Source organism: Thermobia domestica, chromosome 8 (assembly GCF_964235325.1).
Source record: "Thermobia domestica chromosome 8, izTheDome1.hap1.1, whole genome shotgun sequence".
In the NCBI taxonomy this organism is placed as follows: Eukaryota; Metazoa; Arthropoda; class Insecta; order Zygentoma; family Lepismatidae; genus Thermobia; species Thermobia domestica.
The window spans coordinates 155,980,753-156,052,841 of NC_137461.1; the positions used below are offsets into that span (position 1 = coordinate 155,980,753).

The 72,089-nt window shown below is 34.9% G+C and overlaps 1 protein-coding gene across 1 annotated transcript; it reads left to right on the top strand.

The window, feature by feature from the left end:
* Positions 1–28,497: 28,497 nt before the first annotated feature.
* Positions 28,498–51,127, top strand: LOC145692356 (alpha-tocopherol transfer protein-like). Its single transcript, XM_081767653.1, has 4 exons — positions 28,498–28,560; positions 32,411–32,521; positions 39,696–39,801; positions 50,830–51,127. Exons 1-4 carry the CDS (start codon positions 28,498–28,500, stop codon positions 50,979–50,981), a joined length of 432 nt encoding a protein of 143 aa, XP_081623779.1. The 3' UTR covers positions 50,982–51,127.
* Positions 51,128–72,089: the final 20,962 nt, after the last annotated feature.

A 72,089-nucleotide genomic window follows, 5' to 3' on the forward strand; every position in this document is an offset into this window, starting at 1 on the left:
TCTGTGCTTATAGGTCTAAGCCTGTTGGACGGACCACGGCTAGAGATGACGAGGTATCTTTAAAGTCACCATTTCACGGAGAGTAATGAGGACGAAGGTTACATTTGCATGTTGAGTCATTGAAAACCAATAGAAACTTACGAGGTTTTTCTTATAAACGAGAAAACCTGAAAGTTGATAGGGATAAATAAAAATTGTATATTCATCTCTATCACTATTTAATATACTATTGTTTTAATTAATATATAATTAAAAAGTAATTATTGTTTTTCACTTTAGATTCTGAGTTAGCAATTGTAAATTATTTTTAAAAAGTAGTGATGTCCAACCAAAAACGTAATTGTGAGAAAATGGAGCGAAGTTCTCGAACATTTAATAATTCGTTCGGCCCCGAGAAGAATAGAGGTTTGTAACGATACTAAGTTATATTGATATATGAAAATCAAAAAATTATATTTCCAACATTAGTTGTGCTGTTATGTGGCGTAGTCACTAATGCTCTCATCTTGTGCTAGATATACCGGGTTTGATTCCCAATATAGAAACTCGGTCCAAAAAGGTGTAACCGGTTTTTCATGTCAATCACTCTGAATAAACGTTTCGGAGGTTTTCCTGACTCACACCAGCAAATGCCAGGACGCATTATGCAGTCCGAGATCGCTTTCCTTCTTTTTTATTCCTTTCTTCCTTTTCCCTTGCCCGGATAGTATGTTTGCTGAGTACGTGATCCTACATATGAGACGGAATTTAGGTCTTAGATGGCTGTAATATCCAGAAATATGTGTATATGAAATATGCGGCTTTAGTGTTAAGAATAACTTGTCAGTGAAAAGAGGCAATGTTGTATAAAAACTGTTCAAAGCACAAAAGTTGCTAATTAAATTTTCCGATGTTAGAACTTGGTATCATCTGAGCATACTAAACAGAGCTTTTCGATTCTGTTAAACATAACTATAAACTGAGCTTGGGAACTTTTTAAAATATTTACACATAGACTTTCAATTTTTTAAAAGATAATATGAAAGAAGGTTTGAACTACAGTAAACTTCAAATTGGGAGTTTCGATCTGAAAGAATGTGATGTTCTATGAACATCGGAAGGTCGGATAATTAAATTTGCAAATTTAGTGCCAGAGAAAGTTCTATGTAAGATTGACCTGGAAGATTAAAAATAGTCCCCATCAAATTCGATGACCCCTACCAACGTTCTGGAAGGCCATAGATTCCATCGCGGTAGAACGTGTCAAGGTATCACGTACATTCTGCACCTCTAGCCAGAATAATTCGTAGAAAGGCCAATTAGATTGGACACACCTTGAAAAGAAATTGTCTTCTTCAACCGTCATAGAAGGAAAGCTGGAGAGAAAACTAGGAATAGGAAAAAAAAAGAACAGAACTGGTAAATAATTTGAGAAACAGAAGAAAATATTGGGAGTGAAAAGAAGAAGCTGGGGATCGAAAAACTTGGAATAAACATTTCCACACCTAAATCTAAAATTGAAAAAAAAATAAAATACTCGTTAGTCCCAGGATATGCAAAAAGTCAGAACATTTAATAATAATAACTAGGGATTTGAACTGGCGTCCTCTAATTTTATTGTCCAAAGAATGGAACAGGTGATAATTTGACGGTGCAATGTCCGAGGAGTATGGCGGATGGAATAGTATTCCTCATCCCAGGTGTAGAATGGTGTCCCGGGTCATCCTAGTTACGTGGGCTTAGCGTTGATCTGAAATTTTAGGAACCATTTGCGTCCTCCTGTTTTGGATTTAGAGCTATCCTTGAACGCGGCTCAACTACTGACAGTACATATTTGAATTGATGCTCTGACTGGCTGGTAGCAGTTTGCGATGCACGATGCCGCACAAAACATACAGGAGGACATTCTTCTGGTGCAGTGCTGGTTTCGGCTGTTTTGGAACTGTTCAGTTGATGTTAACAAATGATGACGGTGTGTTGGATCTTCGTAAAGGACCCACTTCCCATCATATGTCAACGTTCTCTCCAAAAATGGCTCCCTCCTCAGACGAGACACCAAAAAACACAGGAGACTGCTCGCGTTGCCTTCTGGTCGGAGTCAAATCATGTGGGACTCATCGACCGAACTTGTAAGTGCTTCCCAAGTTGACGGAGTTGCTTCCGAGTTGTTCCTCCACTTATAATGAATTGTACTCCCAGTTCCTCACATGTCTATGGCCACTGTTAGCCTCAATTGCTGCCTGAAAATCTTCATTTTGTGCATGCCATGGTCTTCCGGCACCTGGTGCGTCTTTGAATGTTTTTTCACCGTCCTTAAATTTGTTAAACCACCGCTGCACTCTCTGCGTAGTCATGATATCCTCACCAAAGACATTGTTTAACTTTCTACCCCCTGCAGCTGCATTTAACTCAGTTTGAACTCGTACAGCATACACACCCTTATGACGCTCTGTGAAGGTCACATGTTTACTCGGTTCTTACTCATGTTCACGGTGTAACTAAACTGCCACAAGCTGGCAATATGTTGAATATACCCACACTAACAACTTACCTTCGCGTTATCTGCATTCGCATTGAACTCACGGTGTGCGGGCCAATTGAACACAAACTTCTACAAAAAGCCAGAGAACTTTCTTGGTTACCTTTATATATTTGCATGCCTTTGTGGAGACGCAAATTGAACTATGTGGTAACGTCGCAAATAAAAAAAACCATAGAGTAGATCTACCAGTCCATCAAGTAATTTCTTGTTTTCTTGACAGATGACAGTTTAAGTCAATAGACGTTCACACTAGCACCACTTATTGCCTTAATAATCGATGTAATCGTTTGACGGATTTGTAGACAAATGTTAATGTTTCCCAGTTAGTGTGCGATGTTGCCATGTAGTAAAATTTTGATTCCCATAGAGGAAGAAGAAAGTCCCGGAGAGCATTCTATCTTATAAAACTGGAAACATTAAAAACTGTTTACAATGATCATCCCCTGTAAACAGTTTTCAATGTTGCCAGTCTAATTTTAAAGTTGTAAGGAAATAATAATTTATTTATATTTTATGTCCCCTGTGAGGGACGCCAGGACCGACATGGTTAGATAAGAATTGCATTCTCCAAGTAATTACAACACGCAACAGTTTGCACCCCTCCTCCTGTATCTTTCGTATAAAATTACTCTCAACTAGAAGCTTCGCAACATATTTGAACAGTTTAGATGGATATCTTAGTGAACCATCCCAAACATTTTTCTTCCTTTCTAAGTCTAAAACAACGTTCCGGGATACGGTCAGGTAAGTGTGATATATATATATATATATATATATATATATATATATATATATATATATATATATATATATATATATATATATATATATATATATATATGGGGGTAAATAGATAGATAGATATGAACCATGCTTTAAATCGTGTCGAAGTAAATATTAAATTTCTTACCTCTAACCTTAAGAGAATTCGTAACATTTTATTAAAACAATTTCGACCATGATTTTGAAAACCATTTCACCCTCGTAATACCTTAGATACGCAATACCAATGATCTATCCATATTTAATTATCATTGCTGAACAATTTGGCTTAAAAACCGATCAGTCAGTCAGTACTTTCTAAGTATATACAAACAACTTAGAATTATAATGAAAGTAATAATCATAGAAGATTGTTAGGTAGATCATAAATTATTTTACAGATTTCTGATGGATGCTACTGTAGAGATATAAAAAGTACTTGGGTAGAAAGCAAAATAAAAATGAAATGATTAATTTTAAACTTTAACAAATAATGGTTTTGGCATTTAATATAAGGGAAACTGATGATTAATGAAAGTGAATCGAAACTTGGGCTGCGTGCACCAAAAGGAGAGGCGTTATCCACTAGCCCTACGGTGAGGGCAAAAGATAGAAACGCAAATAAGAAAAATCAATTTTATTAACTTGTTTTGCTTCTCCGAGTTCTAATAGACATTTGGAGATTCAACTTAATTCAGTAAGAAAATAGTTGTAAGTACAATACACTGAACTGCTTGGAAAATATCCAAATAATTTAATGTGTTATGAAAAGTTTTGGAAACAGGAATGTCACCCCACTGTTCTCTCTCTCTCTCTCTCTCTCTCTATATATATATATATATATATATATATATATATATATAATACTCTCTATATATATTTATAAAATTACTATCTTTGTAATTTCAGTTCTTTATACGTCTCTGCTTATATAGATAATAAGAAAGTGAAAACAATATTATTGGTAGTACTAGTAATTGGAAATCAGCAAGAAAATAATCTAATTTTAGATCTCTTATTAATATAACTAATGTAAGGACTTAACAATTCTTTGCAAAAGACAAACAACACTAACTGAAGTAGATATGTTTAAAGTTACAGTTTACCTTCACCAATATCAAGTTCTGTGTGTTTAGTCACATTTAGTTGAAAAGAAGTTTTGCATATTCATAATACTTTTGTTTGATTCCCGTCATATACCCGACGTATAGTTTAGCGTTGAGGTGAAAGTGATGTAACTGAAGTACAATGTATCAGATTTTGTTTTTTGTATATTGCATTTAATGCTCTTTATGTTACAGAGGACCATATACTACTTACCTTTCTAAGGCAATGTAAATATAGACTAGAAAGGGTAAAACAAAAAATAGAGCTTAATTTCACAATTAGAGGGATGATAAGTGATTGGTTTGACAACGAAGACTATTTTGATTCAGACATGGCAGAGAACCTTAAGAAATAGTAAGTACTGAAACAGAATATAATGGCAATACAATTTACTATTATGGTTACGTGGAAATATTAATATTTTAGCAAACTATAGTGTCTACATAGATGCAATAGAATTGAAATAGTGCTTTTTTCTGTTTGCTTACCATATTCAATTAAGTTGAATATACATGTTAAAACTAAAACTTAGAGTATTATATTTTAGCATAAATAATATATATAATACACAGTACTACAAGTTATACTAATAAGGGAACTTTCTCTAGTGTCACAGGAAATGTGGAACGAGACTATAATCAATCGATTTGTGTTGGTGAAGAAGGAAATTCATAGGCAGGAAAAACTCTCGATCGCAACGGTTCCCTACTTATCGGGGCTGGGGGACTAGGGACACTGGCAACATAACACGTTCTGGATAATGAGACGAAATATGGAGCGAGTTCGATGAGAATGTGGATAGAAACGCAGTTAAACATATACTACAATGTGACATTACATTCGACAATACTCTGACAAGTGAGGACAGGCGTAGAAGTAACGATAGAGGAGGAGAGCGGATAACAGTTGGAGTATAGCGTAAGGGAAAAGTTCCGTAGAAGGTATGAACACATACGAGCCGGAATTAAAGTGAATAGCATAGAAATATATCATGAACATGGTCAAGCACATGGATGGAGAGTAGAAAGGCAAGTGGGCTACAGCTCTCCACCTTCCTGTACTGATCTTTCAATGTATAGTGGTATATTGGACTTTCTCTGCATGCTCCTCATCCAACTGTCAGCATTCAAATATGTTTCCATCGTCCCTGCCACTGTTACATCAAATTAACAGCACTAATCATTAAGTCTTACAAATATAATAAATTACAAACAATCGTCAGCCTAGAAACGATACTTTCTTATTAGACGTTATCACAGCTTTGCCCAGTTGTGTTATTTATCTCCAATTTATTGTGTTTCTTTGGTGCTTTGCAGTGCATTCACACAGGGGCGTATATTGTTGACTTAGAAAGCGGGTTAGAATAACATTATAGCATATGGGACAACGAATTTGTGGTACGATTCTTTGTTCCAATATGTCTTGGTATGGGCCGTGTGTTCGGCATGAACTACAAGACAGAAAATGTGGGCTGCAAAGCTGTAGAAGAACTGAAATTTTAATCTGTATACAGGTCAACAGTAATACATCGAAATTAGGTCAAACAAAACATTGTACTTACTATGGATTGTTCGTGGACGCAATATTTATGTATTGAGTGTTTATTCTGTATTTGTATTTAAAATGAAAACACAAGAGATTTCGTATTTCTCCACCTTTCTCAGACTGCTAATTTTTTATTCTTTGCTTTTTGAGACCAATCTGAGCCATGATTATCTCAGCATAACTCTTCACTTCCTAATTTTCAATTCTTAGAACTTCCTTGAAAGTGGACAACACGTGTGGTACACGTAGAAGAAGCAGGGTACAAACATAGAAGAATACTTTTGCACAGAAACCATGAGTGACCATTTTTCCGTTGAAGAACCAAAAAGAAATCACGAAGTTAATTGCAGAAGAAGCGCGAGGCCAACCACAGCTTCGTACCACTTGTGTAACAAAGATTAGGAGTCATTGCCATTCTCAAAGAACATGGCACTTTCATGATCTCGTGAAGGAGGGAGAAATCGACGTCTATACTAGATTTTTGGACTTGCGTACCTTTGAACTGGATGCCAGAAACACGTAAAGCCAAACCTTACTATCATATTTACAGTTTCTATAACTGCTCATGGTTCGAGTACAGCGATCCTTTTCTTTACTTTACTTAGATCTCTTGGATATTTCCATTAATGAATTAAACATGTCTCATTTTATCAATGCCCTCAATTTAATTTATAACTGAAGTACTAATTGAATCCCAAATCAGTGGTCGAAATGAGACGGTATGCGGTGATATACCATACCGTCTCTGGTTTTCCAGTGGTAAAGGCATACCGTCTCTGGTTTTTCAATGATTAAAACATACCGTCATTGGAAAGTAGATGCTAATACATTCAATAAATCCATTTTTATACACAGTAATTGATGAATAGCTTTGCACATAAAAAATTTATTTCTTATGTAGAAATAATTTCTAAGTTGACAACACCGACATTTTTGCTATCTTTTTCCTACCTTTTGTTTTTAAAACTTGGTGGCTTCAAAGGAGTTCAACTAATTTATATTTTGATGTGTCATCTTGAATTGTTTCTTTGTTATATATGCGTGTATGTCTTTTTTGACTTAATGCATATAAATACCGTGTTTTAAGCACGAGCGGATTTAGGAGTGGTTGCTGTGGGGACGGACCTTCCAAAGATTTGGAATACACCACAGTCGAGTGGGGTTTCGGTGTTTTACGCCAGCAAATTGTTAATATCCTCATTAGGTTTTTGAACATTTTCGTGTATAATTCTGTATAATACAACATAAGGGAACTTTTTTATATTTTGTTTTGAGAAAGTTGGCGGGGATCAAAGTCTCTCCATATTCCCCGTTACTACAGAGTAGTTCTCCAATGGTTTTTCACTCTTTATGTAAATATAAATGCAATCTCTTAGGCAACATACCATCACTGCATTTAAACATTTAAATAGCAGGTATGTCTAGTCAAATTCAAAATAAAACATAACCGCCTGTACTTGTGTTTCTACTTCGAACACTGTCCCAGATTAAATTCGAATGCAATGCGAAGCACTAACTCTACATTATCTTAGGGGCTTCCTCTTTAAATTCAGTACTGATTATTCAATTACAATTTCTTACTACAATTTTCAGTGGGACTTACTGTAAAACATTCATCCTCAATCTGGTCTCATCTTGACACCAATATTCTTCATCCGAAAAGAGCTTATACGGAAATATCCATATCCGAGTCAGAATTTCCGGACTCAGCTGTATGTTTTCGTCAGTTGAGCCTGTTGTGCTGCTCATTTATAAGCACCAAACAGCAAACCAGCAAACCACTGGGAATATGCAAAGCACAAAGAAGAAATTAAATACAATATAAAGTTTCACACACCTAATTAAAAAGTATAGATATCAAATATATACCAGGGGGTGGTCAATACATTTTTGCCTTCGTTAAGAAGTATTTTTAGCTATTTATATGCTAATAATGTACGAAATACGGAAATGTCTCTTGAGGCTAAAGTGTAAATTTTATGTTTGTAGGTTCAAAACTGTTGAAGATATTGCGTCTGGAAAGAATTAAAGTGTAGAAGTGGCAAAGTGGAATACTGCGGGTTAAAATTTTTCCATCTAAAAGGGATGAAAGCCAAGGACATCTATGCAGAAATGAAAACAGTTTATGGTTAAAAGTGCCCATCTCTAAACACTACTCAAACTTGAAAGAGACAGCTGAAATATGGATTGATGAGTTTGGAGAACTAATCGAGAGAGTGAATACCATGTTAGCGATTGACAACGACATGATTTGGAAAGTGTAACTTCTAATGATGGACGAAAGATGAATAACCATAAATACTATTGTTAATGAGTTGAAGATTTCCCATGGTTTCATATTCACTATGTTGCTTAATTACCTCCACCTATCCAAGGTGTTCGCACGGTGGCAGGTTAGTGACTCCCTTTCTAAAACAACAACGCGGTGATTGTGCACTGGAAATGTCTGCTTTCTGTGTACCCAATGAAAACAACTTTTCCGATCGTCTCGTGAGAATGGATGAATGTTAGATATATCACTTTAACCCACAGAGTTAAGTGATGAGTAAACAATTGAAACATAGCAGCTTCCCACCCTCTAAACAGACTCGTGTGCAGCTTCGTTCTAACAAGATCATGCTTTCATTTTTCTGGGATTGCAAAGGCATTATTTTTAAGGAATACTTAACTTATGGGCATACTGTGACTGGAACATATTAAAATGTCTGCTGGAAAAACTTCGCGATGCCTAAGCGAAAAGCGCAGTGGCATCCTCACCAAAGGTGTTCGCCAATTAGTTTAAAATGTTTCCACCACAAAGCCCTGAAAACCATGAATCTTGTCCATCGCTTAGGGTATCAATTACTCTCCCGTCCTCCATATTCACCTTATCTCGCCTCGTCAGATTTCTTCTTGTTTCCAAACTGAAAGTCTCTGAATGGACGGTGTTTTTCTTCAGACGCGGAGGTCATTACCGCAGTGGATCACTTGTTTTCCAGCTTATGTGACACTTTCAACAAAGAGGGCTTCTGGAAGCTGAAAGACCGGTGCACTAATGTGTTGCTTAGTAACTGTGTAGAGAAAGACTAATGGTATGTCTGCATTTGCCTTTCTCCTTCAACCTCTTTACGGTGGGAACAAAAACTTATTAACCGCCCCTCTTACGCAGCTGAAGAATAATGAGTCATTTTCGAAGTAGTAACACAATTATCATTACCATGGATTTTCCGCCATTACTGGAACGTCACTTGCCTCAACTGAGAAGCTCCCATCCTCCACAGCCTTCAGCTAAGCTCTTCGTTTTCACATAAGAATTTTCTATTTTGATATTGTTCAATAAATTGTAGCACTGTTCCTCCTTCCACTCATTCTTACCACCATACCCTTTAAAAAGTCCCCCACAAAACAGTTCATTATTAGTCAATGTGCCAATCAGTTTCTCGTCTTCTTTTCAAAAAAATTAAATTTTTTATTTTCTCCCAAATTTTCTAACATTCTTTTATTCATTTCCCATTGGAACAAACTATTTTTTTCCATTCTTCTCCACACCAACGTTTCGAAAACTATCAGTCGTTTCTCATCACGTTTTTGTAACGTCCACGCAGCAAAATACTCTATATGAAGTATTTTATAAGTCTTTTATCTCAACTCTATTTTCAAAGTCCCACACAATAGCATTTTGTTCCTCCTAATGGTTTCTTTCTTCATTACTAAACTTGTTTTTATTTCACGTCCGCACTTCAGGTCATCACTATACCGCCCAGATATCAAAAACTAGTCACCTGGTACGATATTTGACACCGATTGCTTCGTTCCAATCACCATGGCTTATATTTATTATATGGTCTTCATTATGTAGCTTTCTTCCACCACTTCTTCTAGAAAGATATTAAATAATTTTGGTGAGTGGTAGCATCCTTGCTGAATTCCCTTCTAATAACACTCTTTATGTAATTTCTTCATCTACTCTAACATTTCACTCCTGGTTCATATATAAGTTTCTTATGAATCTTCGATCTCTCTTTCGAATACAAGCTACCTTAGAACTAACAATAATTCCCTATTCAACCGGTACAAAGCCTTTTCTAGATCTATAAACATAACAACTCACATATCTTCATATCAGAAACAACAGCAAGGCACATCATAAGCAACTAACGAGACGGAATGCTTTTCTTGTTGAATATAAAAATTTCTGACATTTGTAGTTTTTTTAAAAAAAAAATTAGAGAGTCTTTTGGTAGCATTTGACCTAATGCTGCCATAGAATCTGTGTTTCAGAACTTATAAAATAAAAGAAGAATATTTTAGCTATTTTGTGTTAGTCACATATACACATTTTGTAATATATATATATGGGTTAAATGCAAAGATCAGACGTAACTGGATTTTATTTTTCAAAATAGATATACCAAGTCAAGTAAAATTCAGTCTTTTATTTTACACGTCTAATAAAGTTGTAATTGATGAGGCGTTTACTTCTGTTCAAAATATTGGATCCTCAGTGAAGTGTCGAGTTTTATTGATATTTCTTTTAAAATATACTTAGTTACTCTAACGTGTATTTTACGTACATTTCTGTGGTATCTTTATATATCAAAAAAATGTTCATACTATATCACCACGGGCTATACAGTCTTCGATGTTTACATATATTAGTTTCTTTCTTTCTTTTTTCTTTGGTTGTATTCCCTTATTTTCCTTGTCTTGATTACTTTTCCTAAGAGACGGTTCTTCCACTTTGGTACCAGTCAATATGTAAGAGATACGGAGGTATAGTTCAACATGAGACTTGAAGTATGTTCTCTTACAAGGAGTCGAACTACTCACACACTTACGCATATAAGAGCTTTGACTTGTGCTTGACTCTCTATAAAGGAAACTATGCTTTGATGTCGGTAGTGTGTTGTTCTATGTCCTCTTATATTATTTACGCATTTATAGATTGTGGGAATAATATTACTACACTTAGATATTGTGATGTGTACTGCACTTTACGAAGTTCTATATGGGAATTCCAACAATAGTATACTTCTGCATGCGCGTTTAAAACATTATATAGTTTATACCCATATTTAAGATATTCATGTTTTTCGTTTATTTACTGTATAATCTTCAACGCATAATAATACCATTTTCACTGTAGCAATCAGATTTCATGTTTATAGTGTTGTTAAACATTCAACTACCCGATTTAAATGGTCTCAAGATATTTATACATACGCTTGAAAACAAATAATGTTCAGTATTATTCTGTACGTATGATTATACAAGTTTGCTTCTCCTCTATGCAATATCTAAGCAGTCCTCTGTTCCGAATTAATGTTTTTTTGTCTCAAACAGTATTATTACTTTGATCTTAAATTATAAGCAAGAATTCATTAAGTTATTTTCTAGATTTCATATGGAGTATTCATTACATGAGGGTTTAGGAACCACGTGTAGTCATTTTGAGCAGATTTCATTTATGAAACTTCTATCTGAAGCTCATGTCATAACTTGAAAATTTGTATCTAGATATTTTAAATAACTTTTATAATGTAAAAATAATCAAGTCTTAAGTTTTGAATGTAGTTCAGCGTACCATACTACTTTATGTCTCTTTTCACAATAATTAATTGAACTAGATTCCCTTTCCCTCTGTAGGACCATATAGTATCATAAGTTAAAAATGAAATGAAATATCTAATTTTTACGTCCCACGATTATGCCAGTTAGGCGAAAGGAGACGGTGATGATGAGAGATGAGGGAAATGGTGGAATTAAAAAAGTGGGAGGAAACGGGAGAAACGGGAGAAACCCGAGAAAACTCACGAGCACGGTGTTTGTCCACCACAAAGTCCACACAGCGCGAGCTGGGATCGAACCAATGACCCCAAGCACCGGAGGTGAACGCTAAGTTAAGATCAGTATTTCAATTATATGTATTTTAACCTAGTTCTTATGTAGGCCTATTTATTGTGTAGCAACTTCTTTATGAGTTATTCAAAGAATGTAATCGAAGAAATATTAGAAATAAGTTATTCTTTCCTCCAAAAGTTTAAATTTGAAAGAAACTAATAAAATTCCATTAAAAGTCAGAAATAGGGATTATGAGTGTGTGTTGCTTGGTTGTGTGGTATGAGTGTGTGATTAGATTAAATACTCGTTCATAACAGAAATTGTATGAGATTTTATGTTGTCATTAAAGTGTATATGTTCGCCAGATAAAACATCCATTCAAGCAATAACCATTTGAAAATTGTAGTTTCATTGAGGATAGAATTTGCTATTTTTTCAGTTTTGTGGTAACTCTGAAGAAACGTTCACCAGATGGATGTTTTGTAACAATTTTTAAAACTTCAGCCAAGGTATCTGATTATGATCCCGTTATTTTCATGAGACACTGTATACTGACTCTGGATACTATGCACAACTTCAGTGATGTATATGCAGGACAAATAGTAGTGTACGATTTATCTGGATTCACAATTTCACATGCTATAAAAATTCCTGTTTCTTTGTTAAAGAGAGCGGTTACGTGCTTCCTGGTAAGTAATAAGTATAAAGGTTCCACAATTTGTTCAATAACTATGAACTGTGGCAATTAAGAAAATTTACATTATATTAGTACATAAAGCAACAAAATAATTAAATTGTTTTCCTTAGGTTCTTCTCACATTTAATGTTGGAAAACAACTGTATGTTCCTTATAAAGATATTTCAATTTACAACCACACTCATTCGTTTTGTTTTGATATTCATCAACAGTAATTTTATTCACTTACTTTACAGTCATCTCTTTGTAAGGTAGTTACATACACTCTATGTGGATATGTCATTTACGTGTTGTACTTTGTATCAATAAAGCTATAACGTCAACTATATCTTCCTCTGATCCTGCTATGGTCGCGCTCAACTATTTGACATAAGTAGACTCTGCAGACTGACACTCCGTACGCAAATAAACGATTTTAAAAGCATACAAAATAATTGGTATTGTACAAATCACAAGAAAGATTAATTACTTTATTGGAAACTAGCAGCGTTCACCCCGCTTCGCTGCGGTCACCCCGGAACGCAATAAACTTTGTTACTTAGATAATTTTTACTTTTTCGCTTTCAAGTGATATGATAAAAACCATAGAAGATTGCAGTAAATGTTAACATTATATCGCCTGTCATTTATGTTAACCCGCCCCGCTTCGCTGCGGTCACCCCCGAACGCAATAAACTTTGTTACTTAGATAATTTTTACTTTTTCGCTTTCAAGTGATATGATAAAAACCATTATAACGCCTGTCATGTATGTTAACCCGCCGAGTGACACGGTCATGCGGGTTGCATATACATACGTTTATTTTTATACCTATGATGAACTAACAAAGGATTTGTACGTAATGGACACCTGAATGGTCAATTATCTCAAGACACTGGTAATTGAAAATTAAAGTGATATGATAAAAACCATCTAGGGTCCAAATCCTAATAACCCCCCAAAAATAAAAGAAATTGGTTCAGCCGTATTAGCGTGATGAGCGGACAAAGGATTTGTACGTTCTCTTTTATATATATAGATGTGTTAATGTGCAATAAATACTCATTATAAAACTATTTTTATACATATTACCTTTTCGCATATTTATTTTATTACTTGTTAATATCTATTTGGTATTTTAAGTGCTCCCAAACAATAAGATAATGTTAAGACTTCTTGGAGTTCGCCTCTTGTACCATATCGGTCATGACGTCTTAACCTGGCCCTCAACGATCCTGAAATCTCTATCAAACCAAACATTTTTCCAAATTAGGATTGCAGAAAATAAATTTACCGATGTGACATCTGTGGAGCATTCTGAGCCTTTAATTTCTGGATTTATAGTTGCAGTCCGAAAACTTCTCTGGAAACTTTCAGTCCAACCTGGATATTTTATTTCGCTGAATCTTCGTGATGATCGCTACATGTTTCAAGGAGTTTTGAGTATTAAGGTTCCAAGTGCTACTAAGTTCTTTCTGTCATTTAGTGTTCCAAGCCTACGTCGGTTTTGTCCCTCAATTGTTAAAGACTTCCTTTCTTGTCAAATACTAGGATTAAAGAAAAGCTTCTGAAAATCTTTTGTGATCTATTTAATTTAATCATTTAAGGAAAGGTTCCTTTTGAATTGCGCCCGTTTATTTTCCGTGCTCAACTTACAGCGCTGTGATAGAAGGATGGTGGTATTATACCTATAGAGTTTGGAATTATTTGATGCAGACTAAGACAAAAAAATTACGTATATTTCAGAAAACATGAGTAGGTTAAGAATTTTTTAGTCACCCATCAGTGAAAAAATTGGTGGTCAATCGGAGTGGTTCCTTTTCTCTTAGTGCAAATAAATGAAAAGACAGTTGTTGTTATCTTAGTCTTAATCTTTCTAAATTCTAGGTTGATTGCTTTAGTTCAGATTAAACCACATTCGACGGGACCTTTAAAAACTTAATGAGGCTGCTCCGTCTTCATTCAAAATACTTGTCTTCTAGGTGCTGTTCTCATCTCGGAAGCGTTTACTAACGTTCTTTGAATTAAATTTATAATTTTTAATTGTTCTTGTCTCGGCTTTCCTTAATTTAAATCTATTCAGTTTTTTTTCCTTTTATGGACATCTTTGTTAATCCCTCGCTTAAAATATAATTTAAGATACTTTCCATCTTTGCATAAGACTTCATTTAAAAAATGATTATAATCTGAAAACTGATATTGAATCAAGTCTGAACTTGTCCTTAAATGATGAATCTTGGATTTAAGCATGTTTATCTGTTGGCTTGGATGGTCTTCGTGTTCAACGAGCTGAGGATACGCAATTGTCTCTATTCTTATCATCTTAACGCAAATCTTTTCGTTTAGTCGAGGCTCTACTCCCACAGGATTATTGTTTGGATCCAGATGGAGTAATTCACGAAGGATTTATTAGAGATGTCGTTTAGCAGATATATACCTCCCAAAAATTAGCAAGAAATGTTATAAGTTATTTTGGTTTAACCAACTGCATTTCTCATTCATAATAATCTGTTATAATCTACTGTAATTCTTGATGATAAAACCACATTTCTTGCTGCGTAGTATCCCGAAGTATGTGCATGGTTGATTGCGATACGTTCCCCCCGGTTAGGACTTAGTTTGTCAAATGAAAAATTTCAATTGCTGTTGACCTACGTTTAGGTTAAATTGTTGTAAGCCACTGTTAAATTGTTGTATAGCTGTTTAGCCACTAGGAATCTGGTTAACCAACTTTGCTTCCACGGCTATTCATGGTTGAAGGCACTGTTAGATAAACCCGATACTAGATACTAGAGAAACTAGTTATGATATACTAGAGAAAGAACTGTAAGATATATTGAGAAACGATTTCTCGCAATCGATTCAGGGACCAGACGAAGAAGTTCCATACCCTCCATTAACTCTCTGTTCATTCGTTCTCTTTTATTAGCACTTTTTCAACCCCTATTTTAACATAGTCGAAATTACATAACACTATGAACACAGAGACCAGGAATACCTATGAATAAAAGAGTAAGGCCTATTTTTAACCCCTATGTAACCTAGCAGTTCTGATAAAATAATATGACTTATTTTTCAAACCTATGAAACATAAGACTATGAACACAGAGGCTACGAACACAACTATGTAACATACAAGAGCTGATAAAAAAAAGTATAGCACCTTTTTAATCCTTATGCAACATAAAAGAAAGGCTACTAACATAATAGAGGTGTACTCGTTCTCATCTATGACCACATTTTCAACCCCTATTTTAACATAGTAGAGATGATTAATCTTTTACGGGAGTAGCTACCTTAACCCTCCTCCTTTCGCATCCAGGGCTTGGGACCGGCAATGGCGGAGTTAAAAAAACATACATTATCACATAGATTAAAAAATAACAACCTCTCCCCACACATATATATTTTTTATATTGGAGTTTTTGTAGATATACTGCTCCACAGTATTTAAATATATTGAGTAAGTTTGTGATACGAGTTTTTTCGCGTAAGAGTGTTATCAAAAGTTTGGTATACCTGTTTTATTCTTGAGATTATAAAAGGTATTATAAACGCATAATATTGATACCTTAATAAATACTTTTTAAAAACAAGTGAATTTTTACCTTCTAGAAGTAGAAGTAAATTTATATACAGAACCATTTTAGTTTACATAAATGTATTGGTTTGTAATATTTAACTATTATATTACATTACACACAATGATTCACTGACATATCATGAGATTGTTTCTTACTGCGCTCCATTTTTATTTTTTCTGAAATTAAGAAAAAGGGAAAATTAATTCTAGGTATAATCAACATCACAACGATCAAAATTAAAATCTGATTATGATCTTGCTCTTAAGTAAGGTTCTTTATGTTTAACTTTAAAGAGTAAACATTACATGACTGGGATTCAACCTTGGACCTTTTGGCTTTAAACTATACAAACGGGACTCAAAGTTATACAAAATTACAATTACAAATTAGAAATTGAACTACAAATTACAAAATGTATTATTGGCGGCAGTTTCAAGCTTTCTGAAAATCTACTTGTTTCTTGCAGCCTTGTGCCACAAAATGTATTTCCTTTTCATATCCGTTCAAGCATAATGCAATGAATCTGAAATTAGAAGTTTAATTTCCAAAGGTCGTGATTATTATTATTATTATTATTATTATTATTATTATTATTATTATTATTATTATTATTATTATTATTATTATTATTATTATTATTATTATTATTATTATTATTACGTTCAGGCTAAGAAACAGGCTTTCTAATTCCATTGTAAGATCAAAGAATGTTAAAGGAAGGGGATTATTTTCTAAAATATCAGAAAAATATATACCGGTACTGTAAGTACGAGTATATCCCCACCTTTCCGAAATAATATATGTACAGGTGGCAGTGCGAACCTCAACACTGGCGTTCTGTTTCCAAAGCTTAACTCTTTTAGGCTTTATAGTAACTTTTGTTGCCATGGCGTAGTATCGTATTTTATCGCTTATTTAGGTTCTATAACAAATTCTTAAGCGTTTTTTTATTGGTCAAGTCAAGGATGGACCAAAGAACGCCCCAGATGTGTTTGGGAACCGGATGGTCAACTTGGCGACGCCAAGTGGGAGGAACGGCCATGACATTTTTCTTAAAGCAAATTTCAGAAATATTTCACGCTTTAATTTTCAAGATATCAAATTGAAACTTGGCATTGCGTGTAATATTAGGTATTTCTCAAATTTTAGAGATCCTTATGTGAAACCAGAGCCGGGTATGAGGGGCTCAAGTGTTTTTCCGAGGGGTGAGTTTTTCAGGAAAAAATCCGGTTTTCCGGATTTTTCCGGTTCGTGTGTACGATACAGACATGTGAGTGGTACCGTCGGAAAGAGCTCGTCATTTTGAAAAAAAAATGACGTTTGAAGCATAACTCTAGGTCAGATAGTAATGACGCAGTACATTTTTGAAGTATATATATATATATATATATATATATATATATATATATATATGAACAAACAGATCACCTTCATACTTTCAAAAACTGCTCCCGACCTTAGTTTTCAAGATACAAGATTGAAATATTGCAGGCATACTATGTGTATAACAACGCACTTTTTTTTTTTTTTAAAAAAAAAAAGAAAAATCCAGATCTCTTTGTCGACCCGGGCCCGGGTCGAAAGGACGCAAAAATTTCGATCCTTTATTTTTTCAAAAATCTCCCAGTTTTTCCCGATTTTCCGGTTTCTAGTGTATAATACGGACAAGCGAGAGACATATTTGGAAAGTATCTTTTGTCCTTAAAAAACGAGGTAGGCCTATGAACCGTGATCCTAGGACAAATATTAAGGAAGCAGTAGCTGTTTGAGAGAAAGTCTCAAGTTAACCCAAAAAGTGGAAATCCTAAAAGGTTTAAACATTCCTATGCATTTATTTATAGTTTCGTATCTTAATCTACTACTTATGTTGCATGAATACAAATGTTCGATGAAAGTAAGATTTTTCTTTTCAAAAGCTTTTTTAGACACTGAGTAAACACAATGATTTTTTTTCTAGAATTAAGTTAAACGGGTAACTACTCAAGTATACTATTTTTTTAATACAACACAGCTACTTAATATCGTAGAGTTGGTTGCCAGAGTACATTAAACTTCAGTTTCTATTCTGTACGTTTCTTGTTTGTCTACCTGATGTTCTGCGCAATCCATTAAAACAACTGTAATATCATATCACTACTTTGGAAATTTGTGGAATTTTATAACAAAAATACACTTGCTCAATAAATCATAACAACTAACCTTTGTTCTATTCCCTCCTTCGTTCGTCGCAGCCACTTTTGAATTATCGTCTGCAACTGTCCCGCAAGCTATTTCTACGGATCCTGTGGAAAGAAGAATATGTATTATAGTTGAGTCTGCGTGTATTATCTTGAGATTCTAACATCTGCAAATCTAGGAGATCTAAACTTGTTATAACAGTTGTGAAACAGCAACTAAAGAATTTTGCAATTGACGTAATCGTGCTTGTTTGCCTCAACCCAGGGTCGTCATTTATGGGGTGCAGGGAGGGAAATTTCCCCTTCAGGGAAGCTCACCGAGGTTCGAGGGGGCCCACTTTAAGACATTTTAAATCCATATACGGTACATGTAATTATAAATGAAGCATCGAACAGGTTCACTACATTACATAAGCAAAACAGCACAAAAAGGTAGATAAAACAAAAATGAGTCATGGACCAACTTTAGTAAAAATATTTTACTATTAAGGGCCCCAAAAATAATATTTATTTTTTTATGGCTTTGAGATTTGTAAATATTGTCCCTTTAATTATTCATTTATGTAACGGTTCCAGGAGAGTTCTGGATTGCCCACAGGCTTCGGCGGCCCACAAAGAGTAAGAGAAGAATGGAAAAACGAGACTTCAAAAATGTTATCTATCTAACTTTGAGCCCATTTACTACGAAAATATATTTATCCCACATTAAACGTGCAACATAATAAAAAAAAAAAAACGCAAAAGATGGCAAGCAGAAAAAAGAACAAATAACTGCCTCCTCGTACTGTGTAAATATCTATTCAGTTTACTATGTCAACGATGTGAACTGCTTTAATACTTTTCCATATATTCTATAAATTTACCTGTGCTATTTCTTTTAAAAGGAGATAAACATATTTGAGTCATTGCACGTCAAATTATCATACTACGGCACATTTTCAATCCGACCCTTTTCTTTCAACTAAATTTTCTTTCCGTGTTCTCCTGGATATAAAATTCATTAACTGTCTTAGAAGAAATTATCAAATCAATTACAATTCTATTTACGTATTATTATACCTTGTGATTTAAGCTTCAAATATTAAGACTAAAACAAAATTGATACATTAATTAATTAGTTTAGAATAAATAGAAATTATATTAGAGTACAATATTGAATAAATAGTAATTCAATATTTTTGACATTTTTTATATTTCAGACACTTGCCTCTGGCAAGATGGTACACGTATGAACCTAACACTGCATTTCTACTACGACAGTACTGCAAATGTCATTTAATTCAAGAGATGGTGGGCTAGGGACTGTGTTGACATGGAATAAACCCAGCCACACATCGGTGGTCCTAAAGAAGAACTGACATTGGGTTTCGCACGAAATAATCCTCTATTTGATTTGCCGATAAAACTTTTAGTTGCAAGGCTATTGCAATGAGACTGGCATCGAAATAAATGTTCAAACGCCGATCATGTTTCATTTTGAATCTAAATATTATTTAAGCGAACATGAATGTTACTGTTTACGACGGCACATGATTTCTACGATTTCACTGCCCGCATGAAGTCTTCTGAGCTACATCAAATTTTCGGAAAGACTTTTATTCTTGTGGTACCCCTAGAAAAATAAGTCACATGAGTTAAGACTGTAAATAAAAAAAAGTTTCAAATCAGTCCATGGCTACCGGATTCACATTAATCCAAAGCGCACATTTTGTTTGTTAACCACACCACTCAAATAAGTGATGCCTATCACAAAAGCACATGATGTTAAGTTTCCGTATTGTCTGGTAACCAATAATATCCATGTTCACTTAAAAGTTCAAAATCAAACAGGCGCTTACATTCTACATGTTCTGAAAACAAACATTTCTTTACAGTGTATTTTTTAATACTAATCCTATTACACTATCCATACTAAAATATTTTATCAACAAAACAAATGGTGGATTACTTCATGCATCACCCATGTCAGTTAAATATTTTGCCTCAAACCCGACAATATATTTATCATAAAGTAAATAGAGCAAGTAGGAAAAACTATCCACGCATTCTGTAGTATTAACTTACCGAAAACAACTTTCATTCTTAATTTTCCAAATGCGTTCTTGCATTTTAGACAAGAGTAACTGTATTTCACTGCCACCGCATAAATAAACAGATATTTCAATTTCATCTATTCTTCCAACTTTACTAAGAAAATTCACCTAAAAAAGAAAGAAAATATCACAAAGTGTATTTAATTCAAAATTATGCATAGTAGATGCCGATTTGTAATAAAGGTCTAAAATTAGGTAAATGAAAGTATTCACATTTATTAACTTTATTAAACATCCATATGTTTAATATATATACGTGAGAAGGACAAGTTAGTAACAAGTGGGTTTACTGTGCATAATATGAAGGTGAGATATGGGCTAGGACGTGTGACGTGCTGAGGATAGTGATGATTTTATAGTCCGGATGATTTGGATGTACTGTATATTTATATAATGCAAGCGGTGTAGGCGTGTGGCGGTGGCTTTGAGTGTAAGGAGCATCGCTGTAAACGGTTTCAAAAAAGAAAGCGTGGACGGTGTCATAGCGTTGAGTGATATATTTAATACGAAGAGCTTCGATATGATAAAGAAGGTGAGAAAATGTGATGCGTTCGTACAGTTCGTACTGCTCAGAACCGGTATCAGCAATGTCGTTGCTGTTGCGTCTAACGCCCCGTTCATCAGCGAGGCTATATGAGACGTGGACTTTCTGATTAACGTGGAATCCGAACCACCTGAGCTCTCGCCTGTAATCGAACCCGGGTCTCCCACGCCAAAGGCACATACGCTAACTACTTAGCCACGGAGGAGCTCACATCCGCAATGCATTTATATTTATGTCATTACTGCTGTATCGCGAGAATACGAAAATAAAAAAAGAAATACATTTCTCATCCATAATACTAGATTGTGGCCCTGGCTCACTTGATAATGATTATTGTTTGAAATACAATGTGAACGTATGGCATAAAAACTAGTCCATAAAACACTAATTGTTTGTGCTACGTGGCAACTAAAAAGCACGAATGCTATCTAACCGAGTCAAAGCACGAGAGCAGAAAGAGTGTCCGTATTGAGCAGGCGCGTCAGCGGCGATGGATATACGCATAAACGAGGATGGTGGAAAAACAATTTATATGCTATAAAATGCTTGCCTTATGTGTTGCACAGCTTTGGGGAAGGTACTAAATGCAATCCAAAAAGTACCAAAATGTATTAAATTAGGTTTCACTCGATTAGGTTTATTTAAATGCTCCTCTTCTTTTCTGTAGCTTCAATTCCTTTCCACTAGTTACAATAAACTTTTTGCCACTTTAGTAGACCATGCCTTTCACACTATTTTCAGACTGTCTTTCCCAAAAATCATGACAAATGCCAAAAACTCCATTCCCCTCCCCATATATATAATGAAGCATACAATATCAAAAATAACAACAGGTATTTTATTAGCTATCCCCCTCACCTTACTTTTACTCACTTTTCCTCACAAACCAAAAGAAGCTCTCCAATTCATTTGGTAAATTTTCTAGAATTGGGCTGGCGATACAGCAGTTAACCCATACTGAGCCCTCCTGAAGTCAAATTGCAAGTAGACGTGGAGCTCCTCATTTTGTGCATGCGATGCTAAAAGAAATACAAAACTCTAATCTAACCTGGGAATGTACGAAATCTGTCTAAATTTGGCAGAACCGTTTTCTCGAGTAACGTCGAATTGAGTACTGAGCTTTGGTAGAGAAGGAACGTACCTCACTAGTATCTTATATGAGGGTATTATTACACCCTTCACCATCCGAATTCACTGATATATATATATTATCAACAATTCCCATGTGCCCATCTACGTTAAGCCGGCCTATTATAATGCACCCGAATATAAGATTTGGAATGGCATGGAGTGATTAACAGTCGACGTAATAGTGAAGTTATCCACGTCCTGAATTGTTCCATCATGAATTAAGAATTAGTTTATAATTAATAATGACTAAGTTTCGTCCACATACACACAAACTTTCAGCTCTACAATGAATGGTGCACCGGATCAAATCAATATAAACAAAAACACTCATCATATCTTACCTTTTTCGCAGTTCCTGCAGCAAAGCCACTCAACTCTTCTTTCTTTTTCAGCATTATTTGTAGAGCTTTGGTAGAGAAGGAACGTACCTCACTAGTATCTTATATGAGGGTATTATTACACCCTTCACCATCCGAATTCACTGATATATATATATTATCAACAATTCCCATGTGCCCATCTACGTTAAGCCGGCCTATTATAATGCACCCGAATATAAGATTTGGAATGGCATGGAGTGATTAACAGTCGACGTAATAGTGAAGTTATCCACGTCCTGAATTGTTCCATCATGAATTAAGAATTAGTTTATAATTAATAATGACTAAGTTTCGTCCACATACACACAAACTTTCAGCTCTACAATGAATGGTGCACCGGATCAAATCAATATAAACAAAAACACTCATCATATCTTACCTTTTTCGCAGTTCCTGCAGCAAAGCCACTCAACTCTTCTTTCTTTTTCAGCATTATTTGTGTTAAAGGGTTTTCTCTCACTTAGAAAGGTATAACTGTTTTCGTAAGCTATAAGTGTTTTATTTGTTAATCTCAAATTATTGTTTCCACGAAATTCCAACCAGCCACAGCCACTCGTATCAATTCCCAAATCGGCTAAGAGTGCACTGTTTAAGGATCTGCGCATGTGCCGTCACTAACAATTGAATGTTGTTTCCCCATCCACTGAAGTCCAGAAAATGGATATTCATTTCTGAACTTAATATGGACATCCAATGAGTGTTACGCTGAAAACCATGTACTAAAACTGAATTTCTGGATCTAATATGTACGTTTACTCGCTATGATGTGCTGTGTGGGCAAGAATATGGAAGCAACCAACTATAAGAAACGATTTACGAATGTTAGTTGGGAAAGGGCAAGGAAATTATCAGTACACTTTATTGATCTGCAGTAAACACTTGTCGTGTTATCGTTCTGAGAAAGAAACACTACACCATTTGTTTAAAAAGTTTGATTAGAGCAATCGATGTAATAGTGGTTATTGTAGAAGACTTCCATGTGGAAAATCTCTGTTCGATTTCCCACTAGGTAGTATCGTTTTTTCATAAAATAATGGGAATTACAACTGTGTGAACTACAACGTTATATCCACAATAGAAGAAATCGACACTGGAACAGATAAATTAATGGAGATGACTAGAAAATGGCCCCCTCTTTAGTTATTTCAAAATTAGATTTTATTTCTATAAGTTTGACACAAAATTTGTTTTCACCCATCAATTCAATGTGTATTATTCATATTTGAAATTTGAAACTTGCAAGGTCTGCTATATCAATAAGGAAAATCCAATTTTCCTTTTGAACAATTGTCACTTTTCATAATGATAAACTTTGGACTTTCAATATCAGGCATTTCTGAAAGAAATTTAGCAGTAAAATAGGTGGCGTGTTGTTTGCCATGACCCGATATTCGTGTTGTTTTCGTGTTGTTGATATCTATTTCTTACCATTCATCCTGTTTGAACCGCTTAAGTGAGATCATTTTATAACTTTTTATGTCATCCATTGTTTTCACGGTAATAAAATCGTTATTCTTAACAATTTATTTTATTTTCTTATTTGCAGCTTACCACAATGCTATATTTGTAACAAAATTGAGATTTGGTCCAAAATCTTTCTAACTCTCAACCACACCACCAACCCTGATTTTTGGATTGTCTACTTTTACAGGAAAGCGAGAAATGTAGGTGGTAATGCACTTTTGGATCGTGTATTCAATATAAACTGAACACTTCGGCACCTGAAGAACATGAAAACTTGAGGCACAGTTTTTGTTTGATAAAATATGCATCTTGAACAAAATTATGATTTTCAATTAATAATAAAACTTACTGTCAAAACACTTTGAAAGTTGAACATTAATCAGACCTCATATTTATATGTATAAGTACGTATAACAAATATGATTTCTAAAGATAGCAAATGGATCTTTTAATATTGCTTGTCTTCTTTCAGTTTTACCAGCTAATTAAATCATATAATGTTAAGTTCGAATAACCTCATCCGAAAACGTTTTGCTGTCATTATAAAATAAAAAATGGAATGACCCAGACCAAGTACTTATTAACTTGCACTTTTTCTAAATTTCTATTTGAATTCTTTTGAGGATGCTATAACTGCCTTGCAATTGAAGTATAAATATCAGTAACTCAACACCACCGTCATAATCCCAATATAAAGTCGGCTGAAATTAATGTCAAACTTTCTTTCAATCAACGATTATTAAATGAAAAAGAAGAAAATTGAAATTGTTTTATATGTACACCCAGCCACAAAAATATCTCCCCCCTAAGTGTTCTAATTCCATTACTTGGGAGGGGCCGCGGTGGCTCAGTGGTAGTGCGTTCACCTCTGGTGCTAGGGGTCTCGGGTTCAAACCCTGCTCCCGCCAAGTGAACTTTGTGGTGGACAAACACCGTGTGCGTGGGTTTTCTCGGGGTTCTCCCGTTTCCTCCCACTTTATTCATTCCACCATTTCATTCATCTCTCATCATCACCGTCTCCTTTAGCCTAACCGGCATAATCGTGGGACGTAAAACTCAAAAATTTCATTTCATTTCATTTTCCATTACTTGGGGTCCAGGTCTTTTGAGTTGTGAGAACGCCTAGACAGATGCAACCCAACTTACACTTAACTTTTCTCTACACTGGCAGCAGTTGGCAGCACTGAGTCAAGTCGGTATGGAAGTAAAATTTTGAGTAGATGTCGCACGAAACATTTCTTCATTTTGAGAGCATTTCTCTGGTTCAGAGCGTGTTGTCCAATGAGCATCATATGTTAATCTCAATATTGATGTATGTAATGTATTTTTTCATTATATACTGTATATTCAAAGAAATAAAAACACTGATCACATATGAATCAGAAAATGCTTGAAAGTAGATGCAATATCAAATCTAGAACTGCTGGAAATAACTTTGTAAATGATTGTCTCCATTGAGAGACCTTCTCCAATTCTCCACATTCCAACATCTTTTTCTTTCTAGAGGAGAGAAGATCTTGCTTGCCACACTGAGTATGCATTTAAATTGAAATTGAAACAGAAACACTTGAAAAAGTTTCTGCCTGGTTGGGATTCAAACCCGGGTCCACCAAATAGAAGTTCAATGCTCTAACCACTCACCTACTGCGCCATTTAAACTTATACTCCAACTAATACCTAGTTATAGTCGTTTCATGGAAAAATATAAAAAAGATACTCAAATATAACAGAAACAAACAAATATGTAATCAAAATATAAATAAAAAATATAAATAAGAAAATACAAATAACTTGTGTGAGTGTCTTAATGACTTACTCGAGATTTCCTTGTTTAACTCAAAAACAAGTTATATATTCTCATTCCAGCCTTAGAAAAATGTAGATGTAAAAAAACCCACCTGACTACCAATGGGTCGAGGACTAGTTATTGGTTTTTAGTCTCACTGCACTAGTATCTGACCGCAATATAATCCCCACTAAAATAATAATTTCAAATAAAGATATCTGAATTTACCCTGCATTTTATGATAATGAATATTTAACAACAGATGTAGTTTTATTTCAACCTCACCCGTATTTGGACATTTAGTATTTACTGCGCATGTGTATGTGTTCGCACGCTTACCCCACTCATTTAAAATTATTGTAGAATGCAGAGTATCATCGCGACAATGTGTGACAATAATTCATTTTCGTCTCGTGTTAAAATAAGCATAAAAGAGGACAACAGGAACAAAGTTTATATTAGGATTTAAGTCAAATACATATTTCCAACATTGCAGCAGTTAGTGTCAATGCGTTAATTATTTTATAACCAACTGTAGCCTCACACTTTGGAAATTATGCGACGACAATAAGCAAGCAGACGATGTTGCTGTTCGCGTCTCTCGCTGCCGAATTACGTGTGAGCCGCGGAGTAATACATTTTGGTTTGTTTGCGTCTACTTTGTTCTAAGACTGGAAAGAGCTCAGACGTTTCTCAATGTGGAAAATATCACCAAATGTTCTTGAAATTGAGCCTACGTCATCGACATAGCCGTAACTTCTCCCCCCCAGAGAAGCTCCCTGCCGTTCGAGGGAGCCCAATTTGAGACAAAATTCTCTTACTCCGTATACGATACGAACAAGAAATTAGAAATGAAGCATGAAATAGGGTCGGTACATTACATAAACAAAACAGCACACAAAAGGCAAATAGAACAAAAATGAATCGTGGACTCATTTCAGTAATATTTATTCGTTTGACTTTGAGATTTTTCAATATTGTCTTTTTAATAATTTTGGCATGAATGGAATGGGCCAAGGGAGTAACTAACAGAACCTAAGATCTTGCCATGTGGGAGGGCCCACCGGCTCTTGTGGGTCATAAAAATTTAAAAAAAATTGGAGAGAGGGGGCACAATAATTTGTAAATCAACTTTCTCTAGAAGTCGCAAATACGCTTATTAATGCTTTCACCGCCCCAGAAAAGAATCTAAGTTACGGCGCTGGTCATCGGTTGCACGGATGGTCCCGGTTTAATTTTTATCTAGTCTTAACCATAACTTCTAATTTCCAAAGAGGAAAAAACGCAGAAATTACCTTCACATTCTTTGAATTGTATCAACGCGTGTAAAAATAAACAATTCTATGTTTATTTTCTTATATTCATATGAAGAGTTGTGGCAAATTCAACCGGTGCCACTAACCGAATGATTCCGGGCGTTCGCCTTCTGATCATGAGGCGCAATCCACTAGGAGTTTCTATTCCTCTGAAGAGCAAGGTCGGAATTTTATTGTTCTCAGTATTTCTGTGTTTGTGTTCCTGTAGTGTTTGGTATGCGTCGACAGGACATGAGGTGACAGTGGCGAACAATGTTCCGTTTGGGGCGATTTGTTTAAAAAAATTGTGAAAGGAGTAAACTCCCATTGCAGCTACTTGGATTCAAATCCAGTCGTGGGAATTAGTATTTTTTCTGAATGGGAAGATAATGTTTATGTAATTAATATTGTAATTATGTTATTCTTTTTTTATTATTATTATTATTATTATTATTATTATTATTATTATTATTATTATTATTATTATTATTATTACCACAATGGAAAGAAAAAGTAATATAGTCGAAGTTATTAATAGGAACAGAAAAGATATAGTGTATGTCAGATGTTTCTTAGGTTTACACATGAACGCGATATTATTACGTTTGCGGATTTACAGATAGAATTATCATTTTATGACAACAAGAAATGGAATATAAAGATTTGTTAGCTAATACCAGTCATGCATTTTGTTTCGCCCTTCTTCTAAGTAGAAAGGTGAGGTGACATCTTAAATAGGATCATTCTCGTGACTAGCGATCTTTATTTTAAGTTTGATCACTATTTGCAATTTGTGCACAGCTAGGATCAATTCTTTGGACCTCATTTTTGGCCCATACTACAGCACTAAGGACGTATTTAGCCATTATGTGTTCATCAATTCTTGTACAAACACGTTACTTGCCAGACAGTTGCTAAGGGTGATACGGCTAACGTAATTTTGTGCTGTTGGCATTTCACCTGTAAAAGAAGTTGTCTCAAATCTTAGAATCAGATATCTTTTATATTTCTCATGTTAGTATACATCAGAAGTATCAGTTTTGTAGATTATAAAAATTTCCTGAATTGCCAAAGCCGGAATCGAACTCACTCCCCAAACATTATAAAACTAACGCTTAAGCCACTACTCTAAGACATCACTGTTCTGAAGTCTTAGAGAAGGGAAAATGGACCTATAGTGAATTCAGTAATTACACACTTTTACGTTTCCAGTGTAATAATGCTGGAACTTTCTGATTTCATTCTTGATAAAATAGTAAAATATTATGCAGAAAGAATAGTCCAGAGAAGTCAACCTTAAATTGACAACTCATATGTATGGAGGCGCTGCCGTTTGCTCTCGCTTCGGGCCCTGATTTTTCACTACACGGTATTGGACAGATACTTATATTGATTGAAATATGGTGTTTCAGAGCACTGGATTTTTTTAGTTAATTAATTTAACGAATCTTTCTCAGGACCTTGCTTCCTATTTTGATGCGTTTTACTCACTTTTACAGTTTTCCCACTAACTCTTTAAGAACAGGGTTAAAAACACAGAAACATAGGGGATAGTTAAAATCACAAACACTATTCGCGCGCTCTTCCCTTGCCTGAATTAACACAATAAAACATGGTGAACATGAAATTTTGGACTTACATTTTCTATGTGGTGTCAAGTCCAGAGTTGGATTGGGTCAGTGGGTCAAATTGATAGTTTTCTGAGTGGATCAGTGGGTCTACAGCATGTGACCCACTGCGACCTATCATCCACCGTGACCCACTGCAACCCACCACCCACCGTGACCCACTACTCACTATGACCCATCGACATTCTCTGCTCACTGCATTGTAGACAGCATTTTCTGACGCGACAAAACGCAGATGAACCATAAAATTACTCCTCCAAAATATGTTAAATCGCCTATATGTGTGATTGTTTACATTAAGGTGAGTCTAAAAAGACTATAAAGTATCATAAAAATACCCCAGAGGAGGCTCGAACCACCAACTTTATGATTACTGGGCAGGTGTTCTTCCAACTTCGCCGCGGATGCAATGAAGGAGATGTCGCTTGCAAAGGGATAAATCGTTGAGATCTTTTTAATTTGGTCAATCAGAGTGCTTCTTTAACCGTATATAAGAGACTATAACTGTGTGGAATAAGATAAAATGCGTTCGCCATGTAATTTTATAACAAAATGACGCGTGTCTATTTACTTTATTTCATAGTTCTCCCATACTCACTTTCTAATGATCGATGACAGTTGCCATCTAATTTCATGCAATTATCGCATTGAAGATTTTTCACTTCATGATGTTGAGGCAGAGGTTATTCTTTACCCCCGGAGCTCACTTTAGTAACAAATCGTAAGGAAAAAATAATATAGTTCGTGTTGGTCTCTTCGTGATTCTCCGCGACGAATGGAAGGTGAGCGGAGCAAAACTTAGTCCTCGCTGCTACGCGGTGGTAACTTCAAAACCCCAACGGGAAATATCTGTTTCGACTCGACGAAACCCTGCCAGCAGTGGGACACTAGTGACATTTCTTTGACTCGTTTCTATATTGACGATCGACGTTTACCCGCAAGTTGGCCACTAAGGTGTTGGCGACGTTTACGGCATGGGATAGGCACATATTTCCTATAGCCTCGCTACTGAAAGTGTCGTTAAATTCAAAATCAACTCAATTCAACTCAACAAAAATACAGTGCTTCGCATCATATATCCATATATACTTACCATGCGCTTTATAATAATTGCTGAAGCTTGTTTATATTATGGAGCGCTTAGAGCACAGGGCAATCAACCCATAAAGTTGTGAGAAAATAAACATAAAATTTGTAATGTAAGATTCAGTATGTTGGTCTACGTGTCTTGATTTGGGACTTTCATTTTCATCCTTTTTCCACTGAAAATTATCGATAATTCAAGAAGGAAATAATTAGACCATGATAATTTAATTGAAATTCATCGTAATTTTGTCCATGACGAACACTTTACCATTTTATATCGTAAAGGTCAGATCTATCATTATTGTAATAGAGCGGTGCTTAAAGGATTGACCGTAGAAATTCAAACTCCGATTAGTTTGAATTTGACAACCTGGTTTTATTACAAGCATACACTCTTTCGTCGGTAGAAAAGAGTCCATGAATCATGTGTCAGAGTTGATGACGATGTGTTTTGGTGGGTCAGTGGTTCATGGTGGATAGTGGGTCAGAATGGGCCAAGGTGGTTGTGGATCATGGGTCAGAGTGGGTAATAATAATAATAATAATAATAATAATAATAATAATAATAATAATAATAATAATAATAATAATAATAATAATAATAATAATAATAAAAGAATAACAGAATTACAAAATCAATTACGTAAACAATAAATTACAATTAAGAAAATGTGATTGCCAAGACGCAGGGCCGTAACTTGTGGTTGCAAGGAGCCACTGCCCCCAGTAAAGTTCCTCGCCGTTCGAGGGGTTCCCATTTTAAGACAAAATTGTCTTACTCCATATACGATACGAAAATGAAATTATAAGTACATAAACATTACATAAACAGAACAGCGCACTAAAGGTAAGTAAAACAATAATAAGTCGTGGGCCCATTTCAGTAAAAACAATGTCTTCTCTTGGAGGCACTAGAAATAATATATATTCGTATATTATTGTCAGATTTGTCAATATTGTCCCCTTAATTAATTTGTCGTGTAAGGAACGTGCCCAGAGGCGTAACTAACGACCCCGCAGTCCTTGGTGTGCAGGAGATTCCAAGAATTTCAGATATCCTCTTAGCTTATTGACCGATGCCAATAGAACATCAAGAGTGATGACCTACATATAGCGTAAATTAACGTGAGCTGCTGTCGGCCCTCGTGGCCGAGAGTTCTAGGGCAACGTTCTAGTAATGAAAACAGTTTTTGGCGTGGGTTCAAACCTTGCCCAAAGATTTTTTAAATTTTCATAATACTTTTTTCAGTAAAATAAGCTTGTAGTTTTAGTAGACGGATGCATAGTAAAAGTAATAATAATAATAGTAGTTATATTATTATTATTATTATTATTATTATTATTATTATTATTATTATTATTATTATTATTATTATTATAGTGGTAGTAGTAGTAGTAGTAGGAGGAGGAGGAGGAGGAGGAGGAGGAGGAGGAAAGATTAGAAGCACCATAGGGGTTGGTTAGGTTCTGTTCTCTTGCTCAATTTTTTCTGTACATTTTACATGACCAACTTCAAATAGCTGGCTAGGGTAGCGCGCGAATACTGAAACTCTTGGGATCGGCGTAAATGCTGCCGGCTCTTCTTGTTTGGAAAATGGAAGTTACAATGAGGAAGAATAGTAGTAATGTAAATCGGGAGCAGTTAAAAACGATGAGGTAGCCTCAACTTGAAGAACGTTTCGTGACTTTTTCTCATTGACGAAGGTTTAAATAACTTTCTTTTGAGTTAAAGAAGGAAATCTCGAGTAAGTCATTGTGACACTCATAAGGAACGTCTTCTCATTAGTAGTTTGTATAGTCTTACATGCAATGATTTTAACTAGCTGAAAGTTTAGATAAAAGGTTAAGTAACGCGGTAGGTAAGTGGTTAGCATATTGAACTACTGTTCGGCAACCCGGGTTCGAATTACGGCAAGGTTAAAACTTTATCAAATGTTTCAATTTCAATTTCAGTAGATACTCAGTGTGGCAAGAAAGATCTTCTCTTCTCCAGAAAGAAAAAGTTGTTGGAATGAGGTGAATTGGAGAAGGTCTCTCAATGAAGACAATCATTTACTAACTTATTTCCACCAGTTGTTCTAGATTTGATATGTTCAGCTACGTACAAGCATTTTCTGATTCAAGCGTGGCCAGTATTTTTTATTTCTCTAAACATACAGTATATAAAGAAATAATTCATTACATGCACAGCAATATTAAGATAAATATATGGTGCTCTTCGGAAAACACGATCCGAACCATAGAGTTTCATCTTAGAATGGAGAACTGTTTCGTTAATCACCTACTTTACAATTTTACCTGGATAAACACCTGGATCAGTTCTACTAACTGCTGTCAGTGACAAGAAGAGTCACGTGTAAGTTGGGTTGTATCAGTGTAGGCGTTATCAAAACTGCAAATTACCTGGACTATAAGTAATGGAATTAGAGCACTTAGAGGGGTGGTACTTTTGTGGCTGGGTGTACCATTGCTGGACTGCAGGAACTTTGGAGGGATTGGAATCAGTGGTATCTTGAGTTTATTTTCGAGAAGAGCTTATCTGAACTTCACGTACTAACTTAAGCAGAGAATAATAAATGTAACATTACATTATGTAAGTCGTTTTTGATTACTAATACTATGCCACCTCGATTACACGCTTTACATGCATTTTCTTAAAAGAAACATTGTTCGATTATCGTGCATGGTCTCCTGGTCCTTTTTGCTATTATCTTATTAAGGGGTCACGCACATTGATTATCAGTTTATTTAACGAAATACTATAATATATTTATTGTAATTTATTTATTTATGTTTATAATCATGTTCTAGGTAGCTTATCCGGACAGATTTAGAAGAATATATATCATTAACACAAACTCGTCCCTAATGAATGTTGTCAACTTTTTTCTGAATTTAGTACCGCAGAAAGTAAGTCCAAAGGTAAGTAAATTTATATATTGTTCTTTTGTAAAAAAAAAAAAAAAAAAAAAAAAAACTCTTTCCGTATTCCTTTGTTTGATTATTTTACTTGCTACAGTATTTTGTTAAATGTTTATATAATACTGAAACTCACTTGTATTTTCAATTCGTTATGTAACACTTTTTCATTTACCTTTTTAGACGTAGATAACATAATTAGTTCATCTAAGATTTTGCTTCAGTACACAGTAGGAGCTCTGTTATCCGACATCCTAAGGTTTGACACATTCTATAATTCGGCATCGATGGGGATAATTCCTCTTATCTTCTTCTTTGTTGTTTTAAGTGGATTCAGGCGATGTTTGTCATTCCCTGCCAGATCAAGCCACTGCGTTGCCCGTACTTTAAATTATGGTTTCTAGTATCTTACATATTTCGTCAGCACGTTCTAATAGCCCGGCACTAGTTCTTCAAGTGCGAATACAACTCACAATGTTCTTAAACACATAAAATACATGTTATAATTGCTTGCATTTTATCGAGAGATATTTATCTTTGCCATTCCCGTTAAATTGTTTTTAAGGAATTAGAAATCATGTTTCGTGGCATTAGGATACTATGATATGTTATGTCCGTTACGTAAAATTTAACACTTTTCTTCGGTAGTGGGAAAGGGCGAATAGAATCGACAAGGGAGGAAGTGGTCAGGTCCTTAATTTCAGGTACTATCCCGGCATTTGCAATGTGTGAATGAGGAAAACCCAGGAATAAACATACTCAGGATGGCTAGCCTGTTAAAGCTTCTACACTTTTCTATCCATATGTCCACAACGCGATTCCGATGTTCGATTGCATGTTCTATTGATGTTCGATAATCCGGGAAGATTGGTAATGCGGAATGGGTGTGGACCCAAATGTATTGGATTAAAGAGCACATACTGTATTAACTAGTATGTTAATTTATTTTTTATTTGAATTTTGTATTTGATTGTTTCCTCATAATTAATACATAAAGTACTTGGAAAGCAAACGGAGGGATGAAGAACATATAGTTAAAAATTGATTAAGAATTAAAGAGTGAATCTCAAAAACCTCCTAATTGTCTAAATACAACTAGTTGTATCACACTTACATAAATCAATGTACTAATTCTTTTTGTTTGGTTTTCAATGATAAGAAAGTATTGGTCAGTGATGTCAACCTAAAATGTGTGTCACCTGCTTTTGTCTTTGGCTACTAACAGTTTACCATGGTGGGTATAGTATCAGAATTGACCTTTCAATGGAATGTCGTAGAATTTTCGGTTTTTTACTTCCTTCTATTGATAAGAACCAGATGCTTCTACATAGACTATTTTATTTACGAATGGGAATATTTAAGGATCTAATACAGCGTTTCTCAAAGTGTGTTTCGCGGAACCCAGAGGTTATGCAAAGTGTTCCTAGGGGTTCCGTATAAACCGACCTTGAGGAAGGGAGTAAAAAATTCGCAAGCCTCCATCTCATCTAGAATTTAGTTTGAATTTTGGGTCCTTCGGAATTTCTTTTTGGAAGTTTTAACCGGAAAAAACTGCCAACCGGGCAGATGGAAAAAATAGCGAACGCGTACCCCATTATTTTTAGGGGCACACAATTTGAGTGAAAAAATGTTGCCCCAAGGTACCATGGTGGGTCCCATATGGGGTCCAACTCAAAATTTCAAATGGCAAGAGGTGAAGTAGTATATCGTTGGAAAGGCATTGTTAAAAGAAAGGAAATGGTACCAGTCCCGAGTCCCTACATGAACCCTGTGCAAAATGGCGGTCGGCCAAGGTGTCAAGATAGTGCGAAGTGCAGATTCTGAGGCCATTTCTAGCAATCTGAAACAGTGAATCAGATGTCAAAAGCGAAGAACACGTGTCGCATCATTTCAAAAGTAGAATATGCCAAGGTAAAAAGTATTGCCCCAGTGTCTCCTGGTGGGTCCCAGATGGAGTCCAACTCAAAATTGTCAAATGGCAGGGGGGTTTAAGTAGTATATCGTTGGAAAGATATTTTTAAAAGAAACAAAGTGGTACCAGTCCCGATTCCCTACATGAATCCTGTGCAAAATGGTGGTGGGTTAAGATGTCAACACAGTGCGCATTGCAGATTCTGTGGCCACTTCTAGCAATCTGAAACAGTGAATCAGATGTTAAAAGCGAACAACACGTGTCGGATCATTTCAAAAGTAGAACATACCGAGGTATTCAAAAATTTCAAAATGCAACGGGGGCCAAGTAGTATATCGTTGGAGAGGTATTGTTAAAAGAAATAAAATGGTATCAGTCCCGAGTCCCTACATGAACCCTGTGCAAAATGCGGTCTGTCGATATGTCAACACAGTGCGCATTGCAGATTCTGTGGTCACCTCTAGCAATCTGAAACAGTGAATCAGATGTCAAAAGCAAAAAACACGTGTCGCATCAAATCAAAAGTACATCATATCAAAGTATAATAAACTACTCCGTTTTCCCCATAGCGTTTGAAACGGGTTTCATCTTAAACGTTTCAAATAGACAGGTATGTCATATTGTATGTCGTGTGAAGATCTGAATAAATAGTATTCTAATAGCACGACTGTCCAACAGTAATATTGGCGTCAAAACTATCGATTAATCATGCTTCGTACTACAACATTTTACTAGAAATGAGTGCTAAATCACTACCTAATAGACACATGGATTTTCAGATTGTAGGAAATTGATGTTGGAGGTATTGAGCTTAACGCTGTTAGCATCGGAGTACGATATACTGTGGGTTTATTGTAGAAAGATTCGACGCATTGCACGCAGAAAGAAATAATATGAGACCAGGCTTTAGAAAGGGTACCGGTAGTTGTCAGGAATCGCAAATAATAACAATAATAATGATGATGATGATGAGAAGAAAACAAAGTGGAGGAGAATAGTGTATTCAGAAATCAGAACTACAATTACACTTTACCGAACTACTTCTCAAGGTTACTGGCACCTCTGATAATTTTTTTTCTATACAAACATTCCTTACACACAGAAACTGAAAATCTTTTTCTGTGTTTCTTGCGGAAGAGAGTTTGCTTCTGCGCCTGTGTAGCCACCTGTCTCGTATACGTGTTAGCAGCATCGACAGCTGCAGTAGTAAAGCATTACAACGATAATATATATTTCGTATGTACTATTTGCGGGCAAAAGTATCGTTTCTATTTGCGGGCAAAAGTGCTATTTTAAAGGCACAACCTATTAAGAAAAAAAGAAGAAAATATATAAGGAAATAATTTAAATATTTTTTATTATATCGAGATATTTCTTGTTCTCGTTGCTATTACGACTTGTTTATCTGGTTGATATAGTAACATAGAAAGATATAGAACGAAGAACCATATTGTTAGAATTGGATGTATATTTTTTATAGTGATAAATAAGGTATATGTTGAAATATAGATATTATAAAATACATTACTGTGGTCTGATTCAATATAATCTCGTGGACTTTATAAATATATTCAAAGTATATTTGAATCAGGGAAAGTAACCTAAGAAATAACGTTACAGCATTGCCTTTACGAGTTAATAAGTGTGTTTTTGCTTTAGTTTAAAGCAACACTATCGAATCATTTACACTTTTATTTCTTGTGTCATTTCGTGCTTTGTTTTCACACTTACCTTCCATACGATGGTACGTTCAGCGGAAGACAAAGTGGAAAGAATTTTCCTTTATGGGGAATGTGGTAGAAACTGCAGAGCAACTTCTAGAAGGTTCAATGAATTATTTTCTGACCGACCAATCGATCACAAGTAGGTATCCGATTTAGTACGAAATTTCGCGAAACACAAAGTGTAAAAGATCGGCCACGCTCTGGTCGACCTCAAGTAAGTGAAGGCACAGTGCTAGAAGTTCTTGGGAACGTTATTATAACACTCCAGCAATCTTTGAGTGAAATAAGTGCTTCCTTGGGCATTCCCAAACCAACAATCGGCAAAATCCTGAGAAAACATTCGTTTCATCCATATAAAATGCACATTACTCATGAGCTCAGTAAGGATGACTTTGATCGTCGTCTTGAGTTTTGTGAGGTAATGACTGCACGAATAGCTGCAAATAATCAGTTTGTACACAACATTTGTTTCAGCGACGAAAGCACATTCTTCCTTAATGGACGTGTTAACATGCAAAATGTGCGTTACTGGAGCGATGCAAATTCCGTTTCTTCAGAGAAGGACATACTCAACAACCACAAAAAGTAAATATTTGGGCGGGAATTTTAGGAAATCATATCATAGAGCCTCTGTTCATTGCTGGCACTTTAACCGGGGAAAGATATTTAGATCTGCTCGTAAACCTAGTAGGCCCTGTCATTATAAAGGTCATTGCGACTGCTACGACTGAAGAAAGCGAGCCAGGATTTCATGCAGAAGAAATTATATTTCAACAGGATGGTTGTCCAGCACATTATGATCGCACTGTGCATCAGTATCTGAATCATAGATTCCCAAACAGATGGTTTGGTAGACGAGGAGGATTTGAATGGCCGGCTCGATCCCCAGATTTATCTCTAAATGACTTTTTCTTATGGAGAGATCTGAAAACTGTAGTATACAGAACGCAACCAACTTCATTACTGGAATTAAGAGCCCGAATTACTACAGCTTGTCGGGAGATACTACCACTTACTTTTCAGCACGCAAGTCAGAAATCTGAAGATCGTTTATATTATTGTTAGGAGGTGAATGGTGCTCAATTTCAGCATTTATTAAGCTAAAGTTCAATTCAGTTCTACACCATGTAATTTTACTCGTAATTTGATCATAGTAGGGCTAGGGAGACGTGCAGAATGACCTCTGCATTTACACATGCTCAAACGACACAAACGCAGACAAGGATTTTACGTACATGGCTCATATATTTCGTACGACTACCACTTCAATTGCCTTTCTATATAAAAATAAATTGAGTTGAACACCATTTGGGACCATAGGTGTAGACAGATATTTCAATAAGAAAAAAATAAGCGGCATTTTTCTTTTTCCAAGGAAAATTATTAAGAGTACACATTATTCGAAATATTCCTTAAATTACTCCAAAGTTCAGATGTAAATCTACTATCGGCTGCATCTATTGTCAGATAGCTTCGCAATGCTGTGCAATACATGAAACATTCTTCTTAATTCATTTTATTTTACATTGAAGGTAAGATCTGTGATGGTCTGGAGATTTCAATTCCTCCAGTGAAGAGCCACAAAGTTGCAAAGAGTGTTGATATGACGCAAAATTTGTCGAATAATTTGTCGAATAATTAGTCGAATAATTGTCGAATAATTTAATACTATTTTCGAGGGTTTCACCATTTTATTTTGAACGGGAAATGGTTCCATGAACAAAAAAGTTTCAGAAATACTGATCTAATATAATAAAGAGAAATAGTATTTACTTCTTGAGTACTTCTGATTACATCTCGTCGGTGTTTATAAAGGAATGCTCATATTATAAATTTTGAAATTTTACACACGTAACATGTCAATATGACTTGCATTCTTTTACAAATGTATCAGTCTGTTGAAAGAATTAACAACATTTATGTGTAGTCATCTCAAAATACGAGGCCTGTCTAAAACGTATCTGACCTTTGTTTTTGGAAAATTATATGATGTTTTCTTGCCAAATTTTGGTTCATATCAGACAGTCTTATATGATATCTTTAGCCTGCAGATGGCGTTAGCTTCGTTTGCCTTTTCTGTTGTAGAGGAGTGATTATATTGAATACTCTTCTGTGCTTTCGACGGGGTTAAAATGGTAAAGACATGTAGGTACGGAATAGACGCAAGAACGAAGCCACAATCGACCCCGTGAATATATCCGATTTTGCGAAGAGCCAGAAAAGATCTCAAGTTGCGTACCAAAACGAAAATAATGTTGAGTATGTTCTTCGATTCGCGACTCAACATTCAACATACTTACGTACTGAAAAGACTAATAGAAGAACTTCTCTTCAGGCACTTTCTGTTATCTACTTGACGCTCTTTGTCAAATCTGTGGACCTCAGAGCCTCGAAGACTTCACCAGAATAATGGTTCCATTCATGCAGTATGTGAGGTGTTTTTTCCACCAAAGCATATGTTTTCGATATTTTGTCAAGCACCTGACTCTCCGGGTATAGCCTCCAGAGACTTTTGCCTGCTCCCAAAATTCAAGAGGAATCTGTTTAGCACACGAGATCAGATCTTAGCTACGAGACGGCTGCTCTCATATCACTTCCCAATGAAGGCTCCAGTTCTATTTCCAGCAGTAGAAAGGCGGTGCGTGGAAGCAGGAGGGAACAAGTGTTGACGGTATTAAAAAGGGCGAAAACGTCAGGTCAGTGTACTGTTTATACAGCACCAGATAGATTTCCGACGGGCATCAAATAATGTGATTATACAACATTCATATAATGTCGAAATGGGTAGAATTAATGAAGTACTCTCGTTTCAGTTCTTTGTGAATCAACTAGTTTTAAAGAAAGAAGGAGAAATGTTGTGTTCAATGACTATATAATGAGATTAAAAGATGGAAAGTAGCCATTGAAAGCACGAAAGCGTGTCAGCATTAATTGGTTAACACAATCATTTTAAAAACAAAATATCGTGTTTTGATAATGTACAATATCGAAGTCTCTCCATTTTAAACAAATTTTCTCAAATACTAAAAATGAACAAGTGACGCAATTGCATTTTTGAAAAAAAATTACTTTGAAGTAGGAGAACTAAAACATACATAACAACGTTACAAGTTATCAGATATTTGAAAATGTAGTATCGGTTCAATATAGGACAGTACAAATATATAACTTCGATTTTCGAAATTAACGCAAGGGTATTTTAGAATCCAAGCACTTTTCTTTCAGACAGATAAAGAAAGACTAAATTTCAAGCGTAATTAATTTCCCATAGACAAGGAGTAAATTTACAGTTATATGGAGTAGGATATGTGTTCTTCATCTGATAAAGCAATTACAGCCTAAAAAGTGCAAATATGTCACATTACATTACACGGTCTTATACTATAGACTAAAATAATTCACTCTAAGTCGACGTTCAATATTTTAATGACATATCTTGTAGTGTAAGATATATTTTTCAAGGTTACATGGCAAATAGAAAAATATCACTGCATGAAATCTTTTGCTAACTATTGATCCAATCTTTTCAAAATGTTGACAGTTCAAGATTCTTGGGGAAGAATACAGTGAAATGTTTGAAGAAATTCCAAAATGTATTTTCCCGAACGAGTATGGTGGAACAGCTGGATCAATGAAGAAGTTGAATGGTAAGATAATATGTGGTTCGCAAATTTAGCCACTTACTACTTTCTTAAATAAACATTCTTTATTTTAAGCAGAGTATTCGCCATACAGGTTTTCAATTTCTCAGAATTAAGATGAATAGTACTCAATGTAATGTAATAAAAATAAACAAAACGAGGGATATTAATATATCATTATGTGTACTGGACCAGTAGCACTTTAACCCTTTTAAGTTATGGCTTTTTTGAGGTGCTTTGTAGACTTTCACTCAATTATCTATTGCGTCAAGACTATTTATCGTAGGATCTTGGCTCATACCCCGTTTTGTTTCTAGTAAAGCAGTGTTTCCAACTGCGTCCGTAAAGTTCCCTAAAGTGTACCACAGTCGGGAAATTTCCGTTCAAAGTGGGAAACAGGGATTTTCTTTTCAAAAAATCCCTTTTTATCGCGTTTTTTATCGCGAATATCGTCCCTTTGGTATAGGACACGATCATGCAAATGCTACTAAAAACACGTTCGCTTTATGGTGAAATGAATGAGATACAAAGAATGGCCCTGGGATGAATAGTTTTGATGCTACAGCCGATTTACATATTTTCCCTTGATAATACCTTTTTAGTGAATTTCTATACTATCATCATCATCATCAAGACTGTTCATTATGGGAACATGAATTGTACCTCGTTTTTTTTTTTTTGCCATGAACCAGTCTTTCAAACGGTACCACTCGCATGTCTCTAGCGTCTACCACAGTGGAGAAAAGTCGCAAAAAAAGGATTTTTTTTGTCAAAAATCCCTTTTTCGCCGATTTTGAGCCCCTCTGGCGGGCCCCTGTGTCTACCCACAGAGCCCCAAAAAATCTCATACTACATACTACATACTATGTGTCATACCTGTACGAAGTTCCAATGTTATATCTTGAAAAATAAGAGAGGAAAAAATATTGCCCCATGTGCAAACAGTATCAGTTTTCCCGGATAACCCATTTTTATATAAAAATTTCCTGACTCATCCCTAATTATCGTAGAGACATGATTGATACACCTTTCTGTTTGGCTGAAAACAGTCTTTTAAACGGTAGCACTCGCATGTCTCTAGTATGTACTATAGTAGAGAAAATTCGCGAATCAGGGAAAAAGGGATTTTTTTTACAAACATTTCCATTTTTTGCAAATTTTCTCCACTATTGGTAGATGCTAGAGACATGCGAGTGGTTCCGTTTGAAAGACTGGTTCATGCCAAAGAAAACGAGGTACGTATCATTACTTTACAATAAATATTGATAATACTGTAGATACTTTACTAACGTAATTGACTAAAAATGTGTAAAAAATGAAAAAATAAAGAAATCGAGATTCTTTTGACACACGTCTGCTGACTCTAGCAACATGAGTCATACTTTATTTTCTTCAGCGCTACATAGTCTTTCAAATGGTACCACTCCAATGTCGCTATCGTGTACCTGTGAAGAGAAAAATAGGGAAAAGGGAAATTTTTCTTTAAAAATCCCCTTTTTTCTATTTTGGACGCGATTTTCCCCCTTTTGGTACACGATAGGGACATTTGAGTGGTACATTTCGAAATCTGTCTCATAACGAAAGCAACGAGGTACAAAGCATGATTCTAGGGTAAATAGTAATGTGTCAGGGATTTTCTGAAAAAACGTCTCAAATATACCTTTTTTAAACCCATCGTGCATGTTTCTGACATCACAGCCCCCAGACAGAGCATGCGAGGCTGCAAAATGCCCATAAAATATGTTCTATGATGTTTCCATATTTGAATGAATGCAAACAACCCGGTCTAAAATGCTTTACTAGAGACTTATAAAGCAAATTCCGAAGGTCAGTGCCATGGCACAGGTTTTGTATCATCATAATTTAAAAGGGTTAATTATGACTTGCCTTAGAAAATATTACTTTTCTTAAAGTGCATAATAAATTCTATTAATATTTCATTGGGCAGTTACTTAGTATTGTAATTATTACCACTCATAATAAAAGAGTGCATTTTATATTAGTTTTTCTTAATATTTTATATTGCTACAAATTATCGTACACTTTGCATAGTATGATAATGTTCATGTATAATTATTTCTTGCCCACATAATTACAAAATGAACTTGTTATGGATATGCAGAAATTAAATGATAAATGAGTTACACTCTTCAATTTGAGATAAAGAATATTTTTTTCTAACTACGGTAAACACTGAGAAAACTACACAATGCCTTTCTTTAGACTTTAAGTATGTGGGCTACTTTCCTATATTATACTAATATTTTTCCTTCAGCAACATAAATAAAGATCGATAAGACAAAACCTGAATATATAAAATACGTAAATACTAACATATAACTGGGAATTTTACGATTTAAATAAATTTATATTGATAAATTGGTGTTGCTGGCTATAAAAGACTTAATTAATCTCAAGTTATGTTAATCTCGATTAAATAGCTGCTTATATCACAATACGTAGATGTATGTAATAATAGTGAGAAAATATAGCTTGTAGATTAGTAACAGAGGCTACCAATGTACCAATTTAGATTGGTTCAAAAATAAGTAATTTATGAAGTTGGGATTGATTTCTTAAACAAGTCAGTAGATAAGTTAATATAAAATAATGTTGTATTGATTCTTTCGTTATTAATGTTTAACACACTACGGAAGTGATTGCGTTGTAATTACGACAGTGATGGAGGTAATAATTCATAGTTTGTTAAAAAAAAATAATTATAGTGTTTTGAACAATCAGAAGAGATAAATACAAGTAACAACAGCTACAATAAACTTTTCCTCTTGTGAAGAAGTTTAATATTTCAAGTATTCTAACAATATTTGACATAAAACTGAAAATAATTCTGATTATTAAAGTTATGAATCTAAATTTATAATAAATATTATAGATACATGTAGAAACATCTCAAGTAACATTGAAGTATACTGTTGAAATATTTATCAATGTGAGGGAAGGTAATACCATTATCAGATAAATTATCAAACTGAAAGTAAATGTTAATAAACAAATAATAGACACATTTTACAAAAATAAAGATAAAGTCCTATTGCTCATCATTGGAATTTACGATGCTCTGTATTTGTGGGTGCAGAAATTTCGTGCTTATGATCTTTAGAGATTTAGAGGATAAATATAAAAATAAGTAATTTAGTGCTTAACCCTCGGATGCATGTCGCTTTTTTTCTACACTTTTACATATGTGGGGTCAATTTGACCCCACGCAATATTTGGTTGATAATAATATAACATAGTATGCATGTTAGGTTAATTAGATTACGTTAGGTTTGGTTAAGTTAGGTAATGCGGAGGTATGTTAAGTTTGTTTAGATTAGGTTACATTAGGCAAGGTATATAGTTCAGGTTATCGCGTTTTATTCATTAATATAAGGAATAAACCAATTACAAATATTGTTCAGATATTTTAACTGTTTTCCTCTTCCTCGCTTTCCGAATAGTTAAAAATAGTTCACTCTTCTTCATATTAATATGAGTAACAGTTCACTTACACTTATCCGAGCTGCAATTCAGCACCATAATCTTACTTGAAACAAAAGATTTCTTGAGCAAGGAAAACAACACTAAATATGAAGAAAGTACCCATGTTTTGGCTTTGTCACATCAATACACATCACTGACATTCAGAACACACTACTAACACACTACTGTGAAATTTGCACACATACTTCTCACATCTGCTGCAACGCTGTGATGTCTTCCTGTCCTCTTCCCTTGTACAGATCTGACATCTTACTCTCTTGTTCGAAGATGTAGGAGCCAATGCCTTTGTTTCCCTCTCTACACCGCAGAGTTTCATCGCATCAATCACTGGTTTCTTTAGGTTCAAACTGTGGCACCTCAGCCTGATGTGAGGAAGAATCAGTTCGTTCGCCAACTCAGTTAGAAAGACACGGCGTTTGTGACTGATCCCTGAATGATAATCCGGATGTTGTGATAAGTAGCATGTGGATGCATTGAGAGCGCCTACGTTGATTACATTATAAAAGAGGGCCATTGGCCAGCGACGCGTCTGTCTCCTACAGGTGTATGTTTGAACCAATTTGTCCATGGCGTCAACTCCACTCTTTGTTTGGTTGTAAAATTTTATGATTTCTGGCTTCTTCTTGGAATCTTCCTCATCCACGCCTGTGTCATGATGCATGGTGCTGAGTAGAATGACGTTCTTATTCTTTTTCGGTACGTAGCTTACTAGGGTAACATCTTTATTGAAGACGAATTGTGATGTGCTAGGCTGTCTTGACTTAACATTGACCAGCGCAGGTGGAATTTCACGTCTGTTTTTCTTTATTGTACCAACAATAGTTACATTTTGTACCAACAGTTCCTTAGCTAAATCATAACTTGTGAAAAACTGATCAGTTGTGATATTACTGCCGGAGTTCCGCAGCGTGTAGCACAATGTCTTCACGACGTTGCTGGCGAGGTTAGTTTGAACTGGTTCCCCTGGCTGTCGTCCCAAGTACACTAAACCGTCTTTTGCGTAAAAGTTCTCAGCATCACACAACCAGAAGATCTTAATGCCGTATTTACCTGGTTTACTTGGCATATACTGCACAAACTTGCATCTCCCACGGAAAGGCACTAACTGTTCATCAATCGTGAGGAAAACTCCGGGAACCATAACTTTTCGACAATTTTCTATGAAAAGTGTCCAGATATATCGAAATGCAGCCATGTGATCAGTTTCCAGACGCAAAGCGCGGGTTCGCTTGTCATCGAACCGGAGCAGTCTTCTGATATCTTCGAAACGATTCACGCCAAAAGTTGCTTTGTATTTCGGATTAGCGAATTTGCTGAGAAAAAGTTCGCGAATAGGAACATCCCAACTTCTCTCAGTACCTGCGATAAGAAGGATGCCAATAAAAGCCTGAAGCTCTTCTAATGTTAGGTCAGTCCACTTTTTCACTGATTTCACTGCCACTCTTCTTCCTTCTAAATTCGTGCACTGCACAATTTCCTCCAAAATGTTACGGGAAATGAACAAATCAAAGGCATCTTTGGGTAACGTCAAGACAAAGCCCCGCGGGAGACCTTGTACATTCCTTACGATGTTGTGCCTAGCAGTCTGGTGAACACCGGGTGGTTTGCTTTTCCACTCAATTCCATTCTTCGAAATCATACCGAAAGACGCTTGCTCATCCCTTGCATCTTCTTCTTCTTCTTCATCATCATCACCACCATTATCCATTTCAAAATCACTGTCTTCCCTCGGAATGTTTTCCTCCTCTGAAACTCCATCATCTTCGTCAAAACTGTCCAAGTTGCTGGCAACACCATTATCATCCTCCTCCGTAAGCAGTTCGTTTATTTCATTTAGAGACAATCCTCTTTTTGTCATTACTGTCTATGGCACTTTCAGTCTAATAAACAGGATTTTATAAAATCACGTAAAAGCAATAAGCATGCACTTGTTCAAACCTAAAATGCGGCGTTCTTTCACACACGGTGTGCAATTGTTTCTGCAACACAAACAAACATGAGAGCGGAGCACTGTAGAAATGTCGTCCGACTATACACGCGGTCTGTCAACAACAACTGATTGCAGTGTTGTCAGGTTACAGTGGAAAAAAATATTTTCAAATAAGATAAAACAACCTTTTATTCGCGACAAATTTTTACTATACTTGCAGCAATATGCGAATTTATGGAAATTTTACAAGAGCATAAGTTTATTCCCAGAGAAAATAAGATCTCGAAATCAAAACTTATAAAAAATATCCAGTTTTACAAAAAGATTCATCATCATCCCTCGATAATTCGAATGATGATGATTGTTGTTCTGCCCTAAGGCAGGTCTTTGACCCGAAGGTCCCTGGGCAAGATGAGCCCATGGTGGTTTTTCATTGCCTTCCATAGGATGATGATGACGTCCTAAGGACGGGACCTACAGTTTAACGTGGGATCCGAATCACATGTGTCCCCACCGGGAATCGAACCCGGGACCCCTTGATTACAAGGCGGTGAGAGTAACCACTTATCCACCGGGGAATACTGATTTTAAAAGATTTTCTCTACTTTGGGTATAGCTGAACATTATATCCAGGCCAAACTTTTTATTTTGAACGTTTCTAAACTATTTTGAAACTGGGGTCAAATTGACCCCACATATGTAATAGATGGGTAATGATAAAAAATGGTAAAAAAATAAATAATAATAACTTGCAAAACAAATGTGTTTACATTCTTTTGTAGTTGAAGCATCCTGCTTAGATGTCACAGAACATCAGGATTTTTCAGTGAGATTTCCTTGTAATACTAGGAAATAAAAGCATGTTGGGGTCAAAATGACCCCACACATGCATCCGAGGGTTAATATAAAGTTACTTTTGATTTTATTTTTATGACGAATTAATTCCTTTGCCTTTACGAACACTTAAAAATATTTATAGATAATACACTGTAAAGAAGCACATATAATTTTAACCACTTTAACATTATTATTTTCTGCGTTTTAGCAATCGCATTTATTCTGTCATTTAGCACTTCGATATTTTCTGATTTTTAGTCTGTTTATAAAGTTGATTAAGTTTAATTTTTTCGTTTTCTTGTTACCCCGAAAGTTCAGTTAGATATCTAAATTGAAGCTGATACACTAAGTCCTATAAAATGAGAGGACTTATATATATATATATAGAAATTTTATGGTATAATCCAGAAACAGTTATCAGATTCTGATGGAAATTTACATGGAACCTGCGAGAAGGCATACTCTTGGGACTAAACTTGAATGATCAAAATTGTTACGCCTATGTCGAAGTTATGAGTGAGCATGCATATAATGAAATCGGTTAATTTCAATATTGACACTTATCTCTTGAAGAGTTTTACGAGATACTTCTAAAGACTCTTGTCAGATATTAATGAAATTTATATAACCCTACCGCGAAAACAATTTTTCAAGAGAAAGTAAACGCTGATAATTGGTGCACCTGTGTCAAAGTTATATGTGATCGGTAGGACATTATGAGGTGTTGAGTAGTTTCATTGTTTAATTCCGAAAACTGTTCTTAGATCCTCATTAAATTTATTTCATAAATATTGTTAGAGATTTTGACCGCCATTTATCCATGCTGAGCATACGGAGTGACTGCAGCCATCTAACAAGGCATGGTACCAAGGTATAACATGCCGATTGTGATAAGATTGCACAGACATAAATAATATGGAAAAGGAAGCGAACGTATTTTTATATCGGCCAACAAGCACATTGACAAGGTCAAATAGAGGCATAAAATTGGGGTCAAAATGAGATTAAGTGGAATATAGCGAGAACGAGAACAGATATTGGAAAAGTTTACATGTAAGAAACACTTCCCATAGTCGACGCAATTCAATGGGGTAGAACGCACTCGTGAGAAGAGAGCAGAACATCCAAAAATAGACCAATCGCGTGTACAACATTGTCACAATGTGTTACAGGAATGAGCGAAAAGGGTGATAAGGAGCAGGAAGAAAGAAGAAACGAAAACAGAAAATCCGTTTTGGTTTGGGTGCATAAGTTGACGGTAAGCGAAAGAGACGTAGCTTTTTCTCAATGCCCGAAGATGGGATAACACGCAGGGAGGATGCAAACGCAGTTCATATAGACAGCCATCGAGACATCATTGCACGGTTGTTTGCATATATCGCGTAATGAGAACAACGATAAGATGGATCTTGGAAACGAAAATGTGTGTAGGCAGTAATAACACATAAACAAAATTGTTACTATTACTGTTATGTTGTACATGTATTTTCGTAGTGATATAATGTTGATATTCATGTGTGGTACTGATGTTAATGTTGCTGTTTATCTTACGTATGTGGACCTTCTACTGTGCTATGAATTTTTGTTCCCATTACCCGTATATGAAACCCACTTCGCAGTACTGACTCGCTGGCTGCCTATACGAACGGCGTTTGCATTCTTCCTGCGGTTATCCCATCTCCGTGCATTGAGATAAACCTGCGTTTTTTTCGCATATGGGTGATGTATGCACACAAAGCAGAAACAGGTATTTTCTTTTTTCTTTTCTTCTTTCTTCCTGCTCCTTATCAACCTTTTCGCTCATTTCCGTAACACATTGTGGCAATATTGTACACGTGATTGGTCCACTTTCGTATGTTCTGCTCTCTTCTCATGAGTGCGTTCTACCTCATTGAATTGCGTCGACTATGGGTAGTATTTCGTACCTTTAACCTTTTCAGATATCTCTTCGCGTTCTCGCTATATTCCACATACTCTCATTTTGACCCAATTTTTTGCCCCTAATTGACCCTTTCAATGCCCTTGTTGGGCGATATATATATATAAAAAAACGTGTCGCTTCTTTTTTGATGATCTTTATGTCTGTGCAATCCTATCACAATCGATGTGTTACACCTGGGTACCTTGCCTTGTAGGTATCGCGAGCGAAGTGGGTCTGTGATCTGTTCATTATATCGTCAGACGTGTAGTAGTAGAAATCTGTAACGATGTACTGGAGTAACAATGAAATATGTGTTGCAGTCATAACGATACACAAGATTTGCACGCCATCACTATGGAAATTAACAACTCTGAATCCCATGCAATCTATTGAATGATTTCTCTACCGCATCGTCCAGAGTTAATATGAAATTTCAAGTCTCAGTGACCGGTAGCATACTGGCAGACTACTCACAGTAAAAACACCATAGGCTGTAAAAGTAGTAGCTGCAAGGATCCGACTTAAGCTCTTCAGGACTCAACCAGTGAATATTTTTGCTGCATTCATATAATATATTTTTCTTCAATACATTGTGATGAAATCATATAAATATATTTTAGATTTACCTAGAACAGACACCCTAACATAGGTAGGGTTATTAAAAGTAGTTTTCGTTTTGGTTGTATATGTAAATATCTGCTAGATTTCAGAAAATATTCTTCAATCTTTGAATGTAGGTTTCGCAATTATTTTTCCATTTGTCCCTATCATTTGCAAATCTATTTTCTTTCTATGTTTTCCATACTTTTTTTTTTCAAATACAACATTATTTGTAAGTTTATAACAGTACACACTGGAAACAACTTTGTAACACATTTATTCTTATTTTCAATTAGTTACCGGTACCAAATAATCAAATACATTCACTAAGAGTTGGCGTTCAGAAATGTTTGTTCATATATAAGGACCGATTTTCACAACATTAATTTAGCTCAGTCGTCTAAATCATAAATCTAGGTTTTATATATGGAAACGTGGGTTTGAATCCAAACTGTGGACGGCAAATTTATATCAAACGGTCAGGGTATACATTTGTACAGGGTGGCACAATAGTAGATATACTCCCCTGCATTGATCAAGTATAACATATTAGTTTATGGATTTATTTGATTCGACTATTCCGGGTTTAAGTTATAAGTAAAATGACGATAAGAATAAATAATAAAGAAACCAGATCTACCTGTTTGATAACAATAATAAATTATATCAAATACAGTGAGCTGATCAATACGGGAATTTATGCATACTTTTGGGCCACCCTATATTTCTACATTTTGTAAAATGAACTGTACTGTTTAGTCATCTCCATGTCAATATGTGGTTAAAATAACTCTTACTTACGTAAAGATAAGGTTGAAGGCCCGTGAAACCTGGAGCGACAAAATGTAGAAACCAGGGGCCAAGGGATAAATTAGGAAGATTAAGATTTCAGCAGTGTAGAAGGTTAAAGCTCGTATTCAGAAAGTTACAAATATACTTACAGACCTCGATAGTTGGAAATAAAAAGTAGAAAACAAATTGAAATTGAGTTAAGAAATTCTTGTATTCATCAGACATGTAAAACATGAACATACATCAGTGTTAGCCTCTGAGATTGGTCTTACGAAAATTCCCACTGGAGATTTGCAGAAATGAATATCTTTGATTTAAAAATAAAAATAAAAATATATTGTAAAGATAGAAAGTTTTCTACGAAAAAAGTTTCTTTTTTGTATAGTTGTATAAATACTTTTAAAATATTTTAATGTCATAATAATCTTTACAAATTTTGGTGCATTATTTTTTAAAAAATCTATTTATGTAATATTATAAAGGGTGTTTTAAAACAACACCAACAATGTTTTAAAGGTGATTCCTGACACCGAGATAAGAGAAAAAGTATAGACCAAAATGAGTGCACACATGCTTCCTTTCGGAGTTACAGGCTGCCGAAAACATAAAAAAAATGACCTTTGAAGGTCCATAACTACAAAACTATGAGGCTTTCCGTAGTCGGGTCAATACTTCACTTAGGAACTAGTATGTGCCCTATCCAAATATCCATGTTTCAGAATCCTATGGTAGTGCCGCAACAATTTTTAAAAAGGCAGTTGGCGAGTACTTTAAATTATGTGCCCCTAACCGAACTCCCTCTCTAAAAATTGTTGCGTAAGTATCTTATAATTCTGAAACATGTATTTTTGGATAGCGCACGTATTAGCTCCAAAGTGAATTCTTGACTCGACTACGGTAGGTTCCATAGTTTTGAACCTCTGGACATTCAAAGTTCGTTTTTCCGTGTTTTCGGTAGCCTATAACTCCGAAAGGAAGCATTTATGCACCCAGGTTGGTATATATTTTTGTCTTGTCTCGGTGTCAGGAATCCCCTCCCAAATGTTTTCGGTGTTGTTTTGACTCTGTATATAAACCCAATTCAAAAATGAATGTGTGTTGAAACTGTTTTTATTATTATTACTCTTAACTTACTAAGGTCAAAATAGTACTTTATGTAGTGAGATTTTAACTTCCAGGATCAAAACCTTTACGTACATTTTATTTCTGTATATCCTTAGTTAATTTATAAAACTAAAAAAAAAAATACTTTGATTTCAGATCTTCGAGGATAATATCAGTTTTACTAAAAACACAAATATAATATAAAAAAGATATTTTATTATGTTATTCAGTTTTTACTTGTGCACATTTAGTTAGTTTTTATTTTGCTTTCCTTTTTGTTCATTACGATTTGATGAAGTTAATAACTTTATGAAAAATCATTTATTTTTACTACTGTCTTCTTCAGAGGAATGCTGGAACATACTTGTGAAAAACAAAGAATGGTTAATAAATCACGGAAAAAGGAGGACGGATGAAAATAGACGTCAAGGAAAATCCAAGACATATGATGATATCTTTGGAATGGAAGGAAGTTTCAGAGCTCTCACTGTTGACTGAGATATTGTCATTATAATAATCGAATTTCATAAATGGCAATCCAAATAATAGTCACATTCTCAATTTATAATCGTGAAACTTTATTAAGTATTAGATATGAAACTTTTGTTATAAGTATTGCTAGTATATTTGTTTCTTATTTTCTATTGGGCGAAGCCTTGTATATATTCAGAATAAAGAATCATATTCCTAACTATCACTTTAGATTTATATTGCTTCCTGCATACTTTGGAAGAGGAAACTAGAAAGATGAGTAACAATACTTACTTGATATTAAGCATCAAACAACATTTTTACAGATTATCTAGTTAATAATTTAAGTCTTCTTATATTGTTCAAACGATAGTGCAGGAACTGGTTTCTAAATTTGTAGATTATTAGGGAGAAAAAATTAAAATTTAATAGTTATGTGAATTAATTTAAATAGCTAAGCAATATAAAGATTCCACATATAGCCGTTCAAAGATACCAGAATTTATAATGTATATGAAACTCAGAGGATTGTGTGATAATATTCACTCCTATTACCAAGATAGTATAACGTTAATTCAAAGTTTTGTTTTTGAATGTATGAAAATGAAGGGTTTTAAAGTTGTTGTTAAGAACAGAGAGGCGTGTTTGCCAGGTACTTAATAATGATAAGTACAATGTATAAAATTATGTATTTTTCTATCGCGGAACATATCTTACATTTTAGTATTCTCGTATTTTATCAATAGAAACGGTTTACGACGAGTGGATATTTACGTTTTCGTCTTGGAGCTTTCCCATATACTGCCAACCTGGGTTGCTCTTAATAAAATTTAGTAAAACTTGAATATGTAGAGCACTCTGAGCTCCCCAGATTGATCTAATTTGCATGAAGCAAATCTATATCTACTCGCATTTATATGAGAGGTAAGTTTGGGGATACTCCACCACTGGTTGCATTGATTGAGGGCCAACCAGAGCCCTATTAAAATGATAACAACAATGTCTACTTAAACATGTGTATTTTAACAGAACTAGTAATCATTTATGTGTAAAGTGTTGTTTGTGTAATGAAGACTTAAGAAAGTGTAATTTAATGTGTAACTCATGTATAACGAATTGGGTTAGCACAGAATTTGGTTGTGACACATACCTGTTATTGATGATTTGTCGAACCAAGCACTGAATGATCGTATACCAGTAACAGCAGTCGGTTGTATTTCAACGTTGAACTTCTTAGACTGTTCTCTTAGTATTTGAAGTTAATAATGTTTTAACTTGACGAATTGTAGAACTTTAAATGCTACTTCTCTAATATTGATCCTCTGACAGTGATCCTCTGATAATGCTACTCTGATAATCATGTCATTGAATAAAACAAAAGGTTTTTATACAACTCAAACTGCTGACGATCCAGTAATACGGTTTCAGCACTCGGGCCGATTTTCGTCCACGTGCGTCCCAGATCTAAAAGATCTTATTCAACCAAATTCTCATAACCTCAATTCAATCATGATGACACGAAACAATGTCACTTTCTTGATGTCCTCATTGTCCGAAGAAAAGTGTGGATGTTAACAAATTTATTACATAACATTACAAGCTCTTGTTGATAGACTAGAATTCATACAATTTGAAGTATACACATACTGTATTCTTTGCACATATCTCTTTAGAGATAAACAAGAGTAAATTAGGTCTCCTGAAACTCAAGACCGTACTACAATTAAACTAAACAAATTAAACCAATAATTAATAATTATCTATGGTCTTGACACCCCCGCCGACAAGACTCCAGCTTGCCGTCGCAAGTGGACGCCAAGAGCTATATATGAAACATCAAATCTTTAAGATATATGTAAACCAGTATTAATAAATATAAAATTGAAAATAACTTACTAAAATACAATATTGCGTAAGATAAAACCCATAACCTCAAAATTAAGTCAAAATTTATCAAAAGTGTATAAATATTGAGATTTTACTGTATAAAATTTACAATGAAAATCAAATCATTACTTGATTTCTAAAAAAAAAAATACTATTGTTACTATATTTACATAAATTTTGCAGTACTGCTAAGTATCTGCGTAAAAAGGTTGGAAACCAATAACCAATACATAACATTTAGTATATATATATATATCATATAATATGTTGAAAAATAAACAGTTTATTAAATGCATTGAAACATCTTTTCCATCCATGGCTCTCTCATTTGATTTAAAACCAAGTCTTTTAAAGAATAAGCTTGAGCCATCTGTTGATTCTTTGTCGTATTATGTTCGTTGAACAATAACTCACACATATCACACTTGTTGCTGTTAATTCTTCCTCTTAAAAGAAAGAAAGAAATGCAGTTAATGCAAGAGAGAAAAAGATGTGTATATATTTCAGTTACTCTTCTCCTTGCTGATGAAAGGGAAAAGAAGTGCAATGAAGAACAAGAGATCCGACAAAGTCTCTGATAACATAGGTGTGGTTTTGCACTTTGTACCGATGTGGTCTGACTGAGTTACTGCTGACTAAGGGATCTCATGCTATAACTCCACCAGAGTAGAAAGCTCGTTTATTTTTTCACTACGTTTAGACACAAATGAACACAGTGGGAAATAAAATTTCACTTTTCCCTCTTCTTCTATTTTTAACGTAACTAGGTACACTACACAGAAACAAAATATAGTACATATTATTTTTCACTATAATGAATGTAATAAGCTATACAGGGTGGCTGAAAACACTAGTTTATTTTCGCTCATTGTCCCCCTGTAATAACATTAACTCTCATCATATTTAGCAACACTAGTTCACATCCGGTCACTCTGGATGATGAAATACTTCGGAAGCGTCACTTCAACATGGGGCTTCTTCCGTTATAGACTCCATGCTACTCGAAAGTCTGATTTTTAGCGTTTTTTGTAGAATAACTGGACTATATTAATCGTATATTGCACGGGATTATCGCACTTCCGTGTTGTAACTGGAGAAGTTCCCTTTGAATTACGTTATTGTAAAATTTTACATATTTCGGGGTGTTTCTCGAAACACACTTCTCCACTAAGTCCAGTTCGGGCGTGGAAATCAGCTCGGGGACGGTGTTCTTGCTCAACTTCTTTGCTTGTGCTGTGCTCCTAGTGCTTTCATCGTGTGTCACTTCTGTGCTTTTTATAAATTTTGTGTTTTCAGAGTTAAGTGTATACAGGAAATGAAGACTGTCTAATTTTGCTTGAGTAAGAGGAGAGGGGGGTGGTGGAAATGAATTTGAAATATTGTTCTGTTCGTTCAAGATGGCTGTATTGTGCATTAGTGACTCGTCATTGTGCATAGTTATGTGCGTGTCTGAATGTTCCCCCTTATTTGTGTTCATAAATGATGTAGATCCCTTTTCAGTGTCGCAGTGTTCCGTGTTATTGTTAAAAAGATTCTTGAAAGAAATGATGTCATCATCATTCTTGTGTGTTGTAGAGCTTATGCTATTTCGCTCTTCGCTTTGTGGTGAGTCCACTATAAAAATATGTGGAATAGACGTCTCACAGGAAATTACCTTCTCCGCTTTACTAGTTGCTTTCTTAAAAAGTAATATGCCTATCGCTACTAACATAATGCCTAGGAGGGAGGTTATAGCGATTGCTGCCAAGAAAATAATTACTAATTTTTCCATTTTTCTTTTCTGTAATAAAGACAAAATATGTTTTCGTCAGGCTTGTTATATCCCTAAATATATATATTGCTAAATTCTAAATACTTAATACTTTTAAAACTAATATATTTATTGACATATTCATGTACTTAAATCTGGCTTTTATTAGCTACTGAATCTCGCGTCTCACGAGATCATGCATTGAGCTAATTTACATGTAGGTTCTGTTTCGATATTATATACTGAATCAACCTCAAAATTGATTTATTAGAATAATATCTATTTTGATTTCAGACTTTAACGTAGTTACTTTTGATAGGCTAATACCTCATCTATTGTCTACGTAATATTTTCTTTTTTTTTATTCATATTTCATATTACACATAATAGTCAATACTTATCATTAAATACTAATATAATATAACGGTAAAATAAATAGTAATTGCCGTTATTAGTACAAATAAGATACCTTAAACATCTAATACATATATATATGTATAAATTCTTGTTTCTATCACCTATAAGATTACATTCATAAATATCAGGCCTATACTAATAAATAATAAATCATCAATTGATTGATAGGTGATACTAATTATCAATAATTATTGATTGATTGATTAGGTATTTATTGACTACTTATTGATTTATTGATTACTTATTGATTTATTGATTACTTTTTTTTTTTTTTTTTTTTTTTTTTTTTACAATCCATTACCAAATAACATTCTTACTTTAATACTCTAATACTTATTTTAGCTTGACGAAAAACATATTTGTACTCTATTCATTGCTTATTAATATATAACTTAACCTATATCTACTTCTTTTCCTTTCCCGTTTTCCGCGGTTCGCGATTTCTTTCAGTTTTATATAGCCGTTCGGTAACGTACCATGCATGTTTTCTTGTTTGCCATTTTTTATTTTTTATTTTATTTTTTTTTATATATATAATTGTTAATTTAATGTTTGTTTTCCTTATTTATTACATTTGCAGAACACTTCTATATTTCCAAATTTTCAACTTTTATTTATTTATATTTTATTTTTCTCTACTCATTTCAAAATTTCATAATTAAAATATTTCAATTTAAACTGAATTTCCCACTTAGTGCTAAAACATTATGTAGATTTAATACAGGCAAAATACACTTGTACTCATTAGTGAAAATAGATTTTGCCTATGCAGTTTAAGTTCAATTTCAAATAACCTTAGCACTCTATTAAAATGTTGTTCAAGCTTTATTTATACTTATCATTAATTATTAATTATTTCAAATCTATGTTCAAAAATTTGGATATTATTGATAATATTTTAAGTAGTCATAATAAGAATTTTAATTCTATAATCGTGAATATATTTTCAAAATTGATAGTCAATTCTTAAAAGAAATCCCGCATGCATCTGCGCACTATGCAATTAGGATTAAAGTCATTGTTCGATAATATATACATGTTAAAATCCTGAATATTAGCTTCCAATTTCTCTGTGTTTGTTGGCCATTAAACAACAGACAATTTTGTTTCGTCTAAATTCAAGTTAGAACAGTATATATTGACTTCCTAACATAATCGACTACTTATTGTCTATTTATAGATATTTCTTTATTATTATTATTATTGTTATTATTATTATTATTATTATTATTATTATTATTATTATTATTATTACTTCTATTACATTATAGTTCATTAATTTATATTTATCACTTATCCTGCAAAAATAATTGTCTAACTTCAGTAATTATTTACTTCTAATGTCTATATTTGTATATGTTGTTATTCATTTACTTTCCTATAATAATATCTATGGTAATAAGTTGGATTGTCGATAATTAAACTTTATCATTTACATTACATAACGCGACGTTACATTTCAGAACCTAGTTCGATTTACTATGAACTATTCACAATAATGTTTATATTTCAAATGTTTATTAGTTTTTTAACAGTTCTAAGAACTCATTAATAATTTAATTTTGACTTTTGTATTCCACGGATCGTTTTTCTAGATAAGTAAGATTCTACAATTAAATAAATTATCACTGCTTTACAAGCGATCCAACGAGGCTATAATCTTACTATTCCTTCAGATGCATTTAGCTACCTCTTTCAATGTTGTCGCTGAAGACTAATGTGATTTGTAAAAAAAAATTCTCAATGAAGTGAGGTCCTATGCCATTCTTTAACTTCCTGAGAAGTTGAATTCTTACCTATCTAGGGACTTATCTTAGGAAAAGTTTGATCTAGACTTAATTGCTAAATATACCAATGCTTTAAATTTTTTAATTTAATCGACAATTAACCACGAATTCCGGAATTTTGCGATACGATTTTCAAAAGAAAAAGGTCGGTTTTTAGTCCGGCCCAGATGGAGCTTTGGTTGAGGACGAGCGGCCCTACTCGCTCGCTAAATCGACTCGCAAAACTACGGTCATGAACCCTAAAGTACTTCATTATAAGCACTTGGTGTTACTTTAATAACAAACAGTCTAATTCTTAATATTGACATTTAACATTTTCTTTTCTAGTTATTAGTCTCTGTTCTGTTTTTTTTTTTTAAAATGTTTATTTTACTTCTTCATCAGTTGTGTCTATATGTATGTATATTTCCAAAATATTAATACTACGTGCATAAAATATAATACTTAATCTAATAATATAAAATATCGTACTTTAGTAAATTAATAACTTCCCTTAACCTATAATAATAATAATAATAACTATTTACAATTTTTTTTTCTTTGTCATTTATGACATTATAGCGATTAGGTTCTAATTGTGTGGTTAGAAACCACGAGATCCAATACTATGTACCCTGTAAAAATGTAATTTCTATGCTTGGCCTTGCGTCTAACGCAACGACTTAGTCTCGCCACACGCCTCTTTATATTACAATGATTTTTTACACTATCCATTGTAATTTTGTAATATTCTAAGCCTAATAATGTTACTTACTACACCAATCTAGGGTGGGTGGGCGGTATAGCCACTACCATGTTATTGCTTAAACTACTATGGTAACTTTTAGTATCTTCGACCATGCCGGATGGTTAATATAATAGTGGGATCCTTCAACATCATTGACTAAGATGTTACTCAAGAAATTCTTATTGTTACTTCTACCTTATTAACTACACCTATAATAATTAATGTTACCAATGGAAAAATTAGTCATTATTATTATTATTATTTAACTTTATCGCTGTTGTAAACATTTCGCGAGGGTGGGCGGGAGGGTTTAGCAACTATCAAGCAAGAATGCGGGATGTAAACAACCATGCCTAAATTACTACTGGAATCGTTACAATAGTCAAACTGACCTCACAGCATCTCCACTATGGGAGGGATGGGAGGGATTTAATCTACTAGGATCTTTACAAGCCAGCAATCTCCAACCATGCTCTCTAATTACTAGGATCGTTACACTAGTCCAAATGACTCACAGCATCTCCATCATGCCCTAAATAACTCCTGGGATCGTTACAAAAATGGCCTAAGCCTCACAGCATCTCCGCCATGCCAACCTGGGTTGCTCTTAATAAAATTTAGTAAAACTTGAATATGTAGAGCACTCTGAGCTCCCCAGATTGATCTAATTTGCATGAAGCAAATCTATATCTACTCGCATTTATATGAGAGGTAAGTTTGGGGATACTCCACCACTGGTTGCATTGATTGAGGGCCAACCAGAGCCCTATTAAAATGATAACAACAATGTCTACTTAAACATGTGTATTTTAACAGAACTAGTAATCATTTATGTGTAAAGTGTTGTTTGTGTAATGAAGACTTAAGAAAGTGTAATTTAATGTGTAACTCATGTATAACGAATTGGGTTAGCACAGAATTTGGTTGTGACACATACCTGTTATTGATGATTTGTCGAACCAAGCACTGAATGATCGTATACCAGTAACAGCAGTCGGTTGTATTTCAACGTTGAACTTCTTAGACTGTTCTCTTAGTATTTGAAGTTAATAATGTTTTAACTTGACGAATTGTAGAACTTTAAATGCTACTTCTCTAATATTGATCCTCTGACAGTGATCCTCTGATAATGCTACTCTGATAATCATGTCATTGAATAAAACAAAAGGTTTTTATACAACTCAAACTGCTGACGATCCAGTAATACGGTTTCAGCACTCGGGCCGATTTTCGTCCACGTGCGTCCCAGATCTAAAAGATCTTATTCAACCAAATTCTCATAACCTCAATTCAATCATGATGACACGAAACAATGTCACTTTCTTGATGTCCTCATTGTCCGAAGAAAAGTGTGGATGTTAACAAATTTATTACATAACATTACAAGCTCTTGTTGATAGACTAGAATTCATACAATTTGAAGTATACACATACTGTATTCTTTGCACATATCTCTTTAGAGATAAACAAGAGTAAATTAGGTCTCCTGAAACTCAAGACCGTACTACAATTAAACTAAACAAATTAAACCAATAATTAATAATTATCTATGGTCTTGACAATACGGCGGATGAAAAGAGTACTACGAAAATACTAATAAAATGCAGTAACTACGATCGGAGCTACGTGATGAGCAAATGCAAGACCAACACGAAGAACGGGGTGAATTGATCTTGGTCTTGGTCTTGCGTGCAACAGTCTTGCAAGTCTTGCTTTTAAGAAATCTTATGCTTTTAGTAGGTAAATTTTACTCTGTATATAAGGGATAATACATAATACAATGCGCCTATAGTAACGGAAATAAAATGTATGTTTCTAAACGTAATATAGTTTACCTTCGTGTAAGTATGATAATAGCGTTCAACATAGGTGATAAACTTTATTTTTTTATAGGTGCCCACGCTTCACTACTTATAAGATAAATCACGTTTCGTGATCGTTATATATTTTTTTGACAGATGCAACACTCCACTTGTTCCCAAACTGGGGAGGCTACCCTTGACACGCATGAAAGAAAATCAAGACAGCACATATTATTGAAAAACCATGAATTATAAAATTATTTTTACACTCTAAAGACGTCAGCTTTTTCTTTTCAAACATGATTAACTAATCCTTGTATTAAACAAATTTCAAATTAAATAATGAGATTTTGTTTTACTGATTTCAGTATATACTCTATGAGGCAGAAATATGAGCATTACACAAAAGTGATGAAAAAATTGCAGGCTTTCGAAACGTGGGCATGAATAAAAATGGAGAGAATTAGTTGTGTTGAATGGAAAACGAATGAGAAGGTGTTAGAAATATTACCAGTAGGGAAAAAAGAAGAATTTTAGATATTGTCAAGACGAGGAAGAGAAACTGGTTAGGATATTGGCTGAGGAGAAACTCTGTTATGAGAAATGTGCTAGATATAGTGGAAGGAAAGAGAGGCAGAGAGTGAAGGAGACTGTAGTTGAAGGAAGGTATTAAAACAGAAAATTGCTACGTCAAAACGAAGAGGCTAGCTGAGAATCACCGTGCATAGAAGCAAGTAGCCTGGCAATAATGGCAGAATAGCTATGATGATGACATGTTTAGCAATATTGACCAAGAAAGAGAGGGAAAAAATAAAATAAAAAATTGTTATAATCAAACCTCTTATTATTTTAGAATAATTTGAGTGAAAACTGAAAACGCATGACATAACATTACTTTTTCCTTCTGACATTGCTATTAGATGGCAGTAAAAAATAAGAATAGGAAGGTAGTCAGATAGAGAAATGAGGTCATAGGAATTTGGAAAGAATGCTTTGAAGACTTATATGAGAGTAGGGATAGACAGTGTAGCTTAAATGTTGAAGAAGAAAATGAAGTAAGAGAGGATGATAAAGGATTTAGTATATACCTAACATCATTGAAAATGAAACTTGTAACTGGTACGGCTATACAAACATACAGGTTAGAACCAATAAACCATAAAACACTATTGCGGCATCTTACAATTTTGGGTCATGAAGTTGTCACTGGTGAGGTTTTTTAAAACTTAAGACAACTGTACGACTTGTCAATTAATAGATAAAAAGGTTGCAATTTTGTACAAAATAAATATCAACGAGGGGTAATCGTACGGCTGCTCTGAGATAACAACAGCTGAACAGTGTTATCAAATCAAAATAAGATATATATATATATATATATTTACGAAACGACAGATGTTAGCATGTTACATATTTTAAGAGTACATGTTAAACGAAAACTTACAATACCGGATTGATTACAGTTGCCAACTAAGGACACTACAGTATTACAAACCTCCAAATTGTGGAAGTATTTATCACCCGAACAGCAGAGCAAAGACGAATGGGGCAATGTACTTCTAAAGTACTTTGCGTATAATGTGATATATTTTTAACGAATATAATTGAATATTCAAGTGAGAGAAAGTTTCATTTTTTCAAAAGGTTTTATTTCGGAAAGATATTCACGAGGAAACCGATTCAAGTGTGACACTAAATTGCGGACGAGCTTATGTGGAATAGAAGTGCTTTTGTGAACAATGAATTACATTAGAGAGAAAACCCCTCAATCTCAACCGTTCCGGAGGTGTAGAGAGGTAAGGGGAAAGCTGGTGCTCTGAAATTTTGTAGATTTTCGGATATGTTGCGAGTGAATATGTTTGAATATTGCATTTAAACGTTAAGAAAGATGGGCCAGAGAGAATGAAAATTGTGTTGAATGTTAAGGTTAGTGGCGTAGCTTTCACCCGAGGCCGGTAAAAGAAGGGCCTATGAGGAATTATGCCATTGATACAAAAATGCATTATATTGGTTCCCACTATATCATGTGTTTAGTACGTAGAAAGTAAGAAAAGGTTACATAAAAATGTATTAATTATATTGCCAAAGGAACAGAGACGTTATTATGTGAACAAAAATAGAATATCGTATTCTGTGCAAAATCGCTACAGAAGTACAAATCAAATAATATGATACATATACACATATTGTTGCAAACGTCCATCATTTTTTATATATATTTCATATTATTTGATTGGTGATGCTCTTATTCGATTCAGTGTACCAAGAAACCTGTACATAGACACCTTACATGCTTATTCTGTGCAACAATTGAACTCCGTTATTTTCGTCTTCCTCTCCAAAACATTCTTCCCCTAGAATTTTTATGGACTCTTAGGTCTTGCAGCCCTCATGTCTAATGCAACGTATTACTAAAATTAGGTAAATGAAGGAATTCTTCATTTTTAAATATTTATTTTACTTGTACTACTGTTACATATTCAAAACTTAGCAAAATTTCGTAGCACCACCCTTTCCCTTAGTCCTCTATATCTCCGGAATGACTGAGATCGAGGGTTTTTGCCTCTAATGGGTTTAATTGTACACGCAATATTTCGTTTGCTCATAATCTCGTTCACAATTTCGTGTCACACTTCAATCGGTTTCCACTTCAGATAAATGTCATAATGTGGTTCCAATTTTTTTTAAAAATCATTTTCCCGTTTACAGCAACTTGATTTCTGAAACCATGACAGAAATATGAACATTTGTAAAGTTTACAAGACTGCTAAATTTTGGATAAATGCAAAACTTTGTTGTAATTACAAATAATCAAACCTATTTTTGTAATGTTATGTAAGTAAAAGAAAACGACAATTATTCTAATCACACCATTTTAAGCAGTTGCAGATGTTACCAGTGTTTGAGGTATCAATTTCATGTTACTGGCAAAAGTATTACCTCGTGTACGTGATGTCCTATATGTACTTAGAAATGATCTCAGGCTGCAATATTTCTGCGCCTAAGTAGCCTATTGCCATGATGGTGATGCGTATGTAGATGTAATCAACAGAAGAAGATTGACATATCGGGTAGTAGGTTGCTTAATGTGAACACAGACATGTGGCGTGACAGATATCATGTGACATGATCATTGTGACAATATTATATATGACAATCAGATATAGATTAAAAGATGATAATGTATATGGAAATATATTCATACAGGCAGGGTGCGAAATCATTTGAAAATGGTGGGAGGGAAGAAGTTCAGCAGTCCATACTAATGCCTCACTGTGCTTCACACATGAAGTGGGGGCTCAAAAAATTGAAATATTCATGTATTATTATTATTATTATTATTATTATTATTATTATTATTATTATTATTATTATTACTAGTAATAATAATAATAACAATATAATGGTTCAAAGTAGTCGTCGTTGTTACTTTAAATACTTTAATAATGGTATTTATTCATTTAACCTAAATTAGTACACTTATCTACTGCATTTAAGATACACTTCGGTGCGTATGGTCCAGGGTTAGACTCCCGTGGGAGCACAGTCCCCTTGTGTTTACCATCATAAGGAGGACTGCATTCACGAAAATAGTGGTGTGAGATCTAGAAATCAGAAATAATAACGTAAGAACCGATGTGCTAACCAAGCATTACACATACGAAGTTAGACGCCCCACCTGACCAGCCATAGAGTTCCATGAACTGTAGAGTCAGAGTATAGTTTTTATTATTATTTGTAAAATTCACGTTTCTTCTCTGTATTTAGTGCTTCAGTTTGGTCGCTCAGATATCCGGCCACCTATATAAGTCTAAATAACACTATGTATCTATATCGTATTATTAGGAAGAATGTCTTATTATAATAACCTATGATTTCAACACAAACACTTGAAGACACAACGAAAAGCCACGTTATCTCAGTGGTAGAGCGTTCACCTCAGGAGCATGGGATCCTAACTCGCGGCAAATTCTGCTTGTGGTATATAAACACTGTGTATGGGGTTTTCTCGGATCCTACCGTTTCGTTCCACTTTCTTAATCCACCATTATTATCTATCTCATCATGACCGCCCTCCTTAGCCTTGGTGGATATTCGTAGGACGCTAAATTTTAAAAAATGAAGGCACAAGCGCAATAATACGATTGATTTGGTGATTTAAGTTTAGCATTTCTTTTCAGCAGCGAGGCTATGAGATGTGGACTTACAGTTTAAGGTAGAATCCGAACCACCGTAATCGTTCAAATTTTTGTGAGGCGCTCCCACTAGGAATCGAATCCGGGATCCCGTATACCAAAGATGGTACGCGCGTGCTAGCCACTAGACCAGTGGGGAGAGCCACAATAATATGAGTATTGAATGATTTATAGACCTAATAGATAGTTTCCAATAACGTATTACGTTAGAGAAAAATTTTAAAATTAGACTTCTCCTCTTCACTTTCTCTCTGTGTGTAACGAGAGTTTGACATGTGATGGTCAGACGAAACCCACGTATCAGCAGCAGTAACATTATCCCATAATTTTAAAAGAGACCCATTCAGGGGCGGATCCAGGGGGCAATTGCTTTCCCCCCAGAAGAGGAAACTTTCTTATTTTATATATAAATAAAACCCATCCCAGAATTTGGTGCTCTTAAAAGTAGCTCTAAGTAGCAGTTATACAACCCCCCCCCCCAGAAGTCCGCCCTGGATCCTCCCCTGGGTTCATTGAATTGAATTGTCAATAAAGATTGCAAGGTACTCTTCAACATAGGTTTCTTTCGGAACTTTTAATAATTTGAGCAACATTGAATCCACGTTCACACGAGCAGTTGATAATGGCACAGAGCTAATTTTCCTTCTTAAGGCTTTAAGAACTGCAAAATCATTTACCGACTTAGAACTTGACTTATACTCTCTCCATTCTGACAATGCAGTATCAGGATTCAATCCCAATAATTGAAGTGCATTATATAGACCCTACATCTATGTTACCGTATAAACAATTCATGCTATTACGATCTTTATTTTCAAACACTGAAAAGCATTTTAGCATATCATTTGAACGAAACCTTCTTTCCACTTCGTCTACTAAATCCTGGATTACCTGCCCCTTTATTTGATCAAACTCCCTATCATTACTCCCTGTATCAGACGCTTGTCTGCAGTGCACTAAATATTTTTCTCTTATAGAAACCCCTTATAGCCTATAAGGAAGTTATAGACATGCTACTGATTTATTTTAGCACTATCTAGGTGTGACTAAGAAGTTTTTTTAATTTTTATTAATTTATGACATTTGCTTTCCATCTGTCCTTCCCCACCTGCAGATTTTGGTGGGGGGGAAATTCCCCCCGTCCCCCCGCGATTTCGCACCCTGCATACAGGCATGCAGTTGTCATGGCTAAACTTCGAACAAACTTTTTGCGGTGTTTTTGCAAACACCCTGTACATCCACGACAAGGTTTCACCTACATATGTGAAAACAATTTACTTAAATCTGTTTTTATATGAGTTTCACCAAGACTTATTCCTAATTTTTCTCCTTTTACAAATTATGTGGAATAACTCTATTTCTTAAAATAATTTGAAAAGACGACAGATGTTAAGAGTTGTCTGCCTCCCTACCGTTGCAGACACTCTTCCCAACCCTTACGAAAAATTATATGATAAGATTCCTTTTTTTTTCTCCCTTTAAAAAAATGTCTCTGTTTTACTGTGAATCGTCTTGCCATATACAACCGTAGGCGCAACCTCCTGACTTTAACACTTAAATTAGTTCATTCCCTACGTGTCGCTAATACTCAACATGTCTGATACTAATTTTAACAATCACTCTTAGATTATTACTCCTGGTATAAGATAAGTCTCTATATTTAGCACTGACTCAATACACATTTTCAGCTGGTTAACTGACCTTTGAAGTGAACAATAGTGGTGATTACGCGTCATTCCTTTTGGTATAACGTTGTGCAATCTTAAATGGTTGTAGCTGGAACCCATGTCTGTATTCTTTTTATTTTTAGTATGCGTTATCTTTGTGAGGGTGTGAGCATTGGAAGCAACCAGAGTCACTAGAATCGTCTCGAGCCTATCCCACGTAGTATGAGATCATCCCCAGGCAATTAGAATTCACCAAATGGTCCAAACCATTACCCCATCGATAGCCAACCAACTTGTAGAGAATCATATAAAACAATTGACAATTTTCTTATAAATGGATATAAAACATTTTTAAACTTCTGCCAGTAACTTTCGGCTTTTATTATGTGAAAGTGGCCCAAAGACGCTCAACCTGCTTGTAAAAGTATTTGACATCCCACACGATTAATATTTATGATAATAGTTGAAACAATGTATTATAATAATTATTTGTAGATAGTCACATGTATTCTATGTACAAGCTAAAAAACATTGTTACTTTTTCTTATCATCTTGTATATTACTATATAAAATATTCTGTCATTTTTTTCAGTTATTTTTAATCATTGTTTGATTGCTTCATTCATGTTGTTTCTTCTAGCTCCCGAAACGGGGAGAAATCTCTCTGTCTGCAAAGAGAACAAAGTGCATGCACCAACCAATGGTAAGCACAGCTGCCAACTGCGAAATGAGAACTTCAGGTGGTCCAACGCGCCGTGATGTATATAGAACTATACGCTCGCGACTGTCGCGCACCTGCCGATGAAACCCTGAACTACAGTTATACAAAAAAGTTAGCACCGTTGGGATCACCAACGTCAATTTTCAAAGTTGATTTCTACGCACTAGTGGTGGTGAGAGGAGACCATTTAACACGGTTTCCCACAGGACGACCATATAGTGTCGCCTGATGGAATGCAAATAGCCAATGTATGGTCGTTCCATTGGTATCAGGATATATATACATACATATATATATATATATATATATATATATATATATATATATATATATATATATATATATATATATATATATATATATATATATATATATATAGATAGATAGATAGATAGATAGATAGATAGATAGATAGAGAGAGAGAGAGAGAGAGATACATATGTGTGGAATATAAGTATGATATTAAAATAAAATGTTTAATGCAGAAGTGAATAAATATAAGTAAAGGGTCCTGGTACTTACCCAGCACGGTCCTTCGTTGCTATAGTTCCGAGATATCCCATAAATGTAAAATGTGAATGTTAGTAGATACCGCCGCGTGTTATAAATATTCTCTTCAAACTTTGTAATATTATTAAATAACGTATATAATGACTTACATCTGTATTAAACTAATTGCATGTACTATGGAATTTAGTCAGGTCATCGTAATCCTATTGTATCCTTAAATCTACCTTCAAGTTAGCAATCTAAAATCCTTCCATAAAACTACATTTCAATTTCCATCCCTCTCATACGGATCCTCAAACATAACCAGTGTTTCCACCACACTGCGTTCGCAATACAAACGAAAGTCATTCTCAACTCGGAAAACTCTCGTTCCTATACATATATATAATGCGAATCTTAATGATAAATGTGTGTACTTTGTAGTACAAGGTGATATTGACTGAGAGAGAGTTAGTGAATGGAATAACAAGCCAATCACAGAATAAGTAAAGTGATATTGACTGAGAGAGAGTTAGTGAATGGAATAATAAGCCAATCACAGAATAAGTAAAGTGATATTGACTGAGAGAGAGTTAGTGAATGGAATAATAAGCCAATCACAGAATAAGTAACATTAGTCGTCGTGATATCAGTGACAAGACTTTGATCTCATAATCCCAGAAATGGGAGAAATGTCTTCGGCAGATACTTCGACGAACAGAATATGTGTCAGTTACGATTAGTAAACGTAATCTTATGTGTGTATAAGGAAAGAAATAAAATTAAATGCATGAACACAAGAAAGGATGCTGTGATAATACGTATGATGTTATAGCTCGTCTACGAGAGATGACTCGTATCATTACTTTAGACGTTTTTATATATGAGATGAAGACTCATTTCTAATCCTCATCCTAAGTTTTCTTTTTATTCCTTTCACTCATCGTATTGTATACTTTACTTATTCATGGACCTATATCATATTTAACAAAAGTTAAATAAAAATATTTTTTGTTTCCTTTTAGTCTGTCTGTTAATATATATATAAATACGTATATATATTTGTATATATCCTTGCAGTACTATTGGTATCTTGTGTTTGTTTGGATTGACACATTTATATGTATATTCAATGCATGTTCATAAAAATTCTGTGTTTAATTTCTCATTAGTTGTAATAAATGTTCACCAGATTGTAGTTAGATGGTTTCATTTAAAACTATTTTCACCCATGTCAATACGCTGAAAGTATATACATTATTTTTTTCTTGGCTGTTTCAAATGTGTGTCCGATCTCCCTTATAAAATTTCAGAAACTGGAAACAGGTTATTTAACGTTTAGAAATAACAGGCAAACAGTTAAGTTAAAACTTCTCGTAACCTGGGCTGGGTTAGGCAACTCCCACTTGTGCATACGCACCTTTGGCGTGGGAGACCCGGGTTCGATTCCCGGCGGGAGCTCATGTGGTTCGGAATCCACGTTAATCAGTAGGTCCACGTCTCATATAGCCTCGCTGCTGAAAGGGACGCTAAACTAAAATCAACTCAACTCAACTCAACTCCCACTTGTGCAGTTGCCTGGATCCAGGTCGGGATAGTATGAGGGAACATGTGTCTCATCGGGATTACTTCAGAACTGATCCTCAAGTAATAACCTTCGAACATGAATCACCTTTTAGGAATTATTCAAGTTCTTTTACCATATTTCCATAATGACCCAGTAATACTTTATCTCTAGTTATGCTTTATCTTCCTTTCTCATCTTCCTTTTCCTCTTTTCCTCCTTTCTCACTCTTTCTTTCCTCTTTCTTATAAAACTGAAGAGGGGTTCTGACTGGGAGTTGTCGTTATAGACACGGTCATTAAATTGTTTTGATGTTTCTCTTCAGAAGTCCGATATGAATTACTTAATCCTAAAACATACATATGAATCAAGAATTCAAAATTTTATTTATTTTTATTGTTTATTTCATATTTTACTAAAATTATCAAATTAGAAGATTCCGTTCAATTCAGCGACTACACACCCTGTTCCCACTCACGACTTATTTTGTTCTTCAGGCCGTTATTAATGAACTTCAATTATCCCTTCATTAATCCGTACCTACATGGATGACCAGTGTTAAATTTTGAAATCTTTTGAGTACAATTAAAAAAGACCTCTCCTGTAAAATTTTGTAAATGGCGTTTGTTGAGTTTTGATAAAACGGTCCTCAATCAATCCCTCTTCTCCTTCTTAAGATATGAATTTGATTTGAAATGAAATTATAATCACCCTGCTAGGACTAAATCTAACTACCTACTTCGGGGCCTTTGTTTGACAAGGTTCTAACTGCACGTGACTGTATTTTGAGAAAAACGCGTTTAAAGTTTCATTAGGCTGTAGTCATTGTATTTATAAACTAATCATTATGATATGTTTACACAATGATTAATTGCCTACAAGGTTTGCATTTAAATAATTGATGTTGGAAATGGTGCTTTACTTTTTTGTTTTACTCAATCATTAAAATGCAGCTAGAATCTCGTGTTACTGAAAAGTTTATTTTCAGAGGCACAAGGTTCTAACTGCAAGCAGAACCTTGTCAAACCAAACTGACTAAAAAATAGGCATGAATTAGGACGACAAGTGTGTAGGACGACAAGTTTAACCTTTTATAACTAGAAGTATACCACGAATATATATTAGTTTTTAATAGGCACAGAACGATATCTCGTCACTTCTGTGTTAACAAAATATTACAATCAGAACTTGGAAACTCAGAGTACAAGGTCGCATTGGCTACCGGAAATGTTACTCTGGCACCTTGCTAATTTACGACCCAAACATGTAGTCCAATGACAATTGTCTTCCAGAACTTGCACCTAGCTGAGTAGAAAGTTTTTGGAACATAGGGTATAACTATACATGAATTGATAATGCTAGTTTAGAACAGGATTGTAACTAATCGGTTAGCGTACGCGCATTTGGAGTGGGAGAACGGAGTTAGATTGCCCGCCGGTGCTGGTGTGGTTCGGATCCCAAGCTGTAGAACCACGTCTCATATAGTCTCTCTGCTGAAAGGGATGCTAAACAGAAAGTCAAAATAAAAAATGTTTTAGGAATTGGGTTAAGTGTTGAGTGGAGAGAAATAACTTGAATAAAAGTATTGTAAAGTCGATAAAATATGGTTGTACATCTTGAAGAACTTGTCTTACAGATTATTATTTTGACTTCATTGTGACCTAATTTAAATGGTCACATCCCGTGCGCGGAGTACCGGGTTCAATCCCAGCTCCCCACAAGTGGACTTTGTGGTGGACAAACACCGTGTGAGTGTGTGTTTTTCGGGGTTTTCCCATTTCTTCCCACTTTCTTAAAACCACCATTTCATTCATTTCTCATAATCTTCGTCTCCTTTAGCCTTGCAGGCAAAAACGCGAGACGTAAAACTTAAGATTTAATTTAATTTAATTTAATTTCTAATTTAAATGGTGAAGGAGAACTACAGGAGACGGGACGAGAGGATACATTTTCGAATGAGACGAGACATAGGTTGAAGACGATCGATATTGTGTGCAAGACAAGTTTTTGCTAATCTAAACGAGACAAGACTACTAGAAACCTTATTTGTCGTCTTGTCTCGTGGGCAGTGCTAATTGACGAGACAATTTTACATCGTGGAATTAGCATGAAGCCAACTGGGCATTTCATGTCATTGCCAGACATGTGGAGAATTTATATGTTATTACTTGCTCGATGATGGGACCAGTGAATACGTAAACGCACTACGTGAAACTTCTGTTCGACAGCGATAGATCACAATACTCGAGGATCGTCAAATTTATCTACTCCTTTGAAGTCTGTGATTGTTATTCAAATACAAGTAGTGGACGTTCTACAATAGGGTGGAGCGTTTTACAGTTTTGTTGAAAATTCGATGACAGCTAGTGCGGAAAAGGTGCCATTAGTGGCACCGACCTTACTGTTTTTTTATTTTATTTATTTATTTTATTTTATTTTTTTTTTTGGTCAACCTCTTACCCTGCTCCAACAGATTTAGTTTTTAAGTATTTAGTTAGGCAACACGCACAACACCAATGACAGAAAAGCTACTTGTGGTGGTTTTTAGAGTTATCTGATGGCTATAATACTATTATTTTATTAAAAGAAACTCGTAGCAAGGTCAGTAAATAATTTTAAAATGTTTATGAGTCAAAGTACAGCAATATTAGCTCAGTTGTTGGAATTATTGTCCAGATTTACTTTGGAATGCCACGTTAACGATGATTATAGGCATAACTCATAATATAACACGATTTGCTTTTGGCAACTCTTCGCTTGTTATGTACACCGACAGTAAATGCCATCTAGTGGCAGGCTACACAACTTCGTGGTTGCTTAGTTCGACCACGCTCTTCGAGCATTGTCGCAACGTCCGGCTCCTTCCTGAAGATTCGTTCACCACCCGCTCGCTTCGTTGGCTCCAGAACCTACACCGATGTTTCTGAAATATTCTCGCTTGAAGTTCGGCGGTGGTATAAATATTGCGTACTTCGGCAAACCAATCCAAAAGGTCAGTTTATTGCAGCTTAAGATTTAACGGTTTTATTTCGCTACTGTTTCTGTTAAGACAGAGAGTTAATGCGTTGTACCTAAAGTTACAGTTTTCTTACGAGGGAACCTATCTAAGTGCAACTTTGACTTCGAGTCGAGACTATGGTCGTTGGATACCTTGTAGCAAAAGAACATAACAGGAAAAGGAATACATCCTCGATCGCAACCGTTGCAGAGATATAAGCGTGAAAAGTTAGAAATTGAGCTCCATACTATACATTACAAAGTCAGCTTCCGGGTCAGATTTTTCGGAAACGGTCAGGTAAGGAAACTCAGCGAATACATATCAAATTAGTGTTGGGAGCCCACCACCTTTTGAATGAAAAAATGTTGCCCCCGGGGCACTCGCAGGGTCCCAGGCGGGGTCCAACTCAAAATTGGCAAATGGAACCGGGGGTCAAGTAGCATATTGTATGAAAGCTATTGTTAAATAAAAGAAGATAGAACAAATCTCAACTCTCTATGGTGACCCTGTGCAAACGGGCAACTGGTCAAAATGTCAATATAACCTACATCAGAAAATATATGGCCACTCTTCTAAATCCGTTAAGTTGTGACAATAACAAAACAGAAAAACACGTTTAAAAGTGCTAGATATTGAAGTTAAACAAATTGTTGCAGAGTCTCTCACAGAGTTACACAACGGACCTAGGTTGTATTGACATTTTGACCAGTTGCCCGTTTGCACAGGGTCATCATAGAGAGTTGAGATTTGTTCTATCTTCTTTTATTTAACAATAGCTTTCATACAATATGCTACTTGAGCCCCGGTTCAATTTGCCAATTTTGAGTTGGACCCCGCCTGGGACCCTGCGAGTGCTCCGGGGGCAACATTTTTTTCATTCAAAAGGTGGTGGGCTCCCAACACTAATTTGATATGTATTCGCTGAGTTTCCTTACCTGACCGTTTCCGAAATATCTGACCCGGAAGCTGACTTTGTAATGTATAGTATGGAGCTCAATTTCTAACTTTTCACGCTTATATCTCTACAACGGTTGCGATCGAGGATGTATCCCTTTTCCTGTTATGTTCTTTTGGGACAAGGTATCCAACGACCATAGTCTCGACTCGAAGTCAGAGTTGCACTTGGATAG

Bases quoted from the DNA above. Each gene is read 5' to 3' on its own strand.
- LOC145692356 (XM_081767653.1), top strand. From the start codon at position 28,498: ATGGTGAACATGAAATTTTGGACTTACATTTTCTATGTGGTGTCAAGT. The intron at 28,561-32,410 runs GTCAGTGGGTCA...ATCATGTTCTAG, and splicing joins CAAGTCCAGAGTTGGATTGG to GTAGCTTATCCGGACAGATT. The intron at 39,802-50,829 runs GTAAGATAATAT...TGTCTTCTTCAG, and splicing joins ATCAATGAAGAAGTTGAATG to AGGAATGCTGGAACATACTT.